Below are 60,948 nucleotides of genomic sequence, written 5' to 3' on the forward strand. Positions count from 1 at the left end.
TTTTGGTTTGATTAATCTCAAAATATAGCTCATTAATTGCCAAAAAAGTGGTCTTTCAACTTGGATAAAAATGGCACATTCATGTCAAATGGTAGTAAAAATTTGTTTTCAACCCTTTAATCAACAATAAACAATCTCCAAAACCGTGTCTTAGATTTTTGATATAAGCCTCCAATAAGAAGATATATTGATTTAACTGCTGGGTGCCAAACCTCATTTCACCTTTCATCTTTGGAGACCTATAAATTCATTTAGAATCAAATTATCCAAAAACTGGGACACGGTATTGTAGAAAATACACCCTTTAATCATATCTATCAAGGTCAAGCCAAAGGGGGTACCCATAAAGTTTCTATTTTCAATTTTTCCTCACAATTCTCATGAAAAATTGTTCTGAGAAACGACCTAAAAACTGAATTTCCCCATTAGAACCCCTATAAAGTCAATATAAATACAAACATTCAACTGGGAACACCCCAGGAGTGTTCTGATACCATTACTATATCAATAGAACCACACACTTTTGTGTCTTTGATGCTCTAATGCTGTGAATTTTGCATGAAATGTGAACTGTCCAACACTAACTTGCCATTTGGCGGGAGTATGATGTCACAGATTTGACCAACATGTGATGTAGAGATTAAATATAGACAAAGCTCCGCCTCTTTCCAGACAGTCTAAGATAAGAGAATAGCATGATTGGCCAGCTGCATTTAATCAATGTTTAACATCATTATTCTCTATACATAAAGAATAATTTAATTTTAATTTTAAAAAAGAAATAAACTATGTCTGAAATTAGCTAGAACATTAAAAATGTGTATCAAAAAACAAGTTCATAAAAAGATCAAGACCACCCTTTTCCTGAAAATACACTTTCCCCACATGATTTTTAAATTTATGGAACTGAAAAATTACACATAAACTGAAAATTAGTTAAAATGCATAAAACTGTATTTAAATGAAGAAGACCAAAGAGAGGAAATTTATACAGGCAGTCAGAGGCTTTCAAAAATACTTTCCCACTCTTTTCCATAGTATTTTTTGTAATTTTAGGTAGATTTTTTCCTTTTAGTTTTTTTCGTTTTCTTTGTTCACTTCCATGTTCGTGTTATATCAATAATTCGTGTTGCAAAACAATGAGATAAGACTACAATATTTATCTTGTGGTCAGTGATTAACAGCTGGACACTGGTATCAACAGATGATTGACATATTAGCCCCTCCCAAATGCCTATATATTTAGATTAATTACCATGTGCTTTTTATTTTCATAAGTTCATTATCATTTTACTCCCTGTTGTGATATGATAATGACTTTGGGATTTTTACAAACTGTGCAGAATAATACTTATTTCAAAATTATGTGATAAAAAAAATATCTCCAAAAAATCATTGTTAGACTGTAGTGCTACCTCAAACGGCGCCATTTTGAATATTGCTGCCATTTTGGAAATATAATCTATGCACCTATGTATTGTTGATACACTGTAGGCCTGTATTTATATCAAATGATCAGTTTCACGGATTTGGTAACTTTCTATCACACAATGATGATGTACACATACGAATACTTTCAAACTTAGACATTTTGACGCGCCATTTTGAATTTGGACGCCATTTTGATGATTTCTTTATTATAAGGTTTACAAAAATAATAACTGACATATCTTAATTGTATTTCATTAAGTTTGTGACATCTTCATTAAAATTGGAAGTCTTCATCAAATGAATGATGTTATACTTATGTCGGCCATCTTGAATTTGGCGCCATATTGGATTTTTTTTCGTGGCTTCATATCTGAATTGTGTCTATACCCCTTAATCTTTCACTATGCCAAGTTTCATGCTTTTACCATAAAGTGATCAATTATTCTGATATCCGCTAGACTAATTTTCAAATGTAGAAAATGGTGGATTAAACCTGGTTCTATAGCGCTAACCCTCTCACTTTAATGACAGTCTCATCAATTTCCGATATTTTTACATTGATGCGTTAAAAAAACAGACATAATAAATATAATAGTCAAAATATGGGTACATCAGTCATCATCGTTTATGATCACTTAAGTTCAGTGGGAGAAAAACTTATTCCACATCCCCATTCTAATTTTGAATCAGAGAAAATAAACAATTATGTTAAATCCAAAATTAATGATAACACATTGTTTTCACTATACACTGTCACAAATGCTGATGTCTTTAAATATCTCTCAAATCTAGATATTAATAAATCAACCGGGACCGATGAAGTTGGCCTAAAAATATTAAAAGTATCAAAATAAATAATATTAGATTCTCTCACTCATATTATAAACCTTAGTTTATGTACAGGTATATTTCCTGATATTTTAAAGTATGCAAAAGTAACTCCAATTTTCAAAGCCGGTAATAAGGATGATCCTAACAATTATCGTCCTATTTCGATTTTACCTACAGTGACCATGATTTTTGAGAGGACTGTGTTTAAACAATTGTATTCATTTTTAACTAAATACAAACTATAAGTACAACAACAATCTGGATTATTTTAAAATAATTAACAAATGGTTAGAAGAATTTGACAATGCAATTTTACTGCTGTTTTATTTCTAGATTTTAAAAAAGCCTTTGACACTGTTAATCATAACATCTTATTATCGAAACTTAATTTATATAAATGTGATAATCACTCTGTTAAGTGGTTTTCATCCTATCTCTCAAATAGATTGCAAAAGGTTAAAATTGGAACAACTGAATCAGGATACAATAATGTAACATTTGGGGTCCCACAAGGTTCCATATTAGGACCTTTATTATTCTTAATCTATATAAATGATCTCCCGTTTAAATTAGAACACACAGAGTCTGAATTATATGCAGATGACACAACTTTGCATACATCGTCCAAATCTATTTCAAACTTAAACTCGTATTTAAATAAAGACTTTGAAAACGTAATTGAATAGTGTGCTAAAAACAATATGATAATAAATAACAAGAAGTCCAAATGTATGCTTATGGGATCTGAGAGAAAACTTGAGAATTGTAACTATGTCTTGTGTGTATTATCGTAAAATCAAACTGCATTTGACAATGTAGAAGTGGAAAAACTTCTTGGTATCCATATTGATAAAAATATATCATGGTCAATTCACATAGATAAAGTATGTGAAATATTTTCAAGCAGATTATACCTGCTAAAAAGATTAAAACGATACTTACCTCGAAAAGGTCTTATCCTTTTAAGCTCACCTGGCCCGAAGGGCCAAGTGAGCTTTTCTCACCACTTGGCGTCCGTCGTCCGTCGTCGTCGTCGTCCGGCGTCGTCCGGCGTCGTCGTCGTTAACAATTTACATTTTGAACTTCTTCTAGAGAACCACTGAATGGAATGGAACCAAACATGGCATGAATGTTCCTTATGAGGTGCTGACCAAGTGTTGTTACTTTGTAGCCGATCCATCATCCAAGATGGCCGCCAGCGGGGGACTTAGTTTAACATAGGACGCTATGGGAAATGCGTACAAATGATTTCTTTTAGAGAACCATTGAATGGAATGAAACCAAACATGGCATGAATGTTCCTTATGAGGTGCTGACCAAGTGTTGTTACTTTGTTGCCGATCCATCATCCAAGATAGCCGCCAGCAGGGGACTTAGTTTAACATAGGACCCTAAGGGAAATGCATACAAATGACTTCATTTAGAGAACCACTGAATGGAATAAAACCAAACATAGCATGAATGTTCCTTATGGGGTGCTGACCAAGTGTTGTTACTTTGTAGCCGATCCATCATCCAAGATGGCCGCCAGCAGGGGACTTAGTTTAACATAGGACCCTATGGGAAATGCATACAAATAACTTCTTTTAGAGAACCACTGAATGGAATGAAACCAAACATGGCATGAATGTTCCTTATGAGGTGCTGACCAAGTGTTGTTACTTTGTTGCTGATCCATCATCCAAGATGGCCACCAGCCGGGGACTTAGTTTAACATAGGACCCTATGGGAAATGCATACAAATGACTTCTTTTAGAGAACCACTGAATGGAATGAAATCAAACATGGCATGAATGTTCCTAATGTGGTGCTGACCAAGTGTTGTTACTTTGTAGCCGATCCATTATCCAAGATTGCCGCCAGCCGGGGACTTAGTTTAACATAGGACCCTATGGGAAATGCATACAAATGACTTCTTCTAGAGAACCACTAAATGGAATGAAACCAAACATAGCATGAATGTTCCTTATGGAGTGCTGACCAAGTGTTGTTACTTTGTAGCTGATCCATTATCCAAGAAGGCCGCCAGCGGGGGACTTAGTTTAACATAGGACTCTATGGGAAATGCATACAAATGACTTCTTCTAGTGAACCACTGAATGGAATGAAACCAAACATGGCATGAATGTTTCTTATGTGGTGCTGACCAAGTGTTGTTACTTTGTAGCTGATCCATCATCCAAGATGGCCGCCAGCGTGGGACTTAGTTTAACATAGGACCCTATGGGAAATGCATACAAATGACTTCTTTTAGAGAACCACTGAATGGAATGAAATCAAACATGGCATGAATGTTCCTAATGTGGTGCTGACCAAGTGTTGTTACTTTGTAGCCGATCCATTATCCAAGATTGCCGCCAGCGGGGGACTTAGTTTAACATAGGACCCTAAGGGAAATGCATACAAATGACTTCTTTTAGAGAACCACTGAATGGAATAAAACCAAACATTGCATGAATGTTCCTTATGAGGTGCTGACCAAGTGTTGTTACTTTGTAGCCGAGCCATCATCCAAGATGGCCGCCAGCAGGGGACTTAGTTTAACAAAGGACCCTATGGGAAATGCATACAAATGACTTCTTCTAGTGAACCACTGAATGGAATGAAACCAAACATGGCATGAATGTTCCTTATGTGGTGCTGACCAAGTGTTGTTACTTTGTAGCTGATCCATCATCCAAGATGGCCGCCAGCGTGGGACTTAGTTTAACATAGGACCCTATGGGAAATGCATACAAATGACTTCTTTTACAGAACCACTGAATGGAATGAAATCAAACATGGCATGAATGTTCCTAATGTGGTGCTGACCAAGTGTTGTTACTTTGTAGCTGATCCATTATCCAAGATTGCCGCCAGCGGGGGACTTAGTTTAACATAGGACCCTATGGGAAATGCATACAAATGACTTCTTTTAGAGAACCACTGAATGGAATAAAACCAAACATTGCATGAATGTTCCTTATGAGGTGCTGACCAAGTGTTGTTACTTTGTAGCCGATCCATCATCCAAGATGGCCGCCAGCAGGGGACTTAGTTTAACATAGGACCCTATGGGAAATGTTACAAATGACTTCTTTTAGAGAACCACCGAATGGAATAAAACCAAACATGGCATGAATGTTCCTTATGAGGTGCTGACCAAGTGTTGTTACTTTGTAGCCGATCCGTCATCCAAGATGGCCGCCAGTGGGGGACTTTTGAATGAAATTAAGCATGTTCCTTTCCTTATAAATGAGGTTGTGTTGTCACTTTTAGCCAAATTTTATATTTTTTTATATGATTTCAAAAACCCAAGTAGAATCAGGTGAGCGATACAGGCTCTTGAGAGCCTTTAGTTTATAATAGTTATATATTACCAATAATTGATTAATGTTGCACCATATGGGGTTTTACCGCAAATTGCAACATTGAGCGTATTCATAAACTACAAAAGCGCACAGCAAGATTAATTTTGAATAAGCCTTTTGATTATCCATCAATATTAATGTTTACTTCGTTTAATACAGAATTTATTATTATTATTATTATTATTATTATTATTATTATCCGATTGCAACACGATCTTATCACGCTTCTGCTGCGATTTTATAGGACGCTTTTGCCACAACCATACTACGATCATACCACGTTCATATTGCGATCTTACTACGCTCTCAGCAATAACGTCAAAATCGTGTTCCATAAAATAAAGTTCTATTCGATTTCTCGGAAACAACACAGGCATGCCACCAAAATCTACTAGGACTCGTGGGCGTGGTGGTAGGGGTAGATGTAGAGATAGAGGGTCCTGTGATACGAACTCTGATCCAGTAGAGATGTCGAACCGACCAATCCAACCTGAATCACCTATTGCTGGTCAAGATCAAAGGACGATGTTTTAGTGAACGATAATAGAGATAATAAAGATGAAGAAAAAGGACAAGATGTCCAGTTAACATGCAGACAAACAAAACCTGAAAAGCTTTTATAAAGGGGGACAATAGGGAGTCCGTTAACATGTTAACAACAACTCGATTTTGACAGTTAACAACAAATGCAAAAATGCAGATAACAGTTTACACAGTGGGTTGAAAACCGTTAACAGTTCAAATTTATCTCAGATAACAGTTAACAACACCTTGAAAAAGGCCAAAACATATTAACATAAATAGGTATTGCCCCCCTCTTTATATAACTTTTTATTTCATGTGACAACGAAAATGAGCATGATGGTAGTAGTATGAACGTAGTCAGGTCGTTAGAAAAGCGTGTTGGGCACGGCGTTGGCGTTCTAGAATCATATTATGGTCTTGAACTGCGTGGTATAAACGTGGTATCGTCGTAATGGAAGCGGTAGTTGGGTCACGGTGATGGTCGTAGAAATGTCGTAGCAATGCCGCTGTGAGATAGTAGCGCAGTCTCTCAGACTAGAATCGCGCTATCACTACACGCTCACTACGCTCGCCACATCCGCACGCACGACCGTGATAGGACCTTACTGCGATCTACACGATCGCAATACGATCGTCAAAATGTGTATTTATTTAACAAATCGTAGTTCGATTGCGGCCTAGTGTGACTGGGGTATTAACTCACGTCACTTCCTTTTGATATTACCATTGAGAACATAATAAAACAACAACCAACATATCAGATAAAAAAATACATTTATTAATGCTTATCGAATAGTTCTACTTGCCTTATAAGGGTAAATTGTCTTGATCTGACAAAGCATACAGAATTTTGTGACGCAGCTCCCTTTTTTGTTGTTACTAATACTGTTGGGTCAGTACTTTTCACAGTTTCGCGAACACTTGTGTCCTCCACATTTACGTAAACCCTATTTTGACGGACGCACTCAAGTGCACAGAAACCTTTGCAATTTACTGGTGCAGTAATATCTAGGAAGAAAATATAACAAATTTCGTATGAGCTGTTACACTACTGTCCGATGTTACCGCGCCGAACATTTGTTTAACCCCGCCACATTCTGTATAAGTGCTTGTCCCAAGTCAGGAGTCTGTAATTCAGCGGTTGTCGGTCGTTCCTTTTTTCATATCAATTTTCGATCTTGTTTTTTTTTTACATTGGTCGTTTTAGTGCCTTTTATCATATCTTGCTATGCTGTATGTGTTTTGCTCATTGTTAACGGTGACCTATAGTTGCTAATCTTTTACGTCAATCTTTCTCTGGCGAAGACTTATTTCATTGACCTATCCTACCACGCTTTTTTTCATTTTAGAGACGTGATTTGATATGGTAAAATATAAAAAAAACATACAGAAGTTGGTTTTGTGAGTTCTTTCTTGTGGTTACCATATATAATTGTACAAGGCGAGGGGGAAAAAAGTCAAAACTGCTAAGGACAAATCTTGTTGTACCAAAATCAATAAATATCCGAACTCGAGATCTAAAGACCCTGAAAATAATATTTTCTACTTCCTGAAATATATGTCTGACGTTCGAATTCTAACACTCTAACCTCATACAACCTTACGACTGATTATAAAGTACTTTAAAACAAAAGTACATGAATTTAATACATTAAATCAATGAATTTATGTTTTAGACATCTTGTACAACACAAATTATAATCATTATGACGCAAAAATGTGTGATTTTTAATAAGGGAATTTGAGGATGGAAAGAATGTTTTTAGATACGTTTACCTAGCAGTCAATGTCTCAAAATATTTACTCATTCACCATAGGCATGATAAGACAAAACATACACATGTGCAAAAAAAATAAATTCATACGGTTTGATGGCTTTTTGTTAATTCGCCATTTCAGAATCTAATGCATCCTGGGTAATATTATTTTCAAAAGTGTACATCAAAACGTCATAAACAATGGAAATTTAACCAATGACGTGACGTTATTTTCATTTTGAGGTACGAACAATAAAATTACCCATGATGCTTTAAATTCTGAAACGGCCAATTGCATAACACCCATTGGCAAGTAGTTCGTGTATTTTAGGACAGGTCTAAATCAAATCAGAAATAAATCTTATATGTAAGTTCTGTTACTTATATCGACCGTGATGAAGCGCAGGAAAATAAACATGCAGAGAGTATGATATTCTCTTAGAAGTAGACCGGATAATTGTCTCATTGTCAATCAAATCGTTATATCTCTCATCTTATAATCCAGTTTTATATACTACTTGTTAAACTTGATTGTTTGATTTGTGTTTGATGATGGGACAGAACGCAGATGAGTATTTTAACATAAGTGCATGTACCAGGACCATCCGCCCGGTAGCTAGCTACCAATTCGATTGACAATGACTAAGTAAAAATGCCATTCGAATGATACTTGCATGGTAGCACTCTACATAGTAGCTATTAATCCAAACGATACAGGCATGGGCAACATCCACCTTGTAGCTAATAATGAGATTGTTACTGGCAGGTTAACATCTTTCCCGGAAATCTACTGGTTCGACCGATACTGGCAGGGTAACATTTGCCCGGTTGCTACTGTAACAGTAACATCATTTTGTTTTGTAATTCGGTTGATATTGGCAAAGTGACATTCACCTGGTATAAAATTTTACTAATTTTTGTAAAATTTTCCGCTCGCTAGTCATCCGATCAAAAGTGACAGGGTAACATTCGCCCAGTAGCTAGGATATCATTTGATAACGACAAGAGTAACATATACCTGGTAGCAATATACCAATTTGAGCGATACTAACAGTATAAAATTTCCCGCTCGCTAGTCATCCGATCAAAACTGACAGGGTAACATTCGCCCGGTAGATAGTAATTCAATTAATAACGATACGGTATATAAACATAAACCCCTGGGAGCTACTAATTTGAATAATACTCGCAGTGTAAAATTTCCCGGTCGCTTGTCATGCGATCAAAACTGGCAGAACTACATTTGACCGGTAGCTAGTAATTCAATTGATATCGGAAGGGCAGCATCCACCTGGTACCTATGTCTAGTTATTCCACCAATACTGACAATGTGACATCCACCTAGTAGCTAATAATCTAAACTTTACTGGTAAGGTAATATCCTCCCGATATCTACCTTTTTGATCGATACTGGCAATGTAGCATGCGGCTTGCCTCTGGTTCATGTAGCTAGTAATTCAATTGATGCTATGCAATAAATCACCATTACAAAACTATCTAAAGTCAAAAAATGCTATAAAACGTTTAATCCACCATTTTCTACACACGAAAATCCCAGTACCAAGTCAGTAATATGACAGATGTTGTCCATTCGTTTGATGTGTTTGAGCTTTTGATTTTGCCATATGATTAGGGACTTGTTTTGAGTTCAGAATTTTTGTGATTTTACTTTTTTGTATTTAAAAAAAAGCCAATTCAACATCTTGTAACAATTTAAAAGCAAAAGTTGATAAATACCTGATGCGGATGTCGAGCCCAAGTAAAACGAGAACAAAATGATGAAATCTAGAGACATCATCCCATTCAGCAAATACTACAGAATGATATGAATAATCAATTTCTTTAAAAGTCATACAACTACATGAACATTTGGTTTCTTTACATCAGAAAGTAACAGTTGTATAAGTGTATATGTAATATGTTCAATGTAGTTAGTAATTACTAATGAGTTATTATTTTAGAATGTACTACATGTACTTTTGTTTTCTTTTCATCAGAACTAATTTATTGATGTAGTAATGAAGGTAACAGTTGTATAAGTGTATATGCAATGTTTAAAAAAAAGTTAGTAAGGCAGCGACCATTTGATTTTCTGGGGGGGGGGGGGGGGGGGGGCTATGGTTTTTTTTGGAAAAAAAATTGTTTCCAGTTTTTGGAGAAAAAAATAATTTGTTTTGAATTCTGAAAAAAAATTGTTTGTTACACCCTCAGCTGCCACTATATGTAATGCTAAAATTGAAAGAAAAAAATTGTTTTCGACTTGTCGCGAAAAAAAATGCCTAATTACTTACTTTTTTTGCATGCATAAATTGGCATGCTGTTATTAGTGGCGGATGGGGTTCAAACCCTATTTTTTCACGATCAATGCTTTTTAATAGGGACATATGGTTGGAGCCCATCTTTATCCTGGGTTGGAACTCCCGCCCCTTTTAAAGACGGCTGGATCAGCCCCTGGTTAATTAGTTAATTTTTTTTATGAAGTTGTTTCTTATTTAATAAATGAGTTAGTCTCTTCAAAAATAGCATAATACAAATTGTATCTGCTTTTAAATCATTTCTATAATTTTATTAATGTAACTGGTATAAATCTGATAGAAATAAACTTATCATAGATACCAGGACTAAAATTTTACACTTACGCCAGACGCGCGTTACGTCTACAAAAGACTCATCAGTGACGCTGAAACCAAAAAATGTTTAAAAGGTCAAATAAATTAAAGTTAAGCTTGCAGTTTTTCGTTCTCCATGCTTATGTTTGGTCATGTTTGTGGTATTGATGCGATGCTAATCCGATTCAGCGTATCGTTACTTACTATTAATAATTAATGTACAGTGAAACCTGTTTAAACCGAACCTCTTCTGGACTTAAGATTTTGTTCAGTTTTGGCCGATGTTCGGTTTTATAAGGTTCACAACGCATACAGTTGGTATGACGGTGCCTTAGAACATGTTTGGTTTATACGGGTTTTCGGTTTATGCAGAATTCGGTTTTTCCAGGTTTCACGGTAAACCCATGTTTTATTTGATTAAATAATTTTACATATTTTCATGTCAATGACTTTCGGTTAATGCAGGATTCGGTTAAGCCAGGTTTCACTGTATAACTATGTTTTATTCGATTGAATAATTTTACATGTTTTCATGTCAATGACTTTTATATAGGTAATTTGACTTATTATTGATTGTTGAAGAAGAGAGGCGAAAGATACCAGACCTGAGGGACAGTCGAACTCAAAAATAGAAAGTACACTGACAACGCCATTGCTAGAAAAAAGAAAAACAGACAAACAATAGTTCACAAGACACAACATAGAAATTTAAACTAAAGACTAAGGAACACGAACCAAACCAAAAATTTGGGGTGATCTCAGGTGCTCTGGAAGGGTAAGCAGATATTGCAATACATGTGACACCCGTCGTGTTGCTCATATGATTTCAAAACATAAAACAAATGTCTTGGGTGGTGGTAGCAGTATAAAGGCTGAGGTTGATAGTTATACAGAAACCCAGCTGTTCTTATTATCCACATCATTTTGAGTCTGTTGGAATAGTTGTCTCAATCATACCACGTACATTTCTTTATCATTATTTTACTCGGAGCACTGCGAAATAAATAGTGATTTGCATGACTATTGTGTAAGCGTCCCAATAATAATAAAAAAAAATTAACCTCGAATACCGAGTGTTTGGTGCACTGCTTGAGGGACTCTGAGTGTTTCAATTTTGTCCACAAAAAAAATCTTTCTGCATATCGAACGTTCTCCTGTTTTAGCTTACCTGGCCTTGCAGTCATAAAACTTTCGAGTCAGTGTTTTGTACTCATACTTCTTAATCAACCAATCAAAATGTTGGATTTCATGTTTGGGGCATGATAGTTGAACTTCGAACACTGAGCAAAGTTTTATGACTTCAACACTAAAGGGCCAAGTGAGCTGGGTATCTACAGGTAGTTAAAAAAATGTGTACGACGACCCGGCCAACCTAGATTGCCGCCATGGCTAAAAATAGAAAATAGGGGTGAAATGTATACTTTGGCTTATATATCTCAAACTAAAGCATTTAGAGCAAATCCATCTGCCCTGAAATAATCAGACAACCCGTTGTTGGGTTGCAGCCCCTGAATTAGTAATTTTAAGGAAATTGTGTAGTTTGCGAAAATTATTTTGAATATTATTATAGATAGAGAAAATCTGTAGTAAACAACAAAAATATTCAGCTGAAGGAGTCAGTTTTGCCCTTTTAAGTCAATGTTTAATTTTATTACGTAAAATTTTTGTAATCCTTTACAAAAATCTTCTCCTCTGAAATAACTGGGCCAAATAGAACCAAACTTGGCCACACTCATCATTAGAGTATTTAGTTAAAAAGTTGAGCCCGATGACCCCGCCTTCTAAGAATGATGCGAGTTCTGTCTCTTCAAATTAAATAGTATAGAAGTTGAGACAAAATTTAGATCAAGTAAAACGTACAACTACATCTAGGAACAAATCATGTTTAGTTTTATAATGGAAACTGTAAAATAGGCGGAGTTACGTTATGATGTACAATAGAAAGGACTGCAAAACAAAATTAATTTCATTTAGAGGATATATAAAAATATTTGATCAATATTAAAGACAAGGAAGAAATGCAATACTTTTGATGTATTTTTGTTTTGGGGTCTTTTTTATGAACGACGGGGTAAAGCTAATAAAAATCTTGTGTGATTGTTTTTCAAACATTTTCGTCTCTTTGTTTTTGACTGTCATAAACAGTATCTATCTCAACGCTGTTTTCTACTTGATCGTTATGGCAACAGTGTCTTGCGATGAAGATGCGCAGTTTGTATAATCCAAATAGAAGCAGATGTAGAATTGGAATTCCAACAAAAATCAACACTGCCACAGTAACGGCCGTTGGATATATCTCATTCCAGTCTAGTATAGGATATATTTAATCCTTTTCAAATCCAAGTTGATTTATTATTGTTAAAGTGACGAACACAATGCCGAATATCATTGGATATATCACGTGGAATAGATTTATCACTTTTGCGCATACAGACAATTAAGTTCAGGATGACGTAGACAGAATTGATGGCGTGGAACTTGATGCTTGCTGGATGCGTAGCTAAAAATAAATCAAGAAGATTTAAGCATGTCTAGTGTTACATAACTTTTATGTCAACCAGAATTGTTACTCCTATTTGTTCTTAAGGCTGTTTGATCAATTCGATGTACGAGTGCGAAAAGCTCTCAGATTTTTTGTTTACTTCAAATATTTGATTTCCAGCAACACAATAAATGATAAATCGCAATACGCATAATTATGGCACATTAAATAAAATTGAGAATGGAAATGGGGAATGTGTCAAAGAGACAACAACCTTACCATAGAAAAAACAACAGCAGAAGGTCACCAACAGGTCTTCAATGTAGCGAGAAATTCCCGCACCCGGAGCCGTCCTTCAGCTGGCCCCTAAACAAATATATACTAGCTCAGTGATAATGAACATTAAATGTATACCTTGGTTCAGGGAGATAACTCTTTAAATCAGTGATGCGTTTGTAAAAGTCAAGTTTTATCAATGTATGTTTACTTAAGCATTTACCTAAAACAGTTTCCCTTATTCTAGGTCTACCTCCTTAAATCACTCGGTATTATGTATGTTGTGACTTTGTATAACATCATATTATTGCAATCAGCTAAAAGGTCTGCATTTGCCAATGTACTTACAAAGTTCAAGCGCGCTGTAGAATCCCACGGTTACACTGAGGGCTATACCATTAATCGTCTCAAACAAGAACCCACACTAACTGTATGTACCATGGCATATTAATTATACCTAGAATGACACCGAAAAGTATTGACAGTTCAAGCCATTAATTATATGCGAATCATCTAAAAATATATACAGATGACCTACGAATTTTATAAATGCTGTTCGATTAAAATAATAATGCTCCGTGTTTAAGGCCGTATTTTGACCTATAGATAATTGTTTACTTTTACATTCGTTCCTGTGTGTGTTACATTTTAGTGTTGTGTTTCTGTTGTGTCGTGGTTCTCTTATATTTGGTGCGTTTCCCTCAGTTTTAGTTTGTAACTCGGATTTGTTTTTTCTCTATAGATTTATGACTTTCAAACAGCGGTATAATACTGTTGCCTTTATTTAGGCTGATTTCTTCCCTTTTGGTCGGGTTGTTGTCTCTCTGAGACATACTCCATTTCCGTTTTCAATTTCTTTTAGCACTTCAAACTAATACAATTTTGTTTTAAAACATTCACAATTTCAGGTTTTATCTTTCCCTATAACAAGACAATTTTGCCAGGTGGTAACATCGAAGATTTTGTAATTAGTTTCTAGTCTTTATGGGCATTTTATTTCTGGTCTGTGCGTCTGTTCATCCGTTCGTCTGTCTGTCCCGCTTCAGGTTAAAGTTTTTGGTCGAGGTAGTTTTTTGTCGAGCCTGCAACTTTTGTTGCAGAAAGCTCGACATAGGGATAGTGATCCGGCGGCGGCTACGGCGGCGGCAACGGCGGCGGCTACGGCGGCGGCGTTAGCTCACTTCTTAAAAGCTTTATATTTTAGAAGGTCGAAGACCTGGATGCTTCATACTTTGTATATAGATGCTTCATGTTACGAAGTTTCCATCAGTCACATGTCCAATGTCCTTGACCTCATTTTCATGGTTCAGTGACCACTTGAAAAAAAAGTTCAAATTTTTTGTAATGTTGAATTCTCTCTTATTATAAGTAATAGGATAACTATATTTGATGTGTGCGTACCTTGCAAGGTCCTCATGCCCGTCAGACAGTTTTCACTTGACCTCGACCTCATTTCATGGATCAGTGAACAAGGTTAAGTTTTGGTGGTCAAGTCCATATCTCAGATACTATAAGCAATAGGGCTAGTATATTCGGTGTATGGAAGGACTGTAAGGTGTACATGTCCAACTGGCAGGTGTCATCTGACCTTGACCTCATTTTCATGGTTCAGTGGTTATAGTTAAATTTTTGTGTTTTGGTCTGTTTTTCTCATACCATATGCAATAGGTCTACTATATTTGTTGTGTGGAATGATTGTTAAGTGTACATGTCTAGCGGGCAGATGTCATGTGACCTTGACCTCATTTTCATGGTTCAGTGGTCAAAGTTAAGTTTTTGAGTTTTGGTCTTTTTATCTAATGCTATATGCCATAGGTCAACTATATTTGGTGTATGGAAATATTTTATGATCTTTATGTCAGTCGAGCAGGTTTTATTTAACCGTGACCTCATTTTCACGGTTCATTGCACAGTGTTAAGTTTTTGTGTTTTGGTCTATTTTTCTTAAACTATAAGTAATGTGTCAACTATATATGTTGTATAGAAGCATTGTTAGCTGTACCTGTCTGCCTGGCATGGTTCATCTGACCTGGACCTCTTTTTCAAGGTTCATTGGTCTTTGTTTAGTTATCTTGGTTAATGTAAAGTTTATGTGACAGTTGTAATAAAGCTTAGATTTATACTTAAGACTATCAACATAATATCAATGATTAGTATAGAAGGCGAGACATTTCAGCGTGTGCACTCTTGTTTAATTAAGTTGAAGTCCAATCAACTTGAAACTTAGTACACATGTTCCCTATGATATGATATTTCTCATTTTAATGCCAAATTAGAGATTTTTGGATTTGGTTTGAAAACAAAACCCCAAAAATACATATGCTCCCACAAAAGATGGATGCATGGTCGATGCCCCTCTAACAATGTCTAATGCGTTGTAACATTAGCTTTACGTATTAAAATTAAACATTTTACCTGAATCTGATCTAAAATAGAAACTATTCGAATCGATTGTGCATGAATTGTACAACCGACTGGTTTTTTATTCATTTTTTTAGGGACATTCATTTTTAATATGCATTCATTTTTATTCATCTTTTACCGTTATCATAAAAAAAACTGATTAAATATTTATTAGTTTACATAAAACATTTGTATGAATCTGTTGCAATCAAATGCAGCTTTTTAAAAGTTTTTCAACCTATTTATATTGGTTTGTATTTTCTAACAACATCACTAGCATGATGTGTATCTAAACTTATTATTTATGAGGTTACGTGGCGGATCCGAAGGGGGATGGGGGTCGTAAACATTTCGATCTGATTGACAACCTTTTTGTACATTTTGTTGTGTCATAACCACAGTACTGAAAAAAAAACCAAATAACGTTATTTCACATGAAACGAGTGTCGTGTGATTATAATAAAAAGGAAATTATTGAACCAATGCATGCGTATTTACTAAACTAATTCATCCGTGCACATTTTGTATACGCCCGTCAAAAAAATTTGACAGGACGTATTATGGTATACAAATCTCCGGCGTCCGTCTGTCCGTCTGTCTGTCCGGCGTCCATATGTCGCACCGTAACTTAGAACCACTTATCCAAATTTTATGAAACTTTATATAGTTGATTCTAATGATGGTCAAACGATCTCTATATTTTTTGGTGAAAATAGGATTTAAACTTTTTGAGTTACGGGACTTTATAACTAAAACATCAAATTTCTGGATTTTTTAAGAGTGTAGTAGATATTGCAGCAGCTAAGAATCATTGATGATGCATTACAAACTTGCAAGTGAATAATTCGACCCCGTTGATTCCGTATTCATGTGAACTTTGATTTGACTCCTTAGCTAAAGATAATTAACGCATACATTGTGTGTGTTCAATTATATAAAGGAAAAGAATGTCAACAATGGTAAATAATTGGATTGACTCATTTGATCCACATAATTCTGTTGTCTTTATATTGATATATATAAACTGAAGGTATAACTCTCTGTGAGCTTTCTACTAGTGTTGATTTACGCTAGAAGTTGTATATATCAATAAGTTCTGATAAGCAGATTACATTTCTAACGAATTTATAAACTTAAGTATGACATAGAAACGTTATATATAAATGCCTGTTGGTGACCTTCTGCTGTTGGTTTTTTTTTTTTTTTTTTTTTTTTTTTTCTTTCTTTCTATGGTCGGGTTGTTGTCACTTTGGCACATTCCCCATTTCCATTCTCAATTTTATGATATATATACAAGATTTATGTTGTGCTGTTAACAAGGGAAATTTCTTGTTATCACTAAACAAATACTTGCAGTTTTCCATAAAGTAGAACTCAAATAGGTAAATAGACCATGGATTTAAAGTCGTAAATGAAAATGGGCGTCAGTTTTATCTGAAAATTACTTTTGATTATTAAAAACACCACTATTATGAATGTACACGCAACTTAGATATTTTTATCAGCTTGAAAACTTTAAAAAAAGGTTGCATTTGCATTTGAGGTTATTATCAATAATTAATTTTCAATAATTGTGAAAACGGAATTTTGATCGATTGCACGAAATTTTGAAATATAAATTGGTCAGGAAAAGTTTTCCAATTTACTTATATATTTTGTGTGTATTTGGGTATAGTCCATATGGTTGCTGTGCATTACTTGTTAATAATTAAATCATGTTCGAAAATAAATGCTATCATTTACAAAAAGAAGGTTAAGTAACAATCAATCAAACACATAAATAACTTGGTCAATCTTTAACGAAACATAGTCTGTCATTTTATTTTCAATTCGAAGCAATCTTCTGATGTCACCTGAGAAAGGAATTGCTATTTAAAATAATGGTTGCATAAAAGTTCGTCTTAAAACAAATCGAAATTTAAGAGGAGTTAAACAAACAAACCGCGAAAATTAAACTCGATATAAAAAAAAGTAGAATGCAATAGACCATTCCCCGCAACCACGAAAAAGGTCAATGAACAAAGAAAGCTGATGGACAACTGTCATGACAGTTTAAATCACGACATTTATGCACACATTAATTATCTGTCACATTAGCAATAACGCAACATCTTTCTTTTTTTCTTTTTTTTTCCTTCCTTCTTTTTTTTCTTATAGAGTAGATAATTTTTTTTTATTGTTCAAGTGAACAACAACAATAAAATTATGGTCCTTAGATTTTCAGTGATGTAATAAAATGTGGGACTTTTATTATTGCAGCAAAAACTGTAGTACTTCATTTTCCCGGCTTTAGCTTGGCTTTTTGTGACCAAAAGAAAGGTTATGGATGTGAACTTTAGAGATGTGATTGGATGTAAGGTTTTTGAAAATTATTCATATACATTTGAAACAAAATTATGCTGGCCAGGAATACTATAAGCAAGCTCCGTTCGAAGATAGCTATCCCTTCGTTTGGCATAAATTTTTAAACAGAACAATATGGTACTAATATTACCCATAACTATTTTCTCAAGGATTTTTGAAGTGGTCAAATGAAGAAAATGTTTAACTTAGTATTGTCTCCCATAAAAGAAATTAAAGTACTACGGTTTTTCCTATAAATCTAATAAGATACTTACCTGTGAACGAACAAACAATTGCGGTGAAATGTGACTAAATCCTAAAGATATCAATCGAAATTCATCTCTCAATACCTGGCACATTTCTAACTTAGATATAAGCTGTGCTTTTTACGACTTCCCGATGTTCAAAACGTCGTTGCAACAACAATCTTCTGACTTGAATGGTATATCTACCTTGATCAATATTCAATGATAAATTATTATCATTGATATGTTCATAATTATAAATTAACTGTTAATACAAGTTTAACTTTGAAAAACTAAGGCTTTTCTACCTCAGGAATAGATTACCTTAGCTGTATTTGGCAAAACTTTTATGAATTTTTGACCCTCAGTGATCTTCAACTTCGTACTTTATTTGGCCTTTTATGACATTTTTGATTCGAGCGTCACTGATGAGTCTTTTGTAAACAAAACGCGCGTCTGGCGTAAATATTAAATTTTATTCCTGGTATCTATGATGAGTTTATTTACAGCCAATTTCATCGAGTGTATAGGTAAGTTATATCTTTGGTTAGCTTGCTTGCTAGCTGAACCGTGAAGTCATTATTAGGTAAGGTAAACTGCGCTCCTTTAAGAGTATACTAGTACGACAGATAACTGATCTACCCTCTATTCGATCAGTCTACTTCGAAAGGAGGGTAGTATACCATACCTAAAAATAACTTCACGGTTTAGCTAGCAAGAAATCTAACCAAAGATATTACTTTTACCTATACACTCAATGTAATCAGCTGTAAATATATTGTAAATGCACCTTTAAAGTTGAAGGCATTTAAAAGATCAATCATATGCAAGTAAAATATTTCTATATAGGACACAAATAATGCTAATCGGATCTGTGAACTCAAATATAAATTTATTTTAAGTTTTTAATTAAGGTCAAAGTCATTGATGCTAAGGATAGACAGAAATTTATGAAAAAGCATGGTTTCTGGATGTTTAACCCAATACAAAAATGCACGTCAGATTCGATTTTAGTGAACATAAGATCTGTACTTATTTATTTTGAGGTCACTATATTTAAGGTTAAGATCAAAGAAATTCAAACCGAAGAATTTCAAAAGTAGTTTGAAGATGTATTAAAACTTGCAGTAAATTAAATTGCAATATCATTTCGATACGATTGTGGTCACTATATTAAAATAATAATAAGGAAGGTCACTTGGTCTTAGGTCAGCGTCATACTTACTCAAACAGATTGGTTTAAGACACTGTCAAATATTTTAATTGATATAAGGGCAAGGGGTATTTGAGTTTGTTTGCTAAAGGCTCTTGTACTCAATATGGATCGGGGCGCAATTCTTTAGATGACCAAAACCGAATTTGCCAGAAATGATACATAACATTGTGCTCACTTGATGCTGAACAACCCATGCTGCACACAAACTTCATGCTTTTAGAAGACATTATATTTCTTTATTGTTTGTCGTCATCCAAATATAATTGTTATTTACTCTGCTGCATTTCAGGTCATTGACCGATTGAACATCATAAATTTCGTATTTTATGTATAAGATTTAGGCTTATTAAACACGAACAGACGGTTAAACATTAAGAGACGGTTCAAGCTGTTAATTATATTGAAAAATGTTTTACTGCACAGCTTTCAGTACAACAAATATTGTAATTTCTGATCTTTATCCCATCCTTTTCTTATGTGTGATATATTCAAGACCTCAGCGATTTTGTTACCCCTTTCGGGACTTCATATTTTGTTAGTTGTGGCAGATGTTCGATAGAAACAGGTTCACAAAACCTAAAATGTCTGGACTTTATTTTATTGTTAAACTGATAAAATGATTGGAAATCAAGGAATATTTTTTAAACCTTTGATCTTTTTCGGTTTTAATTTAACGTTTACATCAGGTGTTGTAATTTCAAAAAATATGACGACAAGAAATTCAGAAGAAATATAACACATATTTACAGTATGCGTTTCTGATGCATTTCAATGGGAACCGTTGGAGTTTTTGTTAAAAGAGCGAATGTAATTGGATTAAAAAAAATAAAAAAAACAACATAAACGTAGTTCCGTGTAACCGGATTTAAATAAAAATGAATATACATTTAAACCGACCAGACCACCCCGCTATATTTAAAGCACGTCATGTATGGAAAGAAAACCCAAACGATCTCTTTTCTCTTTTAGATACGACATGTGTGACTAACGCATACTTTTTTTTAAAATGTGGAACAGGATCTGCCTACCCTTCCGGAGCACCAGAGATCATCCCTAATTTTTGTGGGGTTTGTCTTAAGTTTTCTATATTTCGTTTTGTGTACTGTGTCTTGTATTAATTTTCCTTTTTACGGCATGGTGTTTTCCGTTTAATTTCAACTTATACGTTTGAATGTAACTGGTATTTTCGTCTCTCTTGTTCACTGAAACTCAATGTTTGTAAAAATTGTTAAAAAAAACCGAATATGTCGTTCAACAACAAAGGCAAAAAAAAAATATTTAGAGGTATTATAGTAATACTACATTATTTTGTAAGCAAATACACATTATATAATATATACAAGAGAAGCGAAAGATAACAGAGGAACAGCCAAACTCATAAATCGAAAATAAACTAACATCGTCTGGCTAAAAATGAAAAATACAAACAGACAAATAATAGTACACAAGAAACAACAAAGAAAACTAAAGACTGAGCAACATGTTTGACAAATCATCCTTACACAATATCACATAAGCAGACATATAATAAACATTTTTAAAATACTTAAATTGCAGTACTAAATAATATTCTTACCTGTGATAGAACAAACAGTTACGGTGAGCTGTGACTAAATCCAAACGATTTACAACGAAACTCATCACGCAGTACCCTACACATTTTTAAAAACTTAGTTTGATAACTGAAATTATTCTTTTGTTTTAACGCATCCACAATATGCACTCTCTCTACTTGTGTACATTAAGCTAACATAATCGATCAATATAGAAGAAGAAAACATTCAATCGATTCAATAACATGGTTATTTAAATGATAAGTTAACTTTATGTAGGTGACGATTAAGAATAGTTTCACATATAAGTGAACTTGGTAAACAATTATTGAAAGAATCCTATGAGCAAAAAAAGCCATAGAAAATCCGCAAAAACATGTTGTGTAGGAGTTCACATATAAACATGGCCTCTGTTAGTCTTGTATGATTTTTAATTTTAGTTTCTTGTGTATAATTTGGAGTTTAGTATGACGTCCATTATCACTGAAGTAGTATACATATTTGTTTCGGGGCAGGCTGAAGGACGCGGGGGTTTCTCGCTGCTTTGAAGACCTATTGTCGACCTTCTGCTGTTGTCTGTTCTATGGTTTGGTTGTTGTCTCTGTGATCTTTGACACATTCCCCATTTCCATTCTCAATTTTATGTTTAACTTATGGTATAGGTCAACCAGATTGTTAAATAGCAAATGTGAAGTCTACAATATGATGGGATAAGGAACAGTAGGTAATCAATTTCTACATAAGAAAATGCCTGTTCTAAGTCAGGTATACGACAGTTGTTATCCATTCGTTTGATGTGTTTGAACTTTTAATTTTGCTTATTTTTTTATTAGGGACTTTCCTTTTTTAATTTTTCCCCGGAGTTCAGTATTTTTGTGATTTACTTTTGATAACGAGAGATACATAATACAGGTTCTTTATTGATAATACAGAATTTAGCTGGTATATTCATTATAAAAGAAAATATCAAATTGGAGCAATGAAAATATGTAATAATAGGCCTCGATTTTACTGCAACAAATGCACTGTTTGATAAATAATGTCTCTTCAGTTATGCTCTAGTTAATAACCTTAACAAGACCCTAGAAGAGCTGCTCAATAAAAAAAACCTCGAAAAAGACACACTTGGATATGAATCAGATGTATGCTTGAGGAAGATACTCCTCTTAATTTTAGGTGATTAAGAAATGGTCGACGATGACACGAAGTGGAACCGAAGTACTGGCTCATAGGCTTGTAATACCCACGGGAACCGAAATACTGACTCATAGGCTTGTAATACCCACGGGAACCGAAATACTGACTCATAGGCTTATAATACCCACGGGAACCGAAGTACTGGCTCATAGGCTTATAATACCCACGGGAACCGAAGTACTGGCTCATAGGCTTATAATACCCACGGGAACCGAAGTACTGGCTCATAGGCTTATAATACCCACGGGAACCGAAGTACTGGCTCATAGGCTTATAATACCCACGGGAACCGAAGTACTGGCTCATAGGCTTATAATACCCACGGGAACCGAAGTACTGGCTCATAGGCTTATAATACCCACGGGAACCGAAGTACTGGCTCATAGGCTTATAATACCCACGGGAACCGAAGTACTGGCTCATAGGCTTATAATACCCACGGGAACCGAAGTACTGGCTCATAGGCTTATAATACCCACGGGAACCGAAGTACTGGCTCATAGGCTTATAATACCCACGGGAACCGAAGTACTGGCTCATAGGCTTGTAATACCCACGGGAACCGAAATACTGACTCATAGGCTTATAATACCCACGGGAACCGAAGTACTGGCTCATAGGCTTATAATACCCACGGGAACCGAAGTACTGGCTCATAGGCTTGTAATACCCACGGGAACCGAAATACTGACTCATAGGCTTGTAATACCCACGGGAACCGAAATACTGACTCATAGGCTTATAATACCCACGGGAACCGAAGTACTGGCTCATAGGCTTATAATACCCACGGGAACCGAAGTACTGGCTCATAGGCTTATAATACCCACGGGAACCGAAATACTGACTCATAGGCTTATAATACCCACGGGAACCGAAGTACTGGCTCATAGGCTTATAATACCCACGGGAACCGAAGTACTGGCTCATAGGCTTGTAATACCCACGGGAACCGAAATACTGACTCATAGGCTTATAATACCCACGGGAACCGAAGTACTGGCTCATAGGCTTATAATACCCACGGGAACCGAAGTACTGGCTCATAGGCTTGTAATACCCACGGGAACCGAAATACTGACTCATAGGCTTATAATACCCACGGGAACCGAAGTACTGGCTCATAGGCTTATAATACCCACGGGAACCGAAGTACTGGCTCATAGGCTTGTAATACCCACGGGAACCGAAATACTGACTCATAGGCTTGTAATACCCACGGGAACCGAAATACTGACTCATAGGCTTATAATACCCACGGGAACCGAAGTACTGGCTCATAGGCTTATAATACCCACGGGAACCGAAGTACTGGCTCATAGGCTTATAATACCCACGGGAACCGAAATACTGACTCATAGGCTTATAATACCCACGGGAACCGAAGTACTGGCTCATAGGCTTATAATACCCACGGGAACCGAAGTACTGGCTCATAGGCTTATAATACCCACGGGAACCGAAGTACTGGCTCATAGGCTTATAATACCCACGGGAACCGAAGTACTGGCTCATAGGCTTATAATACCCACGGGAACCGAAGTACTGGCTCATAGGCTTATAATACCCACGGGAACCGAAGTACTGGCTCATAGGCTTATAATACCCACGGGAACCGAAGTACTGGCTCATAGGCTTATAATACCCACGGGAACCGAAGTACTGGCTCATAGGCTTATAATACCCACGGGAACCGAAGTACTGGCTCATAGGCTTATAATACCCACGGGAACCGAAGTACTGGCTCATAGGCTTATAATACCCACGGGAACCGAAGTACTGGCTCATAGGCTTATAATACCCACGGGAACCGAAGTACTGGCTCATAGGCTTATAATACCCACGGGAACCGAAGTACTGGCTCATAGGCTTGTAATACCCACGGGAACCGAAATACTGACTCATATGCTTGTAATACCCACGGGAACCGGCAGTAATCAAACAAACAAAGACATATAGTACTCTCGATGTAGTCCATTTGCAGAGATATGGACCAAGTTGTTGCCATAATATTATATTAACGGGCCCAATTTTGATGTTCCAGATGTCTCTTTCAACGATTCATGTCTCCCCAATGCAAAAATAATTTAATGTTCAAAACCTTGTTAGAATTTGTCAAATTGTTAGATCAAACAAAAAATGACTTACAGTAAAACCGTAAATACGCTAAAATCAGAGCTAAATCAATTCACAATGATGGCATTTGTCAAATATGAATAAAAAAATACCAAAGTGGCTAGTGAGCCGACGATATACATCCAGGACTAACAATCCTTGATTAGAGGTATCGATCCTATGGCAGTCATTCAATTATTGAACGCCTTTATGCGAATTCGAATATGCAGATGGCAAAGACCAGACAATATTTTATTTGAGTCTCACCTCTTATAAAACGTTTACATAATATTACAATTTCCAATATAAAACAAGAGCCACTCTAAAAAGAGTTATGAGAGACTATAAAAAATAGTATATACATTTACATAATATACGCACACATAAAATATAAAACAAAACAAATCAAAAGTATACAAATTTTAAGAATATAATAAACATTTTCTTTTCTGTAAAATATCATAACAGATTTTGGCAGTATAAAAGTAAATATTTTCATCACTTAATAAAAATACAAATTTATCGACATCTGACATACTATTAAAATCATGACAAAAAGAATTAGCATGACTAAACAACACAGCACGAAAATCTGCATATAGTGGACATTTGAAAATTACATGCTTCTCATCTTCAATGGTATCATTACAACTAAAACATATTCTTTCATTAAAAAGTTCTGATACCGGCCCGTTTCAATTTTAAGGGGTCAACACCACAGCGAAATTTTGCAAAAGCACATCTGGTCTGTATTTATTGGCATAAAGAAATCAAATATCGACATGCTTATTTTCAATGACAAGATTCCAAGATCGGTACAACGTTGTCTTCATCTATCATAGCTTTAGATATAATTTTTGTTTCAGGACTGGTATTAAGCGAACAGATGTGACAAAAATACATGACCTGTTATCGGCATATGTGCTATCATTGTGTGTTTAGACATATGAAAATTATACACAACTTAAAGCCAGATTATTGATGTACAATGATGCCTTATCTCAACAGAGAAATTGGATTTTTTTATCGAACACCCTTAAGCAGTGATAAGGGCCAAATGAAATATCTGAAGTTTGTAATGAATAATCTTAACGTGGTAGGTGTGTTTGAATTGCAAACTATCAGTTAAGAGAAGGAGAGAGACATGCAAACTCATGAAAGGCGAGAATAAATTCAAAATGATATGGTTGAAAAAACAAAACGAAAATCAACAGTACACAAAACAACATAGAAAACGAAAGACTGTGCAACACGAACCACATCAAAATCTAGGAGGGACCGTAGGTGCTAAGGAAGGTTAAGCTGATCCTGCACCCATCGTGTGGATTGTGCAAGTAAAAAACCCAGTGATTTTTTAATTCGGTATTTTAGGGAAAAAGAAGACAAAAATGAGCGAATCCTTTATTTTAATAAAAGCCTCATCCCATTGAGACGCACAATCTTACACACCGAGTGATAACTTAACTTTAACCAATAAAGAAGCTCGCATTTGGTCAATCATGATGATAGGAATGTGTTTCTAAATAAATCTTACGAGTAAAAATAGTCAAACGTACTGTTTATGCTTAAACTTGCATATGAAATCTCATAATAAATCTCCAACACGGAAAAGGAGAAAAAGGTGTTTAAGTAAACTGAGTCAAAAAGTCAAATCACAAAAACACTTAACTTCAAGAAAAATCAAAACGGAAAGTCCCGATATAGCCACGTTCTGCACGGTGGTACCATTTCACTGTTATTTCAATTCTTATTATGCGACTGATTGAGTTCGCTTGTATCCTCCCGTTTGTCAATATAATGGAATTATATGCGACTGTGAGAGGTTCAGCTAGCTATAAAACAAGGTTTAATCCAACATGTTCTACATAAAAAAAATGCCTGTACCAAGTCAGGATTATGACAGTTGTTATCCATTCGTTTGATGTGTTTGAGCTTTTGGAAAAAGGGAAATAACCTTATTGCTTACACTCTAGCAGAACCTATTTTGGTGTCATTAAGTTGTCTAAATTTGTGTAATTTCTGAATCAGCTGGTCACCTAGAAGACTGCTCTCACATACAAAAAAAAAGCCAACCCTAATAACCCTAAAAACCTAGCAAGAAAGTGGTAATTTGGATGCCTATTTATTAAGACTAAATTTAAACATTGTGATACAGTCTTGAAATAGCTAGTTCTATAATGCGTGTATGACACAACCAATCAAGATCATCGCACAAGTTTGCGCTTATTAATATGAAGTCCTTTTTTTATTTTCCTTCATTGAAAAATTCAAGTAGAAAGGTAAATAATTCGATACTATAGATAAAGGCAACAGAAGTATACCGCTTTTCAAAAGTTATGAATTAATTGAGAGAAAACAAATCAGGGTTACAAACCAAATAAGTAAAATCACCAAAAAAACTCAGAGGAAAATCAAATTGGAAAATCCCTAATCACATGGCAAAATCAAATGACAAAACACATCAAAAACGAATGGACAACAACTGTCATATTCCTGACTTGTTACAGACATTTTCAAATGTAGAAACACCGAGGGAAACACATCAACTTTAAGAGAAAAAAAACAACGAAACAACAGACCACTGAAGTGCATCAAAAAACAAACAACAATGCACCATACATAGAAACGTACCATTATATTAAAACTACTATGATATATATATATATCTGTAACAATAACATCTTCATGCCTTATATGTCATGTACTGTAGTACGCCGCTAGATTTAAACTGACGAGGAAAGGTAACACACGGCCAGCGAAAGCTCTTTTTTTGAGAGCCCAGGTGGTCGTGTGGTCTAGCGGGACGGCTGCAGTGCAGGCGATTTGGTGTCACGATATCACAGTAGCATGGGTTCGAATCCCGGCGAGGGAAGAACCAAAAATTTGCGAAAGCAAATTTACAGATCTAACATTGTTGGGTTGATGTTTAGACGAGTTGTATATATATATATATAAATTAATATTTTAATCATAACACTGTAGTATTTGGTGTTTTGCTTATTTCCAATTGTGACAGTTTTTCAAGTGTGAATTTAAATGGCGGGTGATGCATGTGTTGTAGGATATACACGACCGGCGCTCATTCCATTTTCGTTTATGCGTTTCCCGATTTTTTTGGTCTCATGATTTGTTTCATCAATTATTTACTAGATTTTAGTATTGGTAAACTACTATCGTATTTCTTGTATTTAACCAGTGGTTATTTTTCATTATACGTGAGTATTAACACCAATGCAATATTATCTGATATTGCAGAATATCGGCAATAGTAGTATACGGATGTTAAATAGTCATTAATCGATAAAGCAAACATAAATCGAGGCACACACCAAAACAGAGGGAAACACATAAACCACATGAGAAAAACAATGGAAAATCAGAAAAACTGATCAGTCAGAAAAACACAAACGGCAACATACATAAAACTTGTCAACTGGTTCCGTAAATCACATGAAGCTAGCTTCATATATACAGGCACTTCTTATGAAGAAGTAATAGAATTGAGCAGTATGATCTAAATCTACTTTAAGCTATACCGATGATGTGCCTTTGCTAAATAATTCTAAATTTGGTCACTATGTTGAACACATCTATTCAATCAAATTCGAAGAAGAGTGTATTGAATCTGCAACCACTGACATACTATTAGTTCACGACTTAAGGTGTAATACCACCATTGATTTTCCCCTATTAGTCTTTGTTAAATTGGCACTTTTAAAAAATTCTACAGTATTTACCTTTATTTCAACCAAAGAAATACTTTGCATGAATAAAGTTTAATCCTTTCCAGTGCTACAGTGAAAATTTCACACTACATTTCATTGCATATAAGAAAGTAACTATCACCGGAAGTAAACAACCCAATTTTTACACTGTTATTTACTGGTTACCTGCTTTTGTAACTATGTAACCTCAACTTTCCAAAATATTTTATAAGACCATCAAATAAAAAAAGAATGATGCTTTCAGACACCTAACATACATGTTTATGACTCAGAAAAATTTAAGTGCATTGAAATGCAGGGTTAATTTCTACAACTGTCAAATTCAAGGGAATATTTTTTTAGACCTACTTTCGTATGCAACCGGATGTGACGTACCATGATTTGGTGGTTTTACACCTAAAAGTGGAGTGCACTGTGTCTGTAATCAAGGCTAATATGACAAATAGCTTATGCGAAAAAACAGCAATTTTCTTATTATTAGAGTACTAATTGTCTAGTCCTTACCTATGGCCATTGTTATATCATAGTTCGTTGTGTTTCCGTTGTGTCGTTTGTTTTCTCTTATATTTGAGTGTGAATTCACATTACTATAAAACGTGTCACGGTACTTTTCTATCCCAAATTCATGTATTTGGTTTTGAGGTTATATTTGTTATTCCCATCGGATTTTATCTAATGCTTAGTCCGTTTCTGTGTGTGTTACATTTTAATGTTGTGTCGTTGTTCTCCTCTTATATTTAATGCGTTTCCCTCAGTTTTAGTTTGTTACCCCGATTTTGTTTTTTGTCCATAGATTTACGAGTTTTGAACAGCGGTATACTACTGTTGCCTTTATTTACCTAACCAGTATTACCAGTAACAATAATCTAAAATATTATCAGGTTTTTTATTGTATTTTAGCTTGACACCGAAAAAAATGTCTTCAGTTTAAAAATAAACCTTTAAGATCATTTTAATCTTTTCATACATTTATTTTTCAAATATGAACAACATATTTACAAAAAATAGATAGTTTTAAATTAACTTCAATTTTCGAGTTTAATTTAATTACGTTAACGCTGTCAACATGGAAATTTCTAATGCCTACCCCACTCATGTGTTAACTCTGTGTCCGTTTCGTCAGCAGTAAACAGGCGTTTACTTCAGATTTTAAAAGTTTATTTTTACTTGTACTTAAAAGTGAACGGGTGTTTACTACATATTTCACAATTGTGTGCATACGTGAACTAAAAAAAAACTGGCGTTTACTACATATTTTACCAGTGTATTTTTACGTGCACTTGAAAGTGGACGTGCGTTTACTTTTCGCGTTAACTGATTGTGAAAATTATTAAATAAACTTCGTGTACATTCGAACATCTTTTTCATTTGTTAAAACGACTTTTTTCTTAATATTTTACGTTTATGTGCTAAAAACTGTGACAATTCAAAAACACTTTCAATTCGAAATGTTAACTGTTAATGAAAAAAATATTATTTTTGGTTCATCTTAATTGCTGAGCATTGTTTGTTTATAGATCTATCAATCTGCATTAATGTTTGTTAAAAAAAAATGTCATGTAAAGGCAACTACTCATATAATGACTAATTATTTGCATCATGTTGAATTATTTGTAGATCTTGTCTTTCTGATCATTTTTGCCTTTTAAAGTGTCCAATTGTCTCATGTATCTTTTGTATTACTTTTTGATTTAATGATGTCAAGACAAAACACTTATAATTTGTACAAATTGTCATTAAAGAACAGTAATGAGTCGTCTGATGATGTCAGTCATATGAACTTTTTTTCTTGATGATCATGTTTTTTTAAAGTGTTTTCTATCTGCTAACGTTTAAATGACAGTTTTCAAAAATGAAAAAAAAGAAAATAACCAAATACATCATAAGAACAGTACCTCCGGAAAGAAGTCGTCTTACAGTTTCGATGTTATTGGACAATACGAGGAGCTCAGCACTCTAAACCTGGTTGCCAGGCAGGGTAATCGGACACAATTGTTTAAAACTAGTTACCCAAAGATGACTGAAACAAAGACATTTAAAAGCGGAAGATTTTTGTTAAAGTAAACGAAAAACAGACACCAACGATCGACGACGGACGACAGATGCCAAGTGAAAGGAAAAGCTCACATGACATTATGGTTTAGTTAGTCAGCAAATATAAGTTTATCAAACACAATAAATATAAAAGAAAACAACAGATATATCCATAGCCATAAGAAAAACACATATCTATAAACTTATCCCATTGTCCCAGTTTTTTTTCTCTTCTTCTTTTAAATATTAAATTAGAACAATGCATGTAAAAGCTTTAAACAGGATAAAAGACAGCTTTTCTTTAACAAATAATTATTTACACAAACGGTACCAACTAGAATATCTAATATATTGTCATATGAAAAAGTTATGTAGAAAATTTGACTATAATTATGCAAATGTGACAGTTTTATACAAAATAAATATGTGAAAAATATCACTCTTAACTTGAAATGTTCATTACTAACAAGTTCCAAACAAAGGTGTACAGTTACAAAAAATCAAAAGGCTATTTCGTTCCACCTTTTCAATCTAAAGGATTTATCGAGAACAAACACGATTTAAATATTTAAAGTGTTTGCTTGGTTATGTTTTTTCTTATCGAATGAAGTTCCTTTATTGATTTACTACCATGCAGTTTAAAGCAATATAACGACGTTTTCATAAGTTTTAATTCAGTCGGTTCCTTTCGAGCTAAGCGAAGGGTCTCGGTGGTTGAGCAGTCTAAGTTGTCGAAATGCTGTATCACTAGCCAGTCAACACTCATGTTGCCAGTTCAAGTCCTCTCAATTGACTAGAACTGTCAAAAGTCGGTGGTTCTCTCCGGCGACTCCGACTTTGACCGACATGAAATAGAGCAATAGTGTTGAAAGTGGTGTTAAACACCAATCAATCAAATAATACTTGACATGTATGTTACCTCATTTATGTTATTGTTGTATCGAACGGAGGTATTAAAAACATCGAATACAGTGTTAAACAACAACAGTTTTGCTTATTAAAGTGTTACTAAACAGTTATTCTTGCCAGACAACTTGTCGGACGAAGTTCTATTCACTAGAGCAATTATCTCAATCATTTTAACAAGATATAATTTTTACATCATCAATTGAAATGTCGCCTTGATAACTGGTGCCCCGTATAGCTTCAATAGTTATCTGAAATACAAATAGATGAAATAGAGGTCATAGAGAGAAGAACATCATGAATATTAATCTTCAAAAATGTTTCATTTCTGTTACACAAAAATATGCAATTAACACTAACAAACGATCGATATACTTTTAAGTTATCATTTCGAATTGTCTTATTTTGTTAGCATATGGTCGATGCGAACTATAGTTATAATGCCGACAATTAAAAAGTAATATGAATGTAATGCGATTAATTTGAATTAACATACCAAAGAACAGAAAATAAAATAAATGTGATGTAACAAATCTTACCCTTGTATTCCCCCAAAAGTCAATAAGGTTTTTGTCGAGATTTAGCATACTTAAAAGCCAGTAGACGCCTTGGTCTCCCGAAAGCGTCAACTGCAAGGCAGACATCTGGTATACATTCAAAGTTCCAATGTGCGATCCATACATGTGGTACCGGAAAGTTAGGCACATATTAGAGTCTGAATTACATATAAATAAAACTGAAATACTGAACAGTACCAAGCACTTTAACTGCCCATACTTCTCGGACACAAAAGATTTTAAAAAAAATATAAAGTACATTATGTTGGCATCTGAGGCCAAATTCAAAATGTGTCGCTGTTTATTGATTGAAATACATTATTTGATTTAGCATTTACTTCTTAAATTCAGATTTATATTTATATAAGATCCTGTCAAATGATTTTATATTAACTAATGTTTTTTTCATGTTTTTGGGGCCTTAACAATAGAGTTATTCAAATAATTATCAAACTTCTCACCTATATTTAAATCCTGTGATAACAGTCTTGCTGTTGCATTGATAGCTGCTGATGAAGCTTCCAAATAATAATAGAATGATCCTTGATAGGCACTGCATGGACCGGTGTTAGTGCTAGGTGTTTTGCCCTTCAAAATGATAAATAAATATTCAAATGATAAACATACCTATACCAATCAAAATAATTCCGATGCATATTGTAATTATAATACCCGATTGAATTTTTAAACTGACGTTGTTTCTTCTTTACACTTAAACATGTTGATGATATCAGAAGCAGCTTTTCAATGTGCACAAAATTAATACATCTGTTTTATACCCAAATTCATTGTATTTGCGAATTAAGTCGACATTTATCCGATCTTCGAAGTGCAGATTCAGAATCAAGTCTATGGAAGTCCGTCACCCATACTTTTAAATTTAGAAATTTATTCACAAGTTAGAACTAAAATTGTGCTACTTGTGATGTACATATTTTTGGATTTACACGTTTTATAATTATTATTTTTTTAAAAAAACAGAGTATATACCAATTGTCATTAGAACATTATTCTCCTACTATAGGTCAGAACCGTTTGATTATATATGACCTTATCAATATGCCGATGATTTGGTTTGGTTGCAACATTATTGAAGTTATACGCTGGTTTTTTTTACAAATTATATAAATGTGTTGTAAAAATAAGATCGTTGATTTCCATTTTTATTAAGGTGTTATTGTTACTTTTATGGATAGTCACAAGTGTAACTGAGAGGAAAATAAGTGTACACACAATCGTATTCTTCTAATGTTCATTTTATTAAGAGTATTAAAGAAATACTAGAACAGCTGTCATGGCGAGCATATCGAATACATATTTTATAAAGATATTTGTTTAACGATTGCGTATCTTCGAATGCTTAAATAGGATTGTTCCGATATCATTTTTACCTTAATTTTCATTTCGAAAGAAGATCTTGCCGAAACGGCTTTTATGACCTACTAATTAAGAAATAATTCATGGCTTCGTAAAAGAGGGACGAAAGATACCAAAGGGACAGTCAAACTCATAAATCTAAAACAAACTGACAACGCCATGACTAAAAATGAAAAAGACAAACAGAAAAACAATAGTACACATGACACAACATAGAAAACTAAAGAATAAACAACACGAACCCCACCAAAAACTAGGGGTGATCTCAGGTGCTCCGGAAGGGTAAGCAAATCCTGCTCCACATGTGGCACCCGTCGTGTTGCTTATGTGATTACAAATCCGGTAAATAGTCTATTTCGGTAGGTCACATTCATGAAAGGGAAGGGGATTGTAGTTACGACGTAAGGAACATATCCGATATCATTTGTGAAACGGTTATTCCATAACAGTCAACCAACTCGTGATGGCGTCCGTAAAATTTACGAAGGGATGATTTCAACTTCACCATTTGGAACTCTTGGTTTAATAGCTTCCTTGTAAGCAGCAACCCTCTATCAAGAAAATCATGATAGGAAATGCAAGCACGGGAATATCGTATCAATTGGGAGATATATACCCCGTATGCAGGTGCTGCTGGAATGTTGCTACTTAGAAATGGAAAGTTCACAATTGGAAAGCTGAAATCATCTCTTTTGTCGTAAAGTTTTGTTTTCAACCGACCCTCATTATCAATTTCTAGATGTAAGTCAAGATATGAAGCCGACTTAACTGTATCTGTAGTATCCTTTATCTCTAGTTCGATGGGATAGATGCGTTCTACATAGTCACCAAATTTTGAATTGTTTAGTGAAAGAACATCATCTATATAGCGGAAAGTAGAGGTAAAGGACATTGCTAACTTCTTATCTTTCTTCCTAAGAAGTTCCTGCATAAAGTCAGCCTCATAATAATAAAGAAACAAGTCGGCAAGTAGAGGGGCACAGTTTGTTCCCATTGGAATGCCGACAGTCTGTTGAAAAACACGTCTTCCGAACATAACAAATATGTTGTCAATCAAGAAATCAAGCATCTTGATAATATCAGTTTCAGAGAATTTTTTGTTTGAATCGGAGTGATTCTTTACAAAGTTGGATTTATCCCTCCCTAAGACAAGATACTTGTATCTACGTTGGCCATTCTTTTTTATGAAGCAAAGTAATACCAACTCTTTCAATTTGTCTTTTAGTTTGGAATGTGGAATGCTTGTGTAAAGAGTAGAAAAGTCGAATGTTTTAATACTGTTACAAGATGAAAGAGAGTTAGATTGTATGTACTCTAAAAGATCTTTGGAATTTTTAAGTATCCACATCTGATTCACGCCACCTCTAGAATAGGCAGTTTCACAATAACTTTGAAGCCCGTATTTGATTGCTGATAAAATAGATGTTAATAATTTAGAAAGAGGTTTCGTAGAGCACTTGGAAGACCCAGCAATATACCGTTGTTTGTAAGGACACTTATGTAGTTTCGGTATCCAATACAGTGATGGAAGATCCAGTTCTTCATCTTTGGTTGAAATTCCAAAGGAACATAGAACAGACCTATGATTATCCAGGATTTCCTCTTTGGTAAGTGTCGTGAGGGTATATGTTGAGTTTCCAAGTGAATTGTCAATACCTAATTCGTTTATCAAGAAGTTAATGTAATGTCTTTTACACACACAAACGATATGTTATTAGGGGCTTTATCAGCGGGGACAACAACATATTTGTCATGGAGGTCGGATAGGTCTTTTGCAACATTTGGGTCTTTAAAGATATACTGATTTTACCACGGGTTAACACTTTGTGCTGAATAATTTACCACGAGCGATAGTGAATGATAAAATATCGGCATAAAGGTCAAACCCGTTGCAAAATCAATAAACATTCAAGCCACTTCGAGTTACTTCTATGCTATAAGTGTGTGATAACATTTTGTGAGGGAATTCGATTTTTGCTAAACCACTGTTAATTTGAACGTACTTTATGACAATACCACCATACCAATCAGAATGATTTTTTTGCAGTCTTCCAAGAAATGATTTACTTTGTAGTCACGTATTATTTGTGAAACATTTATATTTTAAAAGGGCGAATGTTCTGTATAAAGTTAATAAGTATGTAGACTTTCAAAATTTCTATTGCCGTAATACGCAAATGAAAGATATAAAAACTATACCATTACAGAACGACATGTTTATGAAATGAAAGCAAACTTTTTGGTTGACAAATTTTTATTCGATATTGTTAAATAATGAACTTAAAGGCGCTCGAATGAATAAACACACTTTTACATTGACAAAAAAAAATGGAGCAACCATGCTTTGACTATTTACAATAACGTGTATAGATAGATTTGCATAAATTTAAATCAGTTTTACTTTTATTTGAAAAAAAAATTGTTTCTTAATGTTTCCGTGTTGTGATTAATTTCAGTTTCACATTCGTGCAATTTCCCATATAATTCTTATATTCATACGTCATCATTCATTTACATCGGAAAAAGCATATAACGTATGAGTATGTTCAGAACAGCCCAAACAATATATTAAAATTCCAACACGGATGTGTTCTAAAAGCGTTTGAAGTACGTCATATTAGAATGTGCATTTCACATGCATGAATCACGGGGTCGTAAGAAAATTTACAGCTTGAACATTTTTTTTTATAGAACTGCAATTCATATTCTTATGTATAATCTTAAATATACACTAGTTGTTATATTATATTTGATTTTAGTCTCTGATAAAGTGATGTCTTATTGGCATCTTGATCACATATTCAATTTTTACAATTTTAGAGATGGCAAAATTTAAAATACTATTATATATTAATTCCAATAAAATTAATAAGTAAATTTGCATACACTTTGTGGACAAAAATCATGCGGGTAGGAGGTAAATTTCATTTCTTATTTCTTTATATTTTCTTTTGTTATGTGTTCTTCATATGTAAAGTAACAAAAACTTTATATGAAGAGTCCTGTATACTTTCAAAACTTTTATCAAATTCTAATATCATATTTTGTTCTAATTGCTAAAAGAACCAATCATAAGAGTAAGTAGCAAATGACACATATTCTCTCTTTCAGACTACTAAATTGCCTTCGCTTCCTTGGCAATTTTTGATGTGCCCATTAAAAGAAGTTTCCAGGAAAACATTGGGACCCTGGCCTTTAAGCTTATTTGCCTTGACTACCATCAACATCATAGTGGGTAATCTCTAATGAATGGTAATTATCTAAAGAGCAAAAATGCCGACATCTATAGATTACCTAGGCTGTATTTGTCAAAACCTTTAGGCATTTTTGGTCATCAAGGCTCTTTAACTTCGTATTCTATTTGGCCTTTTTAACTTTGTTTGATTAGGGCGTTACTAATTGGTCTTTTTTAAATTAAAGGAAGTGTGGGGAGATTTTAGAAGGGCAGGCGAGCGGAATTCAAAATCTATCAATTGATTGTAATTGGCTCAAAATAAATTTATCAAAAATTGGATTAATGATTATGGTGCATCTACGTCATGGCAAAACATTACGTCATATAAATGAAAACTGTCAAGCTGTAGAATATTCCGTTACGTGAAATACTTCAAATTAGATGATCGTCTTGAACATGCATTACATATTTGCCACTAAACATTAAGCAACCATTTATGTATTCCAGCCAGTCAAGATGGCGGTTAACTACTTAGTAACGGCATGCCAACTGTAAATTTGATGATAAATATATGCAAGTTTTAAGAAAATGTTTATCGGAAAATTATAAGGATTCACCTAGTTTTTGAGTGGTTATTGATGTGTTAACTGGGTCGCAGACTCACAAACCTGATATATTTTTTTTTCAGTTTGTGAGTTGATCGCCCGTTTACACACCAACTACATCTAGATGTATCGGTTTAAAAAATGAATAGATTAATTTAGGATTAGTATGAATTGTGGATTTCCTGATTGTCATTCCTTTCCTCTGAAACTCTTATAAACATTAAATCTCCGCACTTGCTGCTCATGATTTATATGTCGCGCGAAATTAATTTTAATTAGATTGTTCCTTTGAATCCTTGGTAGCAAATGTTTTAAAACAATCTAACTTTTGCTTCATTAATTTTTAGTTATAATGATTCTTAAAATTAAATTACCAGATTTTACTGCTGATGGTAACATAATGATCGAATCAACTAGTCTAAATAACATAGTAATTGCCGTCATATGCATATTACTTACCGAATTGCGGGTCCAATCAATGTCATCAAATATATCTTGCTGAAGAAAGCAGTTTGGATCGTCTTCGATTTCAAAATCACATTTTAGACCTCCCAATTCACATTTAAGAACTAAAAACAAATATATCTTAATTTTCTATTACATTATGTGAAAATTAATAAATATTCTAAACATTAATGTCAATTTCATTATAAATTTGATACACCAGTCTTCCACCTAATAAATTATTTAAAGGAAATGACACTTAGACATTTCGTGTATATAATGTTCGAGCAGGAATCAAGTCAGATGTACCGTTGTTCGTCTATTAATGTTTTTGCATATGGTTGAAATACTATTTTTGTGTTTTGGACTGAACTAAAATGATGTGACCAATCTATGTTGTATTCAAATATCAAACTGAGCATTATGAACGGTCAATTAAGAACATGATCATGATGATAGCAAAGTAAATACTAGACCTGTAACAAGTTAACCATGGAATAGTAAAATTACGAAAAGACAACATTGTAAGGAAAACTAGAACGACATACAGAGTTTAATTAGCATAGCATGATTTCGTTTCAAATGGTTTATTTCTTTGAGATGGCTTTCAGTTATTTCACGCATTTTCTATATAGTTTATTATGTTGTGTCTATAATGTTTTTATGTGTCTGTTTACCTTTTCCTTTTTTTGCCATGGCGTTGTCAGTGTATTTCCGAATTTGAATGTCACCCTGGTATCTTTTAACCCTCTTTTTATAATAACTTTGGATAGTTTCTACGTGTTTGTCATCTATGATATCATAATCAAGAGCTAAATAGTTATACGTTAATACGTCAGACGCGTGTTTCGTCTACATAAAACTCTTAAGAGCATTGAGGACTCTAAATTCCAATAACTGTGCCAAATACGGCTAAGGTAATCTCTAGCTGGGATAAGAACATCCTTATTTTTTCGAGAAATTCAAAGTTTTGTTAACAGGAAATAAAAAAAATGACCATATAATTGACAACGAAGTGCTGACTACTGGGCTGGTGATACCCTCGGGAACGAAACGGCCACCAGTAGTGTTCTCGTTTGTTTTAATTTTGGATTTTATTGTCCTGCATGTACACTTGTATTTATACTTAAATGTCCTCCGTCTGAGACCTTGTTCGTGGTTGCAATAAATTTTGACCTCTAATATTTTCCATAAAATTAACACCAGAAAACGTGACAATATCATGTTTTCTTGAACACAAATGTCTCTTCCTTGTTATCAAGGGACGTCTAGCGTACACGAACTTAATCCTGGTATTCAAATAATTATTCTTATGTTATGTTGTCACAACAGTGTCCTTAGATGACAGTTGATCGCCCCAAACATGTTGAATCATGCCGAAGTATGTTTATGCTATTCCAAGGCAAGACCATGCAATCAAGTAGATGTGTTGGTTGCTATCTGTTATTATTCTTTTTGTTTTCTTTCCGATTTTTTTTTTCTGATCGTGCTCTTTTGGATTGTTTCACATTTTTATATCCTGTGGACTTGGATACTTCATTTTACGCTATGGTCTATGCTTACTATTGAAGGCCTTACGGTAATCTGCAAAGGTTTGCCCTTAGTTTTCAATTCATTAATAACACACTCCGACTCTCAAAAAGCTGTGAATAATTTTACAACACTTCAAAGAATTCATATTCTGAAATAATCATAGTATTAAATAGATGTGATTTCCAACGAGAAAACTCTTCACAGGAGAATACATGACACTTAAATTAACAACTATAAGTCACCGTATGGCCTCTAACAATGAGCAAAGCCCATACCATAAAGTCAGCTGTAATAGGCTTTGTCTATTTGTTTTCAAATTTACCTTCACAATTGAGTCCTGTAGATCCACTTTTGCAAGTGCAATTGTAAGCGGGACCATGAAAACTGCAACTGCCGTTATTTTTACAAGGAGAGCTGGAACACGGAGTTACTACAATTTTTTTAAAGATTGAATGAAGACGCAAATAAAAGCATAGGTACTCAATATTGCTTAAGTGTTAGCTAATATGTTAAACTTAAGTGAACTGTTCAGTTTGATCTTGTCATATCATTGTTTACCGAATGAACAAAAACAAATGATCACAATTATGGTAATTAATATGGACACTCCAATAGCAAATGATATTTATTTGGGCTTCATATGGGATATGGATATGACTCATACATATTAACACACTATAAAAGTCCCATATAAAACAATGACATTAAGCTATACTTTAATAATTGTTTTCATAAGATTCCAAATCTGGATATAGATCTAAGGCCGTGTTCACATTGACCTAAATTCGGTGTTGTGTTAGTGTAACTCACACATAAACTAAACATAATTACGTTCCCATTGATAAAACTCAATGTTAACATGTAGTTTAAATCATGTTTTGTCTACATGCAGTCGATAGTCGATGTAGGCCTTGTTTAGGTTACGTGTTCATAAAACTAGACATTAAGAAATTTAATTTTCCCATGTATATTTAAAAAAGAAACGATTTTTATATAAAATTGATACTTATAACACTTATTAATAACGTTTTTTACGGAAATATTTGTCTAAACTTGATATATTTATTTGTTATAAAAACACTTAACGTAGCATTATTAGCCCCTTATAAAGATTCATCCATCATCATTGCCGAACGAACATATGGTTCATTTAAAAAGGTCTTCCCGAATTGACTGGACGTACACAGTGACAGAAATATTTGCCACTGGTCTTTACTTAAACAACGATTCATTCATAAATGCAAAAAAAACAACATTGCTCCTCCCTTTTAAATACTCCTTGGAGAAAAAAATACCATTTGAAACAAACAGAAAATATAGAAATGTAGTGATCCTTAAATCTTTTTCTTCGTCTGTAAGTACGCTGATGCAGCCTACGTTTTTAAGGCGTAATCGAGACATCTGTAAACTACTGCAACTAATCCAAAATTACTTTCTTAAAGCAGTAACCACTTTAAACAAAAAAAGGGGGGGTGTTGTGTCAGAATTTTTTCTCGCGCGAAAGAATATATTTAGTTTTTGTTTCGATGATACCCATTCAATATTTAACACTATAATATGGGAAAACTTGGGATTCAGAATATTTGTTCATTCTAATCATCTGTATGACCCGATTTTTTTTTTAATCAAATTGTGGAAAAATCCATCCCCCCTTTTTTTTTAAAGTCAAATGGTCGTTCCCTAACTGCTAGAAAAGTTGTTCGAACATTTGAATTCGGTTCTACGTAATGAACATTTAAATGACATATAGTTTACAAGACATTAGTGTGAACAGATCTTATGTACAGGTAGCTAAACAAGGTGTATAGATGTGAACAAATTTAATGTGAAACTAGTCTACATTACATTAAAGCAAATGTAAACATGTTTACTGTACACGGCGTTTGATGTGAACACGGCTTAAGATAACAATCATCAACTTTCATGATAAAAAAAACCAAGAATACATGAAGGGTCCTGTTTTCGATATATAAGACCAATAAGACCACGAACATTTGGCTGGATGTCATTCTCTAATAATATCATTCATACACTTAACATTCAGCATTTTTCTTTCCAAAACAAATAAAAAATAGCAAGGATTTTAATTGTTAAATTTTTAAACATATTAAAAATGACATTTCAAAATATGTATTCAAATTATAGAAATTTAGAAACAAGAGGCGCGAACATCCTTAGTTCGTTTTTAATAATTGATAATGTTGACGCATTCAGAATTTGATCCTTTTGGAATTCAAGCGGTTTCTTCAATTCATATTCGTTATTTTGATTTGTATCTTCTTAATCGAATTAAAGGCTTTAATATCGGTTAATAAAACTACTGAAGTACTGAACATCGGTTGACCGCAAGTTTTGGGGGTTGTTCACAAGCACTTGTTTCGGAAAAAAATTACATCTTAATACCTAAAAGTAATTTTAAGGCACAAAGGTATATTTTACTTCTGAAACAATTTCCTGTGGGTATGATAAATAAATGTCAGGGAATTCAATCTCACCGTAATATATTTTATATTATAGTGATATACTCATTCTTTTATCAGTATACTCTGATTTCTTGTTATATATTAAATTAATATTTGTATAACAAGTTATATATAATTTCATCCATTTGTATATAATTTACGTCTACTATTCTAATGATAGTGAAGTGCAAGTGTATGGTGGACACTCTTCTGTAATATAAGTTTTTCTTACAGATTGGATTTGAGTAGGCATTCATATTTTCTGCGTTTGTTGTTAAACGTACTTGAAATATATCTTCCGCATGCGTGAACACATGTTTTCTATATTCTTGATTTATTATTGACATACATGTATATGTTTCTCACGACAAAACATGATCATATCATTTATCTATGTTCTTTTATTTTCATGAATATTTATTGAAAAGACTAATATATTTATAACAAGCGGTAAGTAATATTGTTATTGCACTCGAGAATATTCGCGTAGTTATGCAAAATACGTTCGGTCATCGGTCAAAAACGCAAGTCACGTGGATAAATTTATCTGCGGTAACATATCACCGAAAGGCATCACGGTCAACCACGGTAAAAATGGCTGCGTCAATTAATTGACTCATACACAACAACGTTTCAAGTTATTGAAGAAACTTTACATGATACTATGTGGATTCATTTTTTTCGTGGATATTAGATTTCGTGGTCTAGGTAAATTTGCATTCATTCCTTTGGAAAATTTGCCAATCGTTGAACATTTGAATTTGGGGTCCCACTGTTCCTAGAAGATCCACGAAAATTTGTACCCCAAAAAAATAAGGAATCCACATACTTTAGAATACTTTCTTACTTTGACATTGGTTTCCAGATGTCTCTGCTTTACAGGAACATGTATACGTTGAATCTTTTATACTACATGTTCCATTGTTTAAACAAGGAAAACTTGAACATGGTGTGACTGCAAAGAAATTCAAAATTATACAATTATTTTAACATTGTAAATCGAGGCTTTTCTAAAATCTTTTTGGTGATCGTGTACAGAAGATAACAATATATGCAATGGATTTAAAGTTTTGCCTTATTTGAAAGGTATGAATTACAACATCAGTATGTCAGTCAAAACCATTTTTCCCTAAACAATAATTCATTAAACTTCCACAAACGAATACTATTGATTTATTACAGTTAAAATGGCAAATTTGTATTAAATCTGATGTATTTTGCTTTTATTACTGTCGGGTTTGTTTTTTCACAAGTTGGTCTCAAAGCCTGCATTTATAATGTTAGACATAACATAAAAACTGTAGCTGTAGTAAGTCGAAACTGTATGGATAGAATCTACGCGTTACATTTTGATTGTTTGCATCAGAGAACGAGTTTATACTATAGAAATCTTAAACTTGAGAAACACAAACGCCTCCAAAACCAGCTTTAATAAAACTTCAGTTGAATTTTGCCTGTTAGAGATGTTGATACTACTCTTGGTATTTTAGGATACTTTTTACCGCACCAAATTGGTGACTAAGTGATCATGATATAATGTTTATTGGGGTCTGTTAATATGTGAAAAAATATACTTGAATACCGATTGGAAAGCTCAAAAATCATAACCTTTTGTTTGAAACGAAAACTTAATGTATGTAACAAGTTCAGATTTCTATTTCGTGTTTGTTTGTTACGAATGGTGGATTGTCCATTATGCCACTTCACTCGGGCATTCATTTGATATTTTTGTAAAGATTGTGTTGGTGTTGGTTGGTGTGGATTGTTGCGGTGATGTTTGCATGTGATTTACTTGTTTTTGTTTGTGTCTCTCTTTGATTTTTTTATGTATTAAATTTTCTTTTCCTGGCAGAATATCATGAATGTGAAAAACAATATAAACAAATTGTATAAATACCATCACAACTTGCACCTGAGAATCCAGCAGGGCAACGACAAGTGTACATTGGATAGGTGGTATTGTATATACAGGTCGCATTATTTAAACAATCTACTCCTGAACATGGTGTAACTAGAGTAAAGAATAGGTAAATGCTTACGTTAAAAATTGTCCATTTGATACCTTGATTATTTCAAAAAATACTTAGTTGACTCTTTTTTACTCTTCCGTTATTGACTGTTTGGTGTTATACTTACTTGATCTGTATGTCATCATTTTACACGTACGTATACACATGGGAAACATTATATGCTCCGGCCACTTTTCTGCCTGGTAAATCATATAATCACGAATTAATGGTGCTTCTCCGCCAAACTGAATACTAATCTGAACTTTTCGAAATGTATACCAACTGCAATTTTTTCTCATGTCCTTAGTCAGGAATCCGTTGTTCAGTGATTGTCATTAGAAAACGTGATTCATAAGTGTTTCTCGTTTATTATATAGAATGGTTTAAAAGGGTTTTACACTAGTCATTTTTGGGCCCTTTATACAATGTTATAACTTTTTGTTCGGTGTTAGCAAATGCTCCGTGTTGAAGGCCGAAGTTTGACCTATACCGGTTTACTTTTTACACATTGTGACTTGTATTGAGAGTTGTCTCATTGGCACTCATACCACATCTCCTTGTATCTATCTAGATCTCAATTTGTCACAAAGCTGTAATTTGACATATATAATCCGGCAATGATAACCCATTACATACTATCACTTGATCGGCGTATAACTGTGACATTGAAAACACTCCGGGTAAAAAATAATGCCTTGCATTTTTTGTTAGGAAAAAGAATGAACAAAAATGTCGAACGCCAAGGTTAATTTAAAAGTCCATAAAAACTTACATCAAACGTTATACAATATAAATCACCGTATCGATAAAAAAAAATGTCATATTCGTCACATGGTTAAAACAAATTCGAGAAAAGAATCTGGTTGGTTAGACCGGGTTTTATAACTAACTGAACCTCCCGCTTTTATGGTAGTTGTTCATAGTTTTTACATACTGCCAAATCTTGTTGAGCAACCAAACAAACGTCTTTGGTTAATGTGATACACAGCAGCTAAAACTCTGTAATAATACTTAACTAATATGTAAAACCATTGACTAAGGGTTCAAACATAAATGATGACAAATACCCCAACATAAATGTTATTGTAAATATTAAGAATATGTATAATTTATAAAATCATAAAGTGCACTTTCGGCGTTTATCACTCAAAATGATTAGGATGTTGATTAATTTTGTTATAAGGACAGCAATTACAATGTATCATATTAATTAAAAAAATAAGTGTGTACTAAATGGTAAGTCTATTGATAAATATTTAAACTCATAACAACTTTGATCTGGCTACTTACTGCTGCAAAGACTTCCAGTGAAACCATTCGGACAAGCACATCTGGTTATACCATCTTTGGCATAGCATGTTCCACTGTTTTCACACTTACTGTTTTCACACCGTATATCTGATAATACATACTTTAAAATCACACAAGACGTAAAAAATTTAAGAAAACAACGAAAATTAAAACAATTTCAATAATAAAGTATAAATTTATGAAAAGTATGACAGTTATAAAATTTGGAAAATTCATAAATAATAGTTATAAATGAATATTAAAATGAGTATTACAACAGATAGAGATATGTTCAAAACAGTTTAGAATATATTTCATGTAGGGTAGAACTGTCAGATAATATGTCACATTCGGGAGTAGAACAAAATTGATTAAACATAGATTAGAGGACTTCACTGTTATCTTAAGATCTTAGACGGTATCGGTAAATCAATTCGTATTGGTGACCGCAAATTTAACGTAGTGTCGATTTTAGTCGTTCTTCTTAATAAATCTATTTGAACAGTGTTTATGTTGGGACCACATCCGTGTTAACGAATGGCGCATAGTGTTAACATATTTGAGTGTAACTTAATAATTTATAAACATGAACGCCATCCGTTAAGTCTTGCTGTGCTGTCTGCCGACATAAATAGACAACATTTTGTGAAAATACATCCTACAGGGCATGTATGTGTTTTAAGGACAGAATTATCCAAATAAATAGTGTGAGAATTAAATATTAAAAGGCAAACAATTATCCCAATATAGAACAGTGAAATATTTTCAACATTTGGAAAGTTCAAACTATTTCGGAAGTCAGATAAATGAAATCATTAACTTATAAGAACATACCTTTATCTGAAAGCGTTGTTATTGCAATTAGCGCTGATGCCATTCCAATCCACAAAATGATGGAAATGATTGATATGATTTTCCACTTCAACACAGTCTTGTCTGTATTCTCATGAATAACTTTGGGGAGTTTGACATCATCTTCATGCTTTTTAGTTTCAGTTTTGTCTGATTTTTTGTTCGTATCTGCATTTGACTTGACCTTTTGTCTGTCGTCCCAGTCAAGATACTCATTGTGGTTTGGGGGATTCAATTTCTCGTTGGGAGTTGTTGCTTTCACATCTACCTCCTCGTATTCTTGTTGGTTTTCGTCGCTTGTGTCAACTGTTCTAGGAGGTCCAATGGTCGTATTCTCGTAATCAGGTTTCTTTTTTGTGAATTTCACTTTCAAACGAATGTCTTTTAGGTTAACAGCCATTTTTCATTATTCTGTATTTCGTTTTTATATTTTTATATTTTTCTACCCATTATAACTTCCTTGTATTGATGTCGTATTATATAATACTAGAATAACGGTTAACTCCCAACATAAAACCTCCTTCATATCTATGGTATTTAAATTTAACTATGCTTTGGTGCGTTAAGCATGTAATCTATGTATTCACATATATCTAAAATCTTTTTTTCATTCATTTGTTTAGATTTTAATTAACCCTAAATGTCTTTTTTTGTGGTGTTTGAAGATATTCATGTAAAGATAAACGAGTGCAAATTTTTAAAATGCTTCATGACTTTACCTTGTTTATTTCTTAGTTTAACAAAATTATAAATTATTTCGGCATGACAATAGACAAAAAAAAGACAATGATGCTATATTTAGAATATAATTTCCACCCTGTTTATTGCAACAATTATGAACACGACGTAATTTATAAAATTAATCTTTTCGCCAGGTGTTCATCAAACAATTTGAATTCGTCTCATGCCATTTTTTTTTTATATTAGAAAAAAACCATACAACACAATATGTTTTAATTCTGTTTAATGGTAGCGTATGTGTAGTGCTCAACACATATATTCAGGATAATAAATATCGTATCGTATAGTACCAGTGTTGTACTAGAAATGTGTAACATTGATTTAACGTTCATTTCAAAGCGTCAATGAATAGGATCCTATCGATAAAAATTTAGGAAGCGCTATAATGGAAGTATAATAGTTATGCAGAAAACTCATTTGATGTTGTAGATTTAGGTAAGGGTTAGGATAGTGTTAGGGTTAGTAGTTAGTGTTAAACCCTAACCTTTTAATTAAACATTTTGAAATTGGTGTTTCCTGCTTATTTTATTTCGGAATACCTTTTAGAAAAAGTACATAAAAATATACAGTTACAAGTCTTACTCTTCCCGTAAAATAAATGACACATACTCTTCACACCAAAATCTGAAGAATACTATTAAAACAAAAACAAGAATCAAACTATTCAATACAAAATCAGACCCATATACTATTTAAGGTGGTATGGGTGTCTTCCTCCATCTTGGATTGTAAAAAACAGAGAACCAAAGGTCCAGATTTTTTATAAAGTTAGCAAAATTTGATGCAGGAATGCAGATATTTAATGTGAATTTTTATTTAAAAGAACTAATTTATAAGAATATAACTTATAAATATTGATATTTTTGCAAATGATGATTATTTTTGGTTGTTTTTAAAAATAAATTAAATTGGCATTTTAAGGGGAGGTACCTCTAAAACAGTGCATTTTCTGAAGGATTCTACATAGAATTTTCCTATTTTGTATTTAAGCCGGAAAAAACGTACGGTGACCCTATCTTTTCTTTTGATATTCTCAAGGCATTGTCTGAAAGCTATCTTTTCCTTAAGTATTTAACAATTCTATCATTTTGATTAGTTTCTAATCACAAAATTGTGTTTTTTCCTGTATAATCCATACAAAATTTGTCATTTTGTCACGCCCTGTAGCTTGAGAAAATCCGCGGTGACCTATCATTTTTATAACATTTTTCAACATATATCAATAGATACTACATTTTGGCAAAGTATGAACAAATTCTATCATTTTTATTTTAGACTCCCATACCACCTTAAAGCAAACCAGAAACAAACTGTTCACCCAACAATCAGGAACATACTGTTCACACAACAATCAGGAACATACTGTTCACACAACAATCAGGAACATACTGTTCACACAACAATCAGGAACATCCTGTTCACACAACAATCAGGAACATACTGTTCACCCAACAATCAGGAACAAACTGTTCACACAACAATCAGGAACATACTGTTCACACAACAATCAGGAACATACTGTTCACACAACAATCAGGAACAAACTGTTCACACAACAATCAGGAACGTATTGTTCACACAACAATCAGGAACATACTGTTCACACAACAATTAGGAATATACTGTACACACGACAATCAGGAACATACTGTTCACACAACAATCAGGAACATACTGTTCACACAACAATCAGGAACATACTGTGCACACAACAATCAGGAACATACTGTTCACCCAACAATCAGGAATATATTGTTCACCCAACAATCAGGAACAAACTGTTCACACAACAATCAGGAACATACTGTTCACACAACAATCAGGAACATACTGTTCACACAACAATCAGGAACATACTGTTCACACAACAATCAAGGACAAACTGTTCACACAACAATCAGGAACATACTGTACACAACAATCAGGAACATACTGTGCACACAACAATCAGCAACATACTGTTCACACAACAATCAGGAACATACTGTTCACACAACAATCAGGAACATACTGTTTAAACCAAAACAAAATCTGAAGAAAACTGTTGAAAAAAACTGATGCATACAGTTCAAAACACAATCAGAGGCAAAGTGTTTAACAAAGTGAGTTGGAAGCAATTTGTGCAAACCCAAAACAAGAGGAAATCTGTCCAAATGATAACCAGACTGGTCAAAACACAATCAGAACCATACTGATCAAAACTTTTAAAGTAAAAAGAAAAAAACACTAGTAACATGACATTTATACCATACGAATCATCTGCTCCTGACAATAAAATTGAGAATTGACATGGGGAATGTGTCAAAGATACAACAACCCGACCATAGAAAACACAACAGCAGAAGGTCACCAACAGGTATTTAATGCAGCGAGAAATTCCAGCACCCGGAGGCGTCCTTCAGCTGGCCCCTAAACAAATATATACTAATTTCAAAATTGTACACAAGAAACTAAAATTAAAATAATACAAGACTAACAACGGCCAGAGGCTCCTGACTTGGGACAGGGGCAAAAATGCGGCGGAGTTAAACATGTTTATGAGATTTTAAACCTCCCCCTATACCTCTAGCCAATGTAGAAAAGTAAACGCATAACAATACGCACATTTAAAATTCAGTTTAAGAGAAGTCCGAGTCTGATGTCAGAAGATGTAATCAAAGAAAATAAACAAAATGACAAGAATTCATAAAATACTACTACTACTAGTAGTTAAGTGACATGCCATCTCCAGATTAAACTGATTGATACATTTTTGATGCAAAATTGTCAACTATAAGTGCATTTGGAAATAGAAAAGAAAAATCACAAAAAATACCGAACTCCGAGGTAAATCAAACACAGGAAGTCCCCTATCAAAAGGCAAAAACAAAAGCTTAAACACACCAAACGAATGAATAACAACTGTAATATACATGAATTGACACAGACATTTACACACATAGAAAATGGTGGACCAAACCTGGTTTCAGAGCTCTCACAAGTATGACAGTTGAATAAAACTCAACTATATTGACAAAGATGTGTGAACAAAACAAACAGACATGCTTTATTAAAAAAGTCTGAAAAGGGGTACAACAGTCAACATTGCGTTATAATCTTAAACGTTTTAAAACAAATAATTCTAACCTTGAAACACAAAGGACACAGATACAAAGAACATAAGCACAAATGAAAGACAAAAATACAAAAATGTACCATAGCACAATAACGGGATGTTCAACTAACGGTCCACGTCAAATTGATACCATAAATAATACACTAAGCAGTATTTGATAAAAAGTAATATTAAAAAAACTAAACATGTTATTTAGATGATAAACAGCGTACGAGTATAAAGAGGTTTTGATTTGGCGAAAATAAGCAACTCAATATACATATCACCTCATCGCGTTGAATTGAGCAAAGCATTTTAGGATAATAAATTTCCACAATAATTTGTTTCTTTTATAAGTCAATAAATTATTCCCAATATTCTATATCCTCATCAGATATAATTTATTAACAATGCATTAATAGTTGATTCATAGCATTTATTCTTTAACTATAGACAGTGTCATACAGTATCATTTGTTTTATCAACTAAGATAACACATTCCTTATATATAGATAAGATATGATGATGAAATATTTAACTTTTGACATATATATGTCTTGTTTATGTGCTTATCAGGCCTTGCGGTCATAAAACTTTCGAGTCAGTTTTTTGTACTCGTACTCGAAAATCAACCAATCAAAATGTTGGATTTCATGTTTCGAGCATGATTTTTGTGCTCCGAGCACTGAGCAAAGTTTAATGCCTTCAACCCCAGTGGTTTTTATTTACAAACTTGACACTGGATGTTAAACAACCAACAATCAATCAAACCTATTTATAAACAAAAAATCTTTAATTTTATCTTCATTATATGTTTATAATGTGTTGAGAATCAGAATTTATTGTTTATTGTTGTCATTATGTCCCGTCAGGGGCCCTTAATTGGAAAATAAAGAATTTTGAACTTTGTATGGAAAAGTGATTGTTGTATGATGTCAATTGCTATTTAGTCCAGAGGCGGATTTAGAGGGGGACCCGGGACCCCCTTTTCTGAGAAAAATTTGGTTGATCACAAAAGTCATGTATATAGGAAATCACTGAAGCATGACTGGAGCGGGGGCCCTCTTAGTCAGTCAGTGGATCCGTCACTGTTAGTATAACAATTTAATACTTGTTTTGAGTACTAATAGGGTAATTTTATTCATGATTAATTCCAGGTTTAAATCAAGAATGACATTTGGACTATTTACTCAGAAAACCGTCCACCATGATGACCATATACTTCTGAGAATCACACAAAACTTCATGGATATTAAAGTTTAATGAATACCTTTATAAAATACTGTAAATTTAAGTCCCTTTACATATATATAATTTTTCTAAAAAAGGAACTTTATAGGCATTCAATTTGAACAGGGATCCTATTCCAAAATTTTGCTGGCAATAACCAAAAAATTACTGAATAACAAACATGACAAATAAAATATCAAGTCACCCAATGTTTTACATGTTTTATAAAAACTTTCATTAGCAAGTCAAAATCTTCACATTATCAATAGCGATATCGCTTAAATAACTTGTCCCTCGTATAGCTTCGAAAGTTATCTGAAATTAGGAATATATATAAGATGCATAAACATTGTATTTCAATTCGAAAACAAACAATAGTACAAATATGGAGCCTTGTCTCTGTCCGTTCAAAATATAGTTCCCAAAATACTTTATCAACTTAAAATTTTAGTCTTACAAACATGATGGTTTATGAGTTTTTATTGGCTTTGAACGTGCTATAAGTTATACAGCGAATTCTCTTTGGTCTGTATTTGTGTCGTTTTTTTTTTGTGAGTGATGTATAAATACCCTGCGACTTCTAGTCTATGTTTTTGTTAGATATGTTAGGCCTACTTCAACTGATTTGTATAGTTTGATCTTATTTTATACTGTTACACGACTGTTCGAGGATTGGGAATGTTTGAGTGCTAACACGTATGTTGTACCTTTCGACATGCTAGACGTCTGTTATTATATTTTAGTTCCTGCATGAAGTGTAACAGTGTAACAGTATAAAATAAGAACAAACTATACAAATCAGTTGAAGTAGGCCTAACTTATCTAACAAAAGCATAGAATAGAAGTCGCAGGGTATTTATACATCACTCACAAAAAAAAAAAGACACAAAATATAGACCAAAGAGAATTCGCTGTATAACTTATAGCACGTTCAAAGCCAATAAAAACTCATAAACCATCATGTTTGTAAGACTAAAATTTTAAGTTGATAAAGTATTTTTGGTCTTCTGACATCAGACTCGGACTTCTCTTAAACTGATTTTTTTTATTATTATGAGGCTGACTTCATGCAGGAACTTCTTAGGAAGAAAGATAAGAAGTTAGCACTATCCTTTAACTCTACTTTTCGCTATATAGATGATGTTCTTTCACTAAATAATTCAAAATTTGGTGACTATGTGGAACGCATCTATCAAATCGAGCTAGAGATAAAGGATACCACAGATACAGTTAAGTCGGCCTCATATCTTGACTCACATCTAGAAATTGACAATGAGGGTCGGTTGAAAACAAAACTTTACGACAAAAGAGATGATTTCAGCTTTCCAATTGTGAACTTTCCATTTCTAAGTAGCAACATTCCAGCAGCACCTGCATACGGGGTATATATCTCCCAATTGATACGATATTCCCGTGCTTGCATTTCCTATCATGATTTTCTTGATAGAGGGTTGCTGCTCACAAGGAAGCTATTAAACCAAAAGTTCCAAATGGTGAAGTTGAAATCATCCCTTCGTAAATTTTACGGACGCCATCACGAGTTGGTTGACCGTTATGGAATAACCGTATCACAAATGATATCGGATATGTTCCTTACGTCGTCACTACAATCCCCTTCCCTTTCCTGAATGTGACCTACCGAATTAGACTATTTACCGGATTTGTTATCACATTAGCAACACGACGGGTGCCGCATGTGGAGCAGGATCTGCTTACCCTTCCGGAGCACCTGAGATCACCCCTAATTTTTTGGTGGGGTTCGTGTTGTTTATTCTTTAGTTTTCTATGTTGTGTCGTGTGTGCTGTTGTTTGTTTGTCTTTTTTCATTTTTAGCCATGGCGTTGTCCCTTTGGTATCTTTCGTCCTTCTTTTATTAGTCAGGAGCCTATACTACACTGGTTGTCGTTGGTGCTTGTCTTTCATATTTGCTTTTCGTAAATTGTTTTGCTGAACAATACGCCGTTGGGTTTCTCAATTGAATATTCTCATATTTTCATGTCGAGTCATTTTATAGCCGACTATACGGTGTGGATTTTTTCTCTTTCGTACAATTTTAATCTCCGATCTATATATATTCTCGTCGCCTCTATATATCCGATTGGAAGATTCAAACATGCACTCTTTACTCAGTCAAACGTATACATATATCAACTACTGCAATTCCGGCTGGTATATTTAATGTGTGTTGAAATACGATATTATTTTGTGAAACAGATGAAATAAATGTGGTCTTACAACTATACATTCAAATATTTTTTAACGTTGCAAAAACTGTTCGAAAATTAAAGTATATAAGTAAAATACCTTGCTATATCCCTTGGAATCAGTTAATTTTTCGTCAAGATGTATTTTATCTAACTTCCATGAGTTGTTTTGGTTTCCTGATCGTGTCCATTTTAAATCTGACATCTGGTATATGTTTAGAGTTCCCATGTGCTCTCCATACATATGATATGTAAATGTCAGACACCGATTTACATCTAAACGGAAATAAAACAATAACAAACAGTATATTGTTATATACCTCTATTTGGTATTTCTGGTTACCGGAAATGTAGGACATAACTTATACTGTTTATTGTATTTTACGGGACTGTATACCTTTTTTATGTGTGTCGGCGGCGAACAATTAGTGTCGTCTGCCATGTGTATGTTTGTTAAATGGCAGTAAAATAAAATTTGGATAACGAAAAGCGTGACTTCAATCCCATAGTCCCCCCAGACAACAAAAAGGATTGAAGCCCACGACAGTATACTGTTAACCAACTTATTTTTCCGAGCTATTTATTATCTATAGACTTTGGGAGTAGAAAAATTATCGCGCATATAAATTGTCGCGAACATATGTAAATAGTTCCAGGATTATAATTTAGTAGGCCAGACGCGCGTTTCGTCTACATAAGACTCATCAGTGACGCTCATATCAAAATAGTTATAAAGCCAAACAAGTACAAAGATGAACAGTATTGAGGATCCAAACCTCTAAAAAGTAGTGACAAATAGGGGTAAGGTAATATATGACTGGGGTAAGATAATCCTTAGTTTTTCGAAAAAATCATAGTTTTGTAAACAGCAAATTTATAAAAATGACCACATAATTGATATTCATGTCAACACCGAAGTGCTGAATACTTGGCTGGAGGTACCCTCGGGAACGAAACGTATACCAGCATTGGTTTCGACCCAGTGGTTTAAATATTTATCAAAGGTACCAGGATTATAATTTAGTACGCCAGACGCGCGTTTCGTCTACATAAGACTCATTAGTGACGCTCATTTCAAAATAGTTATAAAGCAAAACAAGTACAGCGGTGAAGAGCTTTGGAAATCTTTGATGTTCCCTTACTTCACTACATCCAGTAAATTTCAGAATCGCGAAATTAAATCGCCACAAAATGGATTAGAACGAGCTAAACGCGAAATAAAGTATCCGCGAAAATAAGTTGGTTTACAGTATCTGGTACTTACGTCTAAATAGTAAAAAATATAGATAAACAGAAAAAAATGAAAATTAGAATGAATATGTCCCCTATCTGATTATTTACCGTACCAATACAGTTTTTTACATGGACTAATTCAACCTTGAAATAAAAATTAACTAGAAACTGACTGTCCTGCTATTCATGAATGACTGGCAAATACAAACTCATTCAATATATCTGTTTTCATCTATCTATTCTAGTTTTCTGAGATATTTATAGATTATCGTTGTTCATCTCAACGATATTGATTCACTCCCTTGAGCAGGTACGGTGAAAGTAAGAGAAATGACCAATGATAATCTGTTTATCGCTATTTCACCTATGACCACGTTGTTAATTTCATGTGAGTTTCATTGACAATGCAACGTGTGCTGATACTTTCCAGCGATAATCTTTAATACCACGCGACTTTGCTGAGAAAGGAAATTATCAGTCAGCAAAATCAAAGGAAAATTTCGTAAAATAACAATAATAATCAATAACGAAAAAAATGTTAAAAATCGTCACTTAAGGGAAATAACTCTAAGACTTCTGATTCGTCGTTTAAGGGCAATAATAAAAAGTTAAAAAACTTAGTGTTCAGGTAAAAGGACAAAAGGTTGATCCCGTGCCTTTGTCAGATTTTCATTGATTAAAGCGGTTTTCAAGAAAATACCCAAAATTTGCATTTTACCTCAAGTTTTATTGTATATCTATGTCGACCATGCTTGTCAAAGGTTACAACAACAGACGCTAAGTGATTCGAAAAGCTCACTTGGCGCTCTTGAACAGGTCAGCTAAAACGAAAAGAATAGAAGCAACGACGATTGAAACATATTTGAAGTCAATTCATGTTTTGAGAGCCTATGAGTCCATAGCTTTCTTGTAAGTATCATTGTTATGTTGTATCAAGGAAGACATAATAAGAAATAATGTTCTAGAATATCTTACAGACAATAAGATTTTTTTTAGTCACTACAGTTTTGCTGAAATATTGTTTGATAATCGAATACCAGTCATTTATTTATAGTGTAGTTTTGAAATAAGCCAAATACTGAAAGGGCATAGTAATGGGTGATAAACAAATAAAACACATTAAAATATGTATGTTTATCCTCTAAATAAAGGCAACAGTAGTATACCGCTGTTCAAAACTCATAAATCCATGGACAAAAAACAAAATCGGGATAACAAACTAAAACCGAGGGAAACGCATTAAATATAAGAGGAGAACAACGACATAACACTAAAATGTAACACATATAGACAAAATCCCACGAGAATAACAAATATAACATATATATATAACATCAAAACCAAATACATGAATTTGGGATAGACAAGTACCGTGACACGTCTTATCGCAATGTGAATTTACACTCAAAAATAAGAGAAAACAAACGACACAACGTTATAATGTAATACACACAGAAACGAACTATAATATAACAATGACCATATTCCTGACTTGGTACAGGGCATTTTTAAAGGAAAAAATGGTGGGTTGAACCTGGTTTTGTGGCATGCCAAACCTCGCACTTTTATGGCCATATGAAATATAACATCAAAATGACAACACAGGACTACAATATAAATAAATTGGAGAACACAATTGACAAAGAATCACACGAACAACAGCCAACAAAAGGCAACAAGTTTAAAATTTTAATACGCCAGAAGTGTATTTTGTCCACACAAGACCTATGTGTGACGCACAGATACAAAAGTTTGAAAGCCGAAACGAGTACAAAGTTGAACAGCATCGAGGACCAAAAGATCAAAAAGGTTGTGCCAAAAACGGCAAGGGTTTTCCGTTAAGTTACCAAATAAACGTTGTGTTTTATTTGAACCCTACAGAATCAAAGCACTGATGGCACCGTTGATGAGTGATAGACCAACATTAGATGAAACGACTCAGTCGTACGAAATAAAGATAAATCGCATGACTTCGAACAACAATCATGTACTAGCTAGCACAAATTTAACCATAAATGCACTCTGTCTGTGGCTGTGGAATATCATGTGTATTTCTTCCCGATATATGTCTTACCTATATCAAGATTCTTTGATATCAATCTTGATTTTGCCCCACTCCTCAATGGATTACTAGTCTCAAAATAATAATAGTAGCATCCTTCATAGGCAGCCTCTGGGCCAGTTTGACTAGTTGGTGTTTTACCCTACAATTTGACAGGTTAATGCATTATATCTGAACATATAAGTACTATTTGGTTTTTTGATAAATTGTAATGCATATTCAGTGGTATGTAATTGAATTATTTCTGACTTCTGAATCATATCGATGGTAAATTGTCATATATTTCCTTTTTGATAACGTTTATTATGATTGTGTACTTACCAAAACAAAATGATACAATAACATACGTAATGGAGCAACCACTAAACCTCAAGGGGGTTTATGTTTTTTTTCAGATATTTTTTTCGCGAACATTTTTATCTAGTTTTTTAACGCTATCAATCAAATTGGTTTTTTTTGTCCGAATTAAACACTACAAATGTAAAGGCCATGGGGGAAATTCAAAATATTTATTTTTTTTGCTTTACCAGAATCGTCTTTATTCAAGTGAGAGATCAGAATAAATTATTGGGTAAAAAAACATACTCCTGAAGTATAATTGTTGTTCCCTAAGACTTACCGACCAGTGCATCCAATTTGCATCGTCAGATAAATCTTGCTGCAAAAAACAGTTTGGGTCTTCCTTGATTTCAAAATCGCATTTTAGATCTATAAAGAAATTATCTTAATATAATCGATAAGCGTTGCTTCTTGTTTATGACATAAACATAGTTTATGGTCCATGCGAGAGTTCCAGTTATTTATTTGATAAATATTTTATGTTCGTTTAGGTGAAACGAATTAGAACATAAAGAAATTATCTTCATATAGATCACATGCAGTCATAACACTTTACTAATTTAGGCAACACGACTGGAACAACATATGCATCGGGATCTACTCACTCTTTTGGAGCACTTGGGATCACCTCTTGTTTTTGGTAGATTCTTGGGTTGTTAAGTTGGTATTTTTTATGTTGTGTATTGTGTCCTGTTGTTTGTCTTTTGATCGTTTTTTTTTTTAGTTCGCGAAGTTCAGTTCGTTTTCGACTTTGTGCTTTCACAACATAACAAAAATGTGGGTCATCCCTACCGTTTTCTTTTTTACATAACAAATTAAATTAAGTAAAACAATTTCTATCTTGTTTGGAACTCATGACAAGTACACTTTAAGTGACATATCTCATTTATACTTATTCGCGTATCATAGCTACATAATAATTATATAAGGTTGAGAATTGAAACGTGGAAAGTATCAAAGAGACAAAATCAAACCACAAAGCATAAAACAGTCCAAATATACCAGCGAGAAAATGCCGCCATCTGCATTGTATAAAAGGCTATCAATCAAAGAACATAATAATAACAAAAGTCAAACAAGAGGTTCCATCCAAATACATATCTTTGTATGAGACCAAGTACCAAAAAGTATTTGTTTGCAAGGCCGTTGAATATTAATCTATAGTATTAGATGAGAAGACCTCATTCTGTGTTTGTTGCCTCTCTACCTTCCACAATAAATTATTCACCATTCCTCTGTGTCCTATATGTATCATGCATAGTCGCATTTGTACTTTTCGCTTATGAATATTCAGTTTTGATTATTTTGGGAGACAATCGAAAATAAAGGCGTCCGAATATTGTGTCCGTCAATGGACGTACTTTTTAGTCTTGGACAAGACCTCGCATTTTTCTGTATACTATGATCATACATAACTATAACTATCCGCTTCTTTTAAACTTTGGTGAATAGTTGTCTTATTGGCAATCATACCCAAATCCTAAAGTTTATAACCATAAACCAAAAGTTGTTAAGTATACTGCTCGCAAATTAAGTATGTGTAAAGACACTACAACGTTCCTGTGTTAATGTTTCAGCTATACCTTCACAATCAGTCCCAAAAGATCCACTGGTACAAGTACATGTGTATGATGAGCCATCAACCCTGCAAATTCCATTATTTTTGCATGGTAAACGGGAACATGGGTTAACTGTAAGATATTTAAACAATGAAAACTCCAAAATATATTCACACGTAGATTTGAAAAGATGTTTACACAAATATATTTCTTAAATTTCGTATCATTAACGTTTATGGTATGTTTAAATGTACAGATAATGAACAAATGTGTATTAGTTTCATCAGAATGAAACATAAAATCAACATGATCAAGATTAAACGATCTGACAATAAGGCCTACGCGATATATTCTGATAACGTTGTATTTTGCTTACATGGACACTGGTTACCATACATATCAGTCTTAGTTTGACAGTGGTTTCCTGATATTCCATTCATGCATGTACATGTATATGTAGACCCATTTATACCACAGATTCCGTTGTTTAAACAAGGTAAACTCGAACATGGTGTTACTGCAACATAAAACATCTTATAGTTAGAAGTTGTTTTTGTGGCTTATATATATTTTTTTATCGTGATAAGATTACATTATAATTTATCTAGAAATTAATAAAAGACCGAGGATTTGAACATATTAGCATTTCAACTATCTATAAAGATATCCTTACAGATGATTGTTCATACATCTTCGAACAGAATGAGTCACTTTCAGTCGAATAACCTCTAAAGTAGTATCCAAAAGTGTCATGTCATCTATATTAGTCCCTTGGAGCCTTTATCTATATAAGACTTTAATGATAAACCCGTGGTGCACATACGTACCATTATTTAAACAGTCTACGCCTGTACGCATAAAAAACAGTTTATTGATAATTTTGTATAATGTTGTCAAATCGTACAGTCTTGATTAACCGGTTACTCGGATATTCATTCAATCGATTAACCGGTTAACCGGTAGTTTAATTTGACATTTTAATGCCCTATTATTGTAGTACCCTACAAATGTGCGTTTTTACAATACACGTCAGAGAATTGAAGTTTGTCCTTTGGCATTATAAGGCTTGTCTGTGGGGTTCCTGGCAAAGTTTGACTTTTAATCATTCATGCAATATCACCGTATCTACTATGGCGTTTGTAATAACGCCAGATTGAAAAATAAAAAGAACCTTCTTGGTCTCTGAAATGTTTGGAACCGACTGATTCTTTCATTTTCTCTTGTTGTCTCAGAAAATAATGAAGGGTGTTTCGTTTTGAACTGATTTAGCCTTTTACTCGTAGCATCAAGTATACATTAATTACATTCACTTTGATTTGCATATCACAATTTTTGAGTTGGCATTTCGTTTAAACTACGACAAAGGCTTGCACCTTCAGATGTAGGTCTACGCAATAGTAGATCAAAACTTATATAATGAAGAAAATCGTAAAAATTAATCTGGTTATTGATTTAAAGTTACTGTTTTATAAACATGTATGCTAATAATGTTTACTTAAATAAACTCATCATAGATACCTAAAAGTTTGCCTGGGGTAGAAAAGCCTTAGTATTTCAAAAAACTGAAAAATTTGTAAACAGTAAATTTATAGATATAACAATATCAATGACAATTCATGTCAGCATAAAAAGTGCCGACTACTGGGCTTGTGATACCCTCTGGGAAATATATCTCCACTAGCGGTGGCATCGACCCAGTGGCTGTAAATAAACTCATCATAGATAACAGGATTAAATTTAGTATATACGTCAGACGCGCGTTTCGTCTACAAAAGATTGCTCCGAGCTGATCGGCAAGTTGTCTTAGTTCTGATTACGTCTATGATGTTTTATGCTTAACAGAAACAATCAATATAGTGGACAATTGATCAGTCAAATTGATTACCATGACGAACATTTTTGAATAAGACAAAATTATTTAATGATCTCAATACATACACATTTTTATCCAATCTATTGAAATTGACAAAACATTCGATTATCCGGTTAGCGTTTTTGGTATTCTGTCCTTTCAACCATTGACAACGCTTCAATTTTAAAATGCAAAAATTATGCAAAAATGATAAATAGAAGAACAAAATAGTCTTCGATTAAGCCACTATACAACTTTTAATACATATACACATACATTGTAAACAATGACACACAGAAACTTTATGAATATTATGTAAAACGGCAAACAGCAGTGTCCTGATTTAACAGAGCATTGATTCGTATTATTTGAGCATGTATATCGGGGATCACTTAATATTTTGACGCACTTCATCTGCTCATTTCGGAGATCAGGCGATTAGGTTTTCGTGTCGTTTTCAAAACGAATAACTATTTTTTTATAAGGTTTGTGTTGCATCAACTTCTATTAAGTGTTTTGTGTACTTTTGCTGGTCAATTTGTCTTTTTTGTTTTTAGCAACGGCGTTGTCAGGTTATTTTCGACTTTTGATTTTGAATTTCCCTTCGACATCTTTTCTCTCTCCTTTACAATGTATTTAGAATGAAAGACAATTTTTACAATATCAACAAAAAATTCAATACCTTCACAAGTCTCACCGGAGAATCCTGGAGGACATTGACACGAGGCATGCAATGAACTCGTGGTGTACGTGCAGGTTCCATTATTTAAACAATCTACGCCTGAACATGGTGTGACTAAAAACAAAAATTATAGCTAGCATATTGATAGCTGCAGTTTTCAATAAATTGATAATTTAAACCGTAAGCATATTTTGCAGGTTTTCCTAACCAAAATAAAAGCAACAGTAGTATACCGCTATTTAATAGTAAAAAAATCGATTTTAAGCGGAAACAAATTTGAGTAACAAACAAAAACCAAGGGAAAAGCGTCAACTATAAGAGGAAAACAAGAAACACTACTCAGACAAACATACATTGAAACGAACTGTTTGGTTACAACTGCCCTATTCTAACTTGGTTTCATACACCATGTTCTACATAAGAAAATGCCTGTACCATGTCAGGCTTTCTTTGAACTTTTGATTTTGACATTTGATTACGATTTTCCGTTTCGAAATTTCCTCGGGCGCGGTATTTTGTTATTTGACTTTTGGTACAGGCCATATTAAGTATAACTGGGAGCTGAACATGGTTGTATGACTAGCCAAACCTTCCGCTTATACGGCAATGTTTAAAACGCGATACCGCAAAATGACAACATCACGTGACAG

At 33.8% G+C, this 60,948-nt stretch overlaps 3 protein-coding genes across 3 annotated transcripts in view; all 3 read right to left on the reverse strand.

Moving 5' to 3' along the window:
- Positions 1-9,763, reverse strand: part of LOC139499071 (uncharacterized) — a 28,113-nt gene extending 18,350 nt beyond the window's left edge. The window contains exons 1-2 of the mRNA XM_071287740.1: positions 9,632-9,763; positions 6,944-7,145 (exon numbers count right to left, since the gene is read on the reverse strand). Coding sequence (XP_071143841.1) covers positions 6,944-7,145; positions 9,632-9,692 — 263 coding nt within the window. The 5' untranslated portion in view covers positions 9,693-9,763. The remainder of the gene's footprint in view (positions 1-6,943; positions 7,146-9,631) is intronic.
- A 19,162-nt stretch (positions 9,764-28,925) lies between these two features.
- LOC139499064 (neurogenic locus notch homolog protein 1-like) lies at positions 28,926-45,853 on the reverse strand. Its single transcript, XM_071287731.1, has 9 exons — positions 45,285-45,853; positions 44,451-44,558; positions 43,049-43,162; positions 41,999-42,106; positions 39,012-39,119; positions 37,172-37,281; positions 32,017-32,143; positions 31,538-31,713; positions 28,926-31,249 (listed from the first exon to the last, which is right to left on the reverse strand). Exons 1-9 carry the CDS (start codon positions 45,700-45,702, stop codon positions 31,172-31,174), a joined length of 1,347 nt encoding a protein of 448 aa, XP_071143832.1. The 5' UTR covers positions 45,703-45,853; the 3' UTR covers positions 28,926-31,171.
- Positions 45,854-49,697: 3,844 nt separating this feature from the next.
- On the reverse strand, positions 49,698-60,406 carry LOC139498064 (thyroid hormone-induced protein B-like). The gene is made up of 7 exons (XM_071286365.1): positions 60,299-60,406; positions 58,141-58,281; positions 57,789-57,896; positions 56,486-56,574; positions 55,879-56,008; positions 52,672-52,847; positions 49,698-50,682 (listed from the first exon to the last, which is right to left on the reverse strand). The coding sequence occupies exons 2-7, from the start codon at positions 58,202-58,204 to the stop codon at positions 50,605-50,607; spliced, it is 645 nt and encodes a 214-aa protein (XP_071142466.1). The 5' UTR covers positions 58,205-58,281; positions 60,299-60,406; the 3' UTR covers positions 49,698-50,604.
- Positions 60,407-60,948: the final 542 nt, after the last annotated feature.

The sequence above is a fragment of the Mytilus edulis genome, chromosome 12 (genome assembly GCF_963676685.1).
Source record: "Mytilus edulis chromosome 12, xbMytEdul2.2, whole genome shotgun sequence".
NCBI lineage: Eukaryota > Metazoa > Mollusca > Bivalvia > Mytilida > Mytilidae > Mytilus > Mytilus edulis.

Coding starts and splice junctions, on each gene's coding strand:
- LOC139499064 (XM_071287731.1), bottom strand. CDS start 45,702: ATGGCTGTTAACCTAAAAGACATTCGTTTGAAAGTGAAATTCACAAAA. Junction 37,282..39,011: donor TACAGGACTCAATTGTGAAG/GTAAATTTGAAA, acceptor ATTTGTTTTTAG/TTCTTAAATGTGAATTGGGA. Junction 32,144..37,171: donor TTGATTGGACCCGCAATTCG/GTAAGTAATATG, acceptor ATCATTTTGAAG/GGCAAAACACCTAGCACTAA.
- LOC139498064 (XM_071286365.1), bottom strand. CDS start 58,204: ATGAATGGAATATCAGGAAACCACTGTCAAACTAAGACTGATATGTAT. Junction 56,009..56,485: donor CAAATTGGATGCACTGGTCG/GTAAGTCTTAGG, acceptor GTCAAATTGTAG/GGTAAAACACCAACTAGTCA. Junction 50,683..52,671: donor ATTCCAAGGGATATAGCAAG/GTATTTTACTTA, acceptor TCCTAATTTCAG/ATAACTTTCGAAGCTATACG.